The 54,990-nt window shown below is 42.3% G+C and overlaps 1 protein-coding gene across 2 annotated transcripts; it reads left to right on the top strand.

The window, feature by feature from the left end:
- The first annotated feature begins 12,894 nt into the window (after window positions 1–12,894).
- On the top strand, window positions 12,895–46,038 carry IL7R (interleukin 7 receptor). 2 transcript variants are annotated; one of them, XM_077816747.1, is made up of 8 exons: window positions 12,895–13,048; window positions 19,488–19,614; window positions 29,271–29,425; window positions 30,662–30,816; window positions 38,682–38,856; window positions 40,012–40,099; window positions 41,248–41,323; window positions 42,363–46,038. In XM_077816747.1, the coding sequence occupies exons 1-8, from the start codon at window positions 12,946–12,948 to the stop codon at window positions 42,864–42,866; spliced, it is 1,383 nt and encodes a 460-aa protein (XP_077672873.1). In that variant the 5' UTR covers window positions 12,895–12,945; the 3' UTR covers window positions 42,867–46,038. The 2 variants fall into 2 exon arrangements, with proteins under 2 accessions (XP_077672873.1, XP_077672875.1); XM_077816749.1 differs by having other exon boundaries at window positions 38,718–38,856.
- Window positions 46,039–54,990: the final 8,952 nt, after the last annotated feature.

Below are 54,990 nucleotides of genomic sequence, written 5' to 3' on the forward strand. Positions count from 1 at the left end.
AAATAGGGAGTGAAGAGGAAAAAAAGAACCACAAAAAGGAAAACATTGAATTTCAGAAGAAAAGACTTCAAGCTACCCAATCATCTTATGCATAGAGTCCCACACTCTGATAACTTGCTTTGGCATTCCATTGGTGAATTATACACACACCACCCCAAACCTCAGTGAGATTTTAGGATCCCCACAATGCTCTCTGTTTGTTACACAAGCAATTCCTTCCTGTTTCTTATTATTAGCCCTAGCAGTGGTTCAGCAGGTTATGTGACTAACCACAGCCAGTGTTGCTATGGTCTGCTCTCACACTCCAGTCTGCAGGACCATTCACTGTACCATGTGGGCAGATATAGGTGTCAGATACTTAACTGTGATCCCAGGTTTGATTTATACCAGTGTCTACACTTACCAGGAATCAACTCTGTGGTGATCAATGCACCAGGGATCAATTTAGCGGGTCTAGTGAAGATCCACTAAATCAATCGCATATCACTCTCCCATCAACTCTGGTACTCCACCAGAATGAGAAGCAGAAGGTAAGTCAACGGGAGAGTTTCTCCCACTGACCCAGTGCGGTATAGTTATTCGCATAGCTGGAATTGCATAACTTAGGTCGACTTACCCTCCTAGTGTAGACAAGGCTTAATAAAGGCTCTCTAGTGAACCAAGCCTTCTAGTGACTTTCCTAATGTTGTACAATAGAATCCAGTTTTTACGCTTTTTCAGCAGCCCCTAAATGAGCTTTTTTCCATGGAGAGAAAATAGTACCATTTCCAGTAGTCCTATTCCGGGCTGAAGGTGGAGATTTTTGGTGAACCGTTCATTTATTTTAGATTTAGCTGTTGTGACATTTTTTCTTTCCCCCTTTTAATGCTGAATGAATTATCAAGGAAATACTTTTAGATTTTTTGACACAGACAAATCCTAATCTTTTTCTGAAATGGGGAGCTAATGTTATGCAGCTTGATTTATCATCTGTTTCAGCCAAAATGGATATTAATCTGCTAAAAAAATATACAGAAAAAAATAGGGAATGAGGAAGAAACTTCTCCTATGGGCAGGCAATATCATAGTGGTCCACTTTGGGGCTTTTTGCTCCGTCCTTGGAAGCATCTAGACCAGTTGGACGACTGGATTGACCAATGGCAATTATGTGTTCTTCTGTAATTAACCTCATATTCATGTATCTATTTTTTCTTTCTGCTTTACAAAGCAAAATGAATGGGGTGAAGAAATTTGATTTGTTTTCACTGTGAATATGGTTTAGGGCTGTCTTTATGCCCACTCTTTTGTTTATTGTTAGGGATGATTTCTTTAAGATTAATCACATTTATTTTCCTGTGGTTTTCTTGCCTAAGGTATTTTACATTTAGTGACACCTCCAATATCTAAGATCATGAAGTTCTCATCCGCTCAAATCACATCTGTGTTATCTAAATTATATACATTTTTACACATATATATGATATTGTCTACTTACAATTTGGTATTTTCACTTATGACCTTTTAACTTTATTTTTCTCTATTTTTAACAATTATTTTCCTTTTCTTCCAATTCTTAGAATTTTCACCAGGGAAGAGTTATTTAAACACTGAATGATTTTTCTTTATTTATTCTCCTTTAATTGTGACCTTTCCTGTAATTTTTATGTAGTTCTCATTTGCTTCAATATTTTAAAATATTTTCAAAAAAAATTTTTTGGAAATTTTAACACAGTTTAGCTTGGCTGATGAAACTGTATTCAACCCACATGACCTTAAGCAGTAAGCTGTGTCATCAAAAAATACCAGTGTGGCTATGCATTACAGAGGCGCTGAGTTCCTGGGTGGTGCTCAACCCCAGCTCCGCCTGAGGCCCTGCCCCCACTTCCCCTCTCCCCCAGCGCTTCCTGCATGCCACTGGACAGCTGATCACCAGCATGTGGGAGGCGCTGGGGGAGACGGGGAGGAGCTGATCGGCGGGGCCCGCTGGTGAGCGGGACGGATGGGAAGGGAGAGGGAGGAGCTGACTATTTTTTCCCATGGGTGCTCCAGCCCTAGAGCACCCATGGAGTCAGTGCCTATGATGGGTTAGTTGTCCCCCTTGGTATGGGTTATCTTTCTCCCTATTAGCCAACAGTAAGAGTAAGGTACTTATGAGCCATGGTTTTAAATGAAACCAGACATAGAAAGAGAGACAGAGTCAATCAGGGGGATGGGTGAGACAGGCAAAATTCCCTTTGTGTTTTCTGATGTGAAAACTAACATAGCTGGATGGAGCTTTCCTCACCCATCTGCCTCTTGTCACTTGTCACTATCACACTTGTTCAGTGACAAGGGTTAATTTTTGAAGGATAATTATATTCATTTTTTGAGTGCTGACCTGTTTTAGCAGCTTCCTGCACACTCAGTCCTCCCTCATGCCCAGCTACATGCTGCTGTCCCAATACAGCAGTGAGGGCCCACTCCAAGTGCCTCCATCCTCTTTTTAAAGGGACAGCTCTCACTTCTCTCCTTACATAATTTCTGTAGGCATTACCAAAAATGACAACAACAAACAAACAATAAGATAGTCAAACAACATTCACAATTATTACTAACCATCAACAATATGAACCAGTTTCTGATATTATCTGTTCCAGGCACCTGGCACTCTGGCAGCATCCAATTAGCATTACATCTTTGTATGTTATTTCCGCATCAATATTTCTTTTTCTGCTAGCCTTGTTCTATCAGATTTTTGTTCTGTAGGGTACAGAGGCTTTATTATTATTCTCTCTTAGGCAAGTTTCTTCCTTTTCATTTGGAATTTGAACTGGAGCCCAGCTAAACATAATGACTGTGATGATTAATTGTGTCTAATATTTACAACCAGCTTTGGTCCTGTTGCCCAGGGCCTAGACCTTCAACTTTGACTTCTGACACAAATGCGGGAGTCTGGTGACAGCATTGCAGAAGTCATTTGAAACATTGGCAAGTGGGAGTCCCAGTTGGGAGTCCCAGTGAAAATGAGGAAGTTGGAGGACTGTCTGGGAAGATGGCCAGCCACAGAAACAAAAGGGCTTTTCCATGTGAGTCAGCCTATGGCATTTTCATTTTGGACTGCTTGGTCTAACAAACAGATAGCCCAGGTGAGAGACAGATACATACTCTGTAAGGGTTTCAGAGTAACAGCCGTGTTAGTCTGTATTCGCAAAAAGAAAAGGAGTCCTTGTGGCACCTTAGAGACTAACCAATTTATTTGAGCATGAGCTTTCGTGAGCTACAGCTCACTTCATCAGATGCATACCGTGGAAACTGCAGCAGACTTTATATATACACAGGTTTCAGAGTAACAGCCGTGTTAGTCTGTATTCGCAAGAAGAAAAGGAGTACTTGTGGCACCTTAGAGACTAACCAGTTTATTTGAGCATGAGCTTTCGTGAGCTACAGCTCACTTCATCAGATACATACCGTGGAAACTGCAGCAGACTTTATATATACACAGAGAATATGAAACAATACCTCCTCCCACCCCACTGTCCTGCTGGTAATAGCTTATCTAAAGTAATCGTCAGGTTAGGCCATTTCCAGCACAAATCCAGGTTTTCTCACCCTCCACCCCCCCACACAAATTCACTCTCCTGCTGGTGATAGCCCATCCAAAGTGACAACTCTTTACACAATGTGCATGATAATGAAGTTAGGCCATTTCCTGCACAAATCCAGGTTCTCTCACTCCCTCACCCCCCTCCAAAAACCCACCCCCATACACACACAGACTCACTCTCCTGCTGGTAATAGCTCGTCCAAACTGACCACTCTCCAAGTTTAAATCCAAGTTAAACCAGAACATCTGGGGGGGGGGGGGGGAGGAAAAAACAAGAGGAAATAGGCTACCTTGCATAATGACTTAGCCACTCCCAGTCTCTATTTAAGCCTAAATTAATAGTATCCAATTTGCAAATGAATTCCAATTCAGCAGTTTCTCGCTGGAGTCTGGATTTGAAGTTTTTTTGTTTTAAGATAGCGACCTTCATGTCTGTGATTGCGTGACCAGAGAGATTGAAGTGTTCTCCGACTGGTTTATGAATGTTATAATTCTTGACATCTGATTTGTGTCCATTTATTCTTTTACGTAGAGACTGTCCAGTTTGACCAATGTACATGGCAGAGGGGCATTGCTGGCACATGATGGCATAAATCACATTGGTGGATGTGCAGGTGAACGAGCCTCTGATAGTGTGGCTGATGTTATTAGGCCCTGTGATGGTGTCCCCTGAATAGATATGTGGGCACAATTGGCAACGGGCTTTGTTGCAAGGATAAGTTCCTGGGTTAGTGGTTCTGTTGTGTGGTATGTGGTTGTTGGTGAGTATTTGCTTCAGGTTGCGGGGCTGTCTGTAGGCAAGGACTGGCCTGTCTCCCAAGATTTGTGAGAGTGTTGGGTCATCCTTTAGGATAGGTTGTAGATCCTTAATAATGCGTTGGAGGGGTTTTAGTTGGGGGCTGAAGGTGTTGGGTCATCCTTTAGGATAGGTTGTAGATCCTTAATAATGCGTTGGAGGGGTTTTAGTTGGGGGCTGAAGGTGACGGCTAGTGGCGTTCTGTTATTTTCTTTGTTAGGCCTGTCCTGTAGTAGGTAACTTCTGGGAACTCTTCTGGCTCTATCAATCTGTTTCTTTACTTCCGCAGGTGGGTATTGTAGTTGTAAGAAAGCTTGACAGAGATCTTGTAGGTGTTTGTCTCTGTCTGAGGGGTTGGAGCAAATGCGGTTGTATCGCAGAGCTTGGCTGTAGACGATGGATCGTGTGGTGTGGTCAGGGTGAAAGCTGGAGGCATGCAGGTAGGAATAGCGGTCAGTAGGTTTCCGGTATAGGGTGGTGTTTATGTGACCATTGTTTATTAGCACTGTAGTGTCCAGGAAGTGGATCTCTTGTGTGGACTGGACCAGGCTGAGGTTGATGGTGGGATGGAAATTGTTGAAATCATGGTGGAATTCCTCAAGGGCTTCTTTTCCATGGGTCCAGATGATGAAGATGTCATCAATATAGCGCAAGTAGAGTAGGGGCTTTAGGGGACGAGAGCTGAGGAAGCGTTGTTCTAAATCAGCCATAAAAATGTTGGCATACTGTGGGGCCATGCGGGTACCCATAGCAGTGCCGCTGATCTGAAGGTATACATTGTCCCCAAATGTGAAATAGTTATGGGTAAGGACAAAGTCACAAAGTTCAGCCACCAGGTTAGCCGTGACATTATCGGGGATAGTGTTCCTGACGGCTTGTAGTCCATCTTTGTGTGGAATGTTGGTGTAGAGGGCTTCTACATCCATAGTGGCCAGGTTACCAGCAGGACAGTGGGGTGGGAGGAGGTATTGTTTCATATTCTCTGTGTATATATAAAGTCTGCTGCAGTTTCCACGGTATGTATCTGATGAAGTGAGCTGTAGCTCACGAAAGCTCATGCTCAAATAAACTGGTTAGTCTCTAAGGTGCCACAAGTACTCCTTTTCTTCTTATATATACACAGAGAATATGAAACAATACCTCCTCCCACCCCACTGTCCTGCTGGTAATAGCTTATCTAAAGTGAGCAACAGGTTAGGCCATTTCCAGCACAAATCCAGGTTTTCTCACCCTCCACCCCCCCACACAAATTCACTCTCCTGCTGGTGATAGCCCATCCAAAGTGACAACTCCTTACACAATGTGCATGATAATGAAGTTAGGCCATTTCCTGCACAAATCCAGGTTCTCTCACTCCCTCACCCCCCTCCAAAAACCCACCCCCATACACACACAGACTCACTCTCCTGCTGGTAATAGCTCATCCAAACTGACCACTCTCCAAGTTTAAAACCAAGTTAAACCAGAACATCTGGGGGGTGGGGTGGTAGGAAAAAACAAGAGGAAATAGGCTACCTTGCATAATGACTTAGCCACTCCCAGTCTCTATTTAAGCCTAAATTAATAGTATCCAATTTGCAAATGAATTCCAATTCAGCAGTTTCTCGCTGGAGTCTGGATTTGAAATTTCTTTGTTTTAAGATAGCGACCTTCATGTCTGTGATTGCGTGACCAGAGAGATTGAAGTGTTCTCCGACTGGTTTATGAATGTTATAATTCTTGACATCTGATTTGTGTCCATTTATTCTTTTACGTAGAGACTGTCCAGTTTGACCAATGTACATGGCAGAGGGGCATTGCTGGCACATGATGGCATAAATCACATTGGTGGATGTGCAGGTGAACGAGCCTCTGATAGTGTGGCTGATGTTATTAGGCCCTGTGATGGTGTCCCCTGAATAGATATGTGGGCACAATTGGCAACGGGCTTTGTTGCAAGGATAAGTTCCTGGGTTAGTGGTTCTGTTGTGTGGTATGTGGTTGTTGGTGAGTATTTGCTTCAGGTTGCGGGGCTGTCTGTAGGCAAGGACTGGCCTGTCTCCCAAGATTTCTGAGAGTGTTGGGTCATCCTTTAGGATAGGTTGTAGATCCTTAATAATGCGTTGGAGGGGTTTTAGTTGGGGGCTGAAGGTGACGGCTAGTGGAGTTCTGTTATTTTCTTTGTTAGGCCTGTTCTGTAGTAGGTAACTTCTGGGAACTCTTCTGGCTCTAGAGTTCCCAGAAGTTACCTACTACAGGACAGGCCTAACAAAGAAAATAACAGAACTCCACTAGCTGTCACCTTCAGCCCCCAACTAAACCCCTCCAACGCATTATTAAGGATCTACAACCTATCCTAAAGGATGACCCAACACTCTCAGAAATCTTGGGAGACAGGCCAGTCCTTGCCTACAGACAGCCCCGCAACCTGAAGCAAATACTCACCAACAACCACATACCACACAACAGAACCACTAACCCAGGAACTTATCCTTGCAACAAAGCCCGTTGCCAATTGTGCCCACATATCTATTCAGGGGACACCATCACAGGGCCTAATAACATCAGCCACACTATCAGAGGCTCGTTCACCTGCACATCCACCAATGTGATTTATGCCATCATGTGCCAGCAATGCCCCTCTGCCATGTACATTGGTCAAACTGGACAGTCTCTACGTAAAAGAATAAATGGACACAAATCAGATGTCAAGAATTATAACGTTCATAAACCAGTCGGAGAACACTTCAATCTCTCTGGTCACGCAATCACAGACATGAAGGTCGCTATCTTAAAACAAAGAAATTTCAAATCCAGACTCCAGCGAGAAACTGCTGAATTGGAATTCATTTGCAAATTGGATACTATTAATTTAGGCTTAAATAGAGACTGGGAGTGGCTAAGTCATTATGCAAGGTAGCCTATTTCCTCTTGTTTTTTCCTACCCCCCCCCCCCAGATGTTCTGGTTTAACTTGGTTTTAAACTTGGAGAGTGGTCAGTTTGGATGAGCTATTACCAGCAGGAGAGTGAGTCTGTGTGTGTATGGGGGTGGGTTTTTGGAGGGGGGTGAGGGAGTGAGAGAACCTGGATTTGTGCAGGAAATGGCCTAACTTCATTATCATGCACATTGTGTAAAGAGTTGTCACTTTGGATGGGCTATCACCAGCAGGAGAGTGAATTTGTGTGGGGGGGTGGAGGGTGAGAAAACCTGGATTTGTGCTGGAAATGGCCTAACCTGTTGCTCACTTTAGATAAGCTATTACCAGCAGGACAGTGGGGTGGGAGGAGGTATTGTTTCATATTCTCTGTGTATATATAAAGTCTGCTGCAGTTTCCATGGTATGCATCTGATGAAGTGAGCTGTAGCTCACGAAAGCTCATGCTCAAATAAATTGGTTAGTCTCTAAGGTGCCACAAGGACTCCTTTTCTTTTTGCGTATACTCTGTAAGGGAGAATTCTTAAAATGACCAAAAGACCCTCGGCACCTTTGCTGTGGCACAGCTCTGAATAAGAGAAAGCTTCACATGCTTTTCTCAAACAAGAAAATTATGCAACGACTTAGAGGTTTTAAATGATTGCTTTACTGATGCAGGCAGTGTTGCCAGCTCGTGTGATTTTTATCGAGAGTTTTGCAATATTTCATCTTTCCCTTAAAGCCCCAGTTCAGGTGAGCTCATGAGAATCTCAGGTTTTGGGGGTTTTTTGCCCCCAGAATACATTTCTGTCCTGCTTAGCTGTAGAAAAGCAGGTTGAAAACATGAGCCCGACTGCATCCTGAAGATGCAGAAACCAAAACGTAAAGAAAAAGAACCCAAAATGAATTATTTTAAAAAAACCGAACCCTGATTATTTTAAAGCCAATCTCATGATATTTTGGCGCTGGACTTCTGATTTTTATATGCTTTGGGTTGTCAATACTGCAGCATCCACCACCTCGCCCCCATCTTTTACAGCAATTTACCCGAGAAATGTTTTAGAGAATTTTACATATTTTTACTGGTACATTTTATCCCTCCGTCTATATGATGCCAACCCTATAGGCCTTCGCGGGAAAGGACATTTAAAACTTTACAGACGAAAGGCTATTCCATGGCTAACTGTAAGTGTTACATGGAAAGTTGGGAAATTTCCTTTTTCAAAACTATGAAGCTCCTATTTCTATCTCTGCAGTGTCATGTGGTATTTGAACCTTAAACCTTGCACTGAATATTGCTCATCCTGCTCTTCAGAATAATATATTCTTCTCGACGGCTTGTTCATGTCAATTCCAATCAGGTGTGTGCATGCCTGAAGGGAAGGCAGGGGTACAGACCTCTTTTTAGGCTGGACTCGGTGGACTCGGCTGCCCACACCCTTTCCTCAGGAGTAGCCATGAGGAGGAGCTCACTGCTACAGATGTTCAAGTTGCCCCCGGAGCTGCAGCAAAGCCTGCAGGACCTACTGTTCGAAGGTGAGGGGTTATTTTCAGAGCAAACAGTCTCCAAGCTGCACAGTTTAAAAGACTCCCAGGCAACTATGAAATCGTTGGGCATGCACACTCCAGCAACCCAATGAAAACATTTCAAGCCCCAACTGCAACAGCAGTACCCATATCCTCCTTGGCCGAGGCAGGATTTTTATAGGCATACAGGCAGGAACGGCAGGTGCAAACCTTCCAGTCCCCATTCTGGGTAGAGCCAAGGCCTAACCAAACCTTCCTTGGGCTCTTAGCAGGCCTTTTCAAGATGCACCCGAGGACGGCGCACCTGCCATGATGCTGACTCCTTCCCCGTTTTATGAATCATCTATCCCACTTTTACCATGCTTGGTCCCAAATAATGTGAGACTGCTGGGTTCTTTGCATGGTAGAAGTGGGATATTCTCTCCAGTTCTGCTCCTACCCTCCCTACCAACCTCCTTCCCCGTCCCTCTTCAGGGACCCTTCTCACAAGCAACTCCTTATCCAGCTGCTAAGGGAAAACTTTCCAGCGACTATGCACGCAGCGCGCACACACCTGATTGGACTGGACATGAACAACACATCTCGAAGAACAACAGTTACGAGAAGGTGAGCAACCATTTTATTTTGGAGATGGAAGAAGGAAATATTTATCTGTCGAGCTGATTTAAAAAAATAATGGTAGATGTTTTGAGGTTTGGAATGTAAGAAGTAATTCCATCAGAGATGGATTAGTGAGAAAAGTGCAGGTTAGTCAAAGGTACCTGTTAAATTGTGTCTGATCACATAGATCTGCAATTTATCAGAGAGATATCACCGCCACATGTGTATGTCTGTGAACGTACAATGTGGTATACATTGTCAAAAGTAACTGGTTATTCTGGGTGCCACCACTGTTCTTGATTAATGTGAGACAATTTGGGAGGGGCTGATTTTCTTAAGGGCCCCCTAAATTTTCTCATAATGCTGAGCGTGAGCACACACAGTTGGTCAACAAGAAATTTTCAAGAAATGAGAAAAACATATATTCTGCAAAGCTTTTTTAAATTATTTCAACTGCTTCACCACCCTCCATTTTTAATTTAGCTGGTCAGAGAGTTCAAGAAAAAGAAATTCTGCATATAAATCCTGCATATGTGTAATTCTATGGTCTTATTGAATCGTTTTTGTATAGCTTATGCCTGCTTACCAAAGACCACTATTAATTTACTATTACTGATAATATTCCTAGCCCCAATGAGGATTGTTCTAGGGACTATACAAACACATGTGAAGATTAGCTCTATGGTGTTCAGAATCACGCTGGAACAAACGTTCTTGAACGCAATAGTCTTTATTCAGTGACACAGTTACCAGCTGCCCCACGTGACAGAGCATGGGCGTCTGTAGTGCCCTTCTCCCAGACTTCCTGTCTTGGAGCTTAAATCACTTAAAGGTACCATTCCCAATGCCATAAGCTTCCTGTCCAGGAAAGTTTACTCTACAGTGTTTCCCTGATCCGGCTCAGAATTGCATGAATTCCCCCACATTTTTCTTCCACCTTTTAGCACTCAAAGACCCAGGACTTAAGTTTGTCTCAAAAAGACAAATGTTCTTTTTTCTCAAAAAGGTTTTAACTTTTATCTTGAAACTTCACTTCAATGGGACTTAGACACATGCTTAAGTACATATTGAATAGGGATGGACGTAAGTAGTTGCCTAAGTGTTTTGGTGGATGAGGGCCTTAGTGAAGGGAGACAAAGTCCCAGAGCAGTTGACTTTTGAAGCAAAGCTCAGAAAGTGAAACAAAATAGATGTTTGGTTTATTTCTTTATAAGTTTTTTTCTTTCTTTTCATTGTGGTCCCCGGCTTTCCCACCCAGAGAAAATACAACTGTGACAAACTGGAAATCCCCTGAACAACATTGTTTCTGATAATAAGATTGCACAAGCTCAATCAAAATATTATGCCTAAAAAGCCTTTTTCTTTCAGTTTGCTTTGAAAGAGAGAGAGAGAGAGAGAGAGAGATGATCAAAGTGAAAGTCCACTTAAATGATAAACAAGAAGAATTTAAAGAGAGATGGTGTCATTTTTGTGTGATTCATGAGCAGAATACAATTCATTTGTGAGGTCTGAGGCTTTAATAGTTGCATCTGGAAATGCAGCAAAAATTGGTATTCGTGAAGGGGTTCATGTTCTTCTAATTTTGTGCCTAATGTTGGGCCAGATTCTGGAATCTTTACACAATGTTTCCTAAGACAAAACGCCCTGGATCTGGGATGCATGTAGAGTTGGGGTTAGAGATATAAGAAGTTATCTCATCCAAAGGACCTGAAGAGGGGAGATTGCATAATTCAAGGTTGCTTGATCCAAAGCCCATCTGACTTCAGTGACCTTTGGATCAGCCCATTGGAAACCAAAAGAAGGAACTAGAATAATGGTTTTGTTGTCAAAATCCCACCATGAATGAACTGTTGAGGCTGGTGACATCACCAAACGGGGTGGAGCCTCTTGTGGGTTCACCAAAGTGACAATTGGAGGGAGGATCTCAAGGAGGGAGATCTGGGACTCAGAGTTGGAGGGTCTGACAGAATGGCTGGCTAGACTTGCCTGGAGAGTGGGGGCTGACTGAAGATAGGTTAGTAGAGCTATGAGGATGGAAAACCTTAAGAGAGCTCAGCATGGTGTCCTGAACCCCAGCAGCTCCTCACCTCTTAGATCGTGATGGGCTCTGGAGGGGAGAGAGTCCTCAGGAGAAGTGAGGGACTCCCACGGCCATCACAGTAACCCAGCATCAAGGGCTGGCACTGAGAAGTGACATCAGATATAGACAGGTCATGGCACATTGCGTGTGTATATTCGTAAATAGTTAAGAAGCTCAAGTTAAACTAACATAGAGTAAGATGAGAGATTTCAGTGTATAAAACTATTTCTTTAATGCTTCTATGTTAGATGATATTTATTCTTAGCATAATAAGTAAGATTATCATTTTCATGAGCTCTATGTCTAGGCCTGATACAGGCTACTCAGTTATTTAGACTCTTGACTGCCACTTCTTAAAGTGATGTTACATAATAATTACCTCATGCAACAATGTAGCTCTGGGTTTTCCAGTTCTTGGGGATAAAAGGCTAAAACTGTTTAACTCTAAAAGTCTAGAAGAGACAAGGAGTGAATAAATACTGGATGGTGGCAGCAACAGTACCAGATAAACAGTCACTTAATAGTTTTGTGTTTGTGTGGTGGTGGTTCACTGGAAGGGAAGCAGGGCATCACATAGGCTCCCAAACACTAACCCACATTAGTCAATGCCTAGCCTGCCCCTGAATTATTTTGGTGTGTGTTGGTATGGAGGAGTTGGAGACGAAAAGAGGGAGAGGAAATATTTAACACCTCTTCTGTGTGTCTCTGCGGCTTGCTCGCTTTGCGTCTCTCTTTTAGGTCCTGATCCTGAAAATTGTGAGTAGTTCCAGATTGCTTACAGACCAATCACATGAGTAAGAGTTTGCAGGACTGACCCTTTAGATTGCAATCTCTTTGGAGCAGGGAGTGTCTTTATTTTTGTTTTGTACAGCATCAAGCAAGCTGTTGGTGTTTAGCAAATAATACATAATTGCATTTATATTTATTAATAATAATATATAGCTCTTAACTACCACTTTGAAAATGGGAGATCTCAGAGCGCTTTACAGATTCTCCCTCCTGGACAACCATGTATCCACACTGGGTTCAGTGAGGTGACACAGCTTTAACTGAGGGCAAAATTTGGCCCCTAGTTCTGTGGTGTGTCTGGTCTTCCTGGACCACAAGCCATCTCACCTGAGAGCCCTATCTTGCTCTCGCCAAAATTACTAGTAAAAATCCCACTGATGTCAGTAGAAACAGGATTGGGCCTTTAGGACCTGATCCAAACCGCATTGAAGTCAGTGGGAGTCTGTTTACTCACTTCAATGAGCTTTGGATTAAGCCCTTAGTTTGGAAGTGAGAGGCATTTTCAAAATAAAAGTTCCACAAGTATTTTCACTCTGGCTTCCTGGCTCACTCTCCACAGCTTGTCATCCTTTTCAGTGTGTTTACACTTCCCCCTGCCTGTGGTTGGTTTATCAGAGCAGGGGGTTCACACTTCACCCTGGGTATAAAGCAACCGAGTGAGCTTCTCTCTCACACACAGGCACGCACACAACAAATATGCTCAGAATGACACAGACCAGCACAGCATTTGCCATTTTACTCTTTTTTCTTCTTCACACCACTTCTGGAGAAAGTGGTTCTACCTCAGGAGAAGATTCCGGTGAGTCATTTCACATTTGCTTTCAGGATCAGGAATAATTTGAAAATGTGATTTGAATGAGATCCTCAAACTTCTACAACATGCAACTGGAGCCGTTAAACACAATGTGTTAACATTTTAGCTGTTAGGTTTGCCTCTCTCATATGCTTTATGCATGGGATTTGTGTGATTCTGGTGGATTATTTACACAGATATCTATCTATACTTATGCCCAGTCTTGCATCCTTGTGCACCCCAAACTCCAATTAAAACCAGAGAAAGAGTGGGATGCACAAGGAATGCAGGATAGGGCCTACTTAGCCTCTCTCATTGCGGTTAGCTTGTGTATAAGAATTACAGTTGTTTAAGGCTGGTAAGTAAAGAATTAGTTCATTCCATTATGTTTTGCAAATACATGGAAGTGCCATATGAAAAGGATAAGGCACTGATTCTGCTCTCACAATCCTCATAGGGAAAAATGTTTTAAAATGCCAGAAACAGTCCAATCTGCTCTACTCCAGAGGCAATACATTTCCTATTCAGAAGATTATTTTTGAGCCCCAGAGATAAGTTATCTCAAGCAGGCAGTGGCTCTGTGATGCAAGGGACGCTCTCTAGCCCTCTCCCCGCCCTCCTTCAGCAAGGTGGGGGCAGCATTTCAACAAGGAGCTTCTAGGAGCTACCTGCAGCACATCACTGGATGTATGTTTATCATAAAGGCACTAGAATTACATCTGGGGCATTACAGTAATAATCACCTTAGTTCAACAAACTGAATTATTTTTCTTAGACAGTTAAAAGTATTTTTCAGCAGAAATCATCAAATTTGTAAATACTCCACTCAATTTAGACATTCTGTACCTAGCTCTGCACTAGATTCAGGAAAATTTCTTATTGCCACTCATGAGAATATTGTCTGACACACAACATGAGACTCAGATCCTTTAAATTGCCTAGGACCCGATTCTGAAAACCTTTACTCACGTGAATAATCCTGACTCACATGAGTAGTCCTATTAAAGTCAATGGGACTGTGCAGATAAGGACTACTGACATAAGACTAGTCTCTCTCAATTACCAGTCATTAGGTTCCTAACATTTTGTTATTAGATGAGTAGCAGTATGGGTTCTGTTTTTAATGGTGAAGTAATTACTGTGTACCTATGCTAACTTTTAGACGTAATGCCATTAGTTCCCATCTGCAGTGAATTATATATTTATTACACCAGAACATGGCAGTTTCACTGGTTAGAAGAATATAAAAAACAAACTGGTTTACAGAACTTAAACCTGCTTATGATGTGTTTTTCCCCTTATTTTCTTGTATTTACAGAATCCCATTGACATCAACATTAATAAAACTATATTGAAATCAATGTCTCTGAAATCACTGGGACCACTTATCTCTGACATATATTATTAACCCGCTCCCTTTCAGTCAAAATCACTTTGCCATCAACTTCAAAGGGAACAGGATCGGGCCCTGGTTAGAAACAGAAACAGATCCTGAAAACTCTTACTCCTGTAAATAGTCCCATTGACTTCAATGGCCCTGCTCAGAGGGTAACTGTTTGTAGGATGGGGTCAGCTCACATCAGAACTATTTTAATTTAAGGGTTTTTTCCCCAGATAACTTCTAAATACAGCAGATATTCAATCAGATGCCAGCAACACCAGAAAGACTACTCAAAACAGCTCTCATTGTCCAGAATAACGATCATTTTGGCTCCATGGCAATTTAAGGTCCTGATCCTGCAGCCATTTACACCTCTGCTTAACTTTATTGTTAACCAATATATATTATTGATGTCACACATATTAATATGCATTAAGCCCACAATATCAATATGGCATTATATTGTATCTATATTTCTAGCAGTTACATGGCCTGAATTGTCCTATATCTTTTTATAATTTTGTTCACTTATGCTAAGCATCCCGTAATACTTTGCAAAGCTGAAGGCAGCTTTGGCATGCGAAAATAAGGAACTTGTGAAAGGCAAAATACATTAATGTTCTACTACGGTATAAGCTGGGGAAGTACCTTCACGGACCAGTACCTGGAATGCTAATATCCCCAAAAAAGACAAGGCAAGGCACAGAGAAACAAGTTAAGGGGCTGGGACAAACTGATGGGTTGGATTTTAGTGATGTGTAAAAGTTTTATAACTTGTAAAATCATCCTAAAAACACTCCTAGCTGAACCACACTTTCCGTGTAAGGTGAATTTCACAATGCTGCACAAGACAGCTTCCCAGAAACTGGTATCTTACTGAGCCTTTCTTCCCGTACATTCTAATATTAGCGTTTAGCAATAAACCTGACTGATATTGGTCATTTGGCCTCTTGACTATATTTCTTAATGGACCAAAGTGTAGTCAAGCAATTGGCTGTACAATTTATCAAGGGTACATACTGTAAGTAGTCCTATGGACTTCAGTACAAAAAGTTAAGAATGTAAATAAGTCTCTGCAAATATTTATATTTCGGTGGTGCCAAAGTCCCCTATCAGGATTGGGGCCACATTGTGTTGAGTGGTGTACAAACATGGAAAAGAGCCTGCCTTAAACACTTCACAGTGTAAGTGATTATGAGCCCAGTTCTTCTCCTATTGAAATTAGTGTCAAAGTTCCCCACTGATTTAAATGAAATCAGGATTAGGTGTTCAGTCTGAGTTACCTAAAATCTGAGGGAAAGGATCATGATCCTGCAAATTTTTACTGATGTATACAGACCTTACTCACATCATTAGTCATGTAGCGGTCACTGGGAAAGATAACAGCTATTTGTGTGAGTTAGGATTTGCAAGTTCAGGAGCCAACATGGAAAGAAGTATATTGTTGATTGTCAGATAGCAAAATTTAATTTCAAGCCATAGAATACGGTACATGAAAATTCTTCTTAAATTGCACATATCATGCTAATTGCTAATCTAATATTTTAACTGATCATTTTTTACTGTTACAAATACTTTTCATGACTCAAAAAAGTTGCATTCACAGTGCAGGAGTTCAGTGCCAGACATTGTAAATTGCCCTCCTCCTTTAATGCTAGTCTAATATCTGAAGAACCCCTTTACTATTTAAACATTCAACAGTTCAAATGCTAGACAAAGAAGCTCATCTTCCTTAGATTTTTCAATCTTTAGGACAACAGGATGGATTCTGATTTACAGCTTCTGCCACTTGAGTCCCATTCTTATGGGTACTGAATAAATACAACTTTTCAGATAACTGTAGCAGCCGACAAGAGAATTCTTATTTGAGAGTCTTACTTGGTGAGGTGATACAATCCATGCATTTATACATATTATGACATGGCCTTTATTTACATATATAAACAACCATGCAAAACAATGTCATTATAAGTAATAAACAGTAATAATAATTCACAACAATTTTAATGACAGGTTTCAGAGTAGCAGCTGTGTTAGAATGTATACGCAAAAAGAAAAGGAGGACTTGTGGCACCTTAGAGACTAACAAATTTATTCGAGCATAAGCTTTCGTGAGCGACAGCTCACTTCATCGGATGCATCCAATGAAGTGAGCTGTCGCTCATGAAAGCTTATGCTCAAAACAATTTTAATGTTACCCATATGTAACCAGAATTATGGATAACACAAGTCAAGTAATCGTATCAGAAGTCTTAAGAGTGCTGCATAGTCTCTGGTCATATAGGACATGAGTGTCTATATGTGACTAGATGGCTCAGAGGACTTATGATAGACTTTCACCTCTATTAAACCAGTTCAAAGCCAGTTCTCGACTAGTACTGATTAGAAGCTGTTTCTCTTTAATAGTCTAAGTGAAATAAATGTCATGGTATTGGTCCAGGTGTCCATGTAACAGAAAATATTTCCACTACAATTGGCACTAAATGGCAAGCTTGGAGCTTCTATCCGCAAAGAAACCAAAAATGGAATGGACATAGAGAATGATTATTGTGATCACTGCTACTGATTGGCCAATTGCACCTACAAATTGGGTGCCGTGCTAGACTATGAGAAAACATTCTATTAGTATTGTTACCTTGTCCTGTCTCATCTCCTCCCTGTTTGCTTGTTTCTTTCAGCCACCTGTGAGGTCTTGGCATTTAGTCTATAAGCTCTTTGGAGAAGGAGCTGTCTTTTACAATATGTGTGTACCATGTCTAGCACAATGGGGCCCTGGCTTTAAATGGAGTCCTCTAGGTCACTAGTGTAATATAAATAACCATGAATAATACCTCATCTCCATTCAGTTCAGAGTTGAGGCACATTGGCAGGGCAGTGGAGTGATGCTTGCACAGATGCTGCCCAGGCTATACCTGTTCTGTGGATAAACAGAGAACTTCCTTCTCCACGGGTATCAATCCTACATCTTTCTCCAGCATTCAATTCCCTTAAATATTAAAAGAAGATGGATGGGACTTGGAGGATGACGCTTCATATATCATCATTCTCATTCCCAGAAAGCAGTAGGGAACAGAAGTTAATATAGCCTGGCTTTCAGACAGCTAATGCTCACAGGGACCATTACAGAGAACAGTACCACTGCTTCTTACCCACTTTTCAGCTAGCTTCTGTGCAGAGGTGCTGAGGGGAGGAAGCTCCTTCCATTCTTCCCTGGTGGACCTGCCCTGGTGCCATTCACAATCTAACCCTTCATTATCAGTTCTGCTGAACTTGGGGTGGAAGTTGGGGTGGAAATATTTCTCTCAGAACTTTGTTTATTTTGCTCTCCCTGGTCTGACATGCAAGAGCTTTGGATCGAAACACGCAACATCCAGTCAAATAGCAATTGTTTTATGACTCATCAAGGCAAACTTTGAAGAAACGGTGTTATGTGACAGAAAGTCTGAGATTTCCCTGCAAACCTGACGGTATGACATTTGAGAGAAACGGATGGGCACAGTCAAAATGTGCCGGAGTGCTCAACCGCCTGTGCCAGTGCAAGGGGATTTGAAATGAGACCTCTAAAAATTCTGCCTTAATTTTCTAACTCTTGTCAATAATCTGACAGCAAAGCAAAAGTATCAGGTCCATTTAACATAAGTTTGGAGGGCCTGAGCTATTGTGCAGAGATAGGCTGTTGATAAATTATAGAGGGTTCAGTGAAGAGCTACAGGAATGATTGAAGTATTAGAAAGGATTACAGAAATAGAAAACATGCCTAACAGTGATAGATTCAAGGCGCTCAATCTGTTTAGCTTGACAAAGAACAAGTTAGAAGGTCACTTAATCACAGTCTATAAGTACTGACATGGAGAACAAATATTTAATAATGGGCTCTTCAATCTAGCAGAGAAAGGTATAACAGGATCCAGTGGCTGGACAAATTGATTTTAAAATCAAAATTGGATGTTTTTCTAAAAGATTTGATGTAGGCATTATTTTGAGGAAGTCCCGTGGCCTGGGCTATACAGGAGGTCAGACTAGTGATTACAATGGTCCCTTGTAGTCTATGAATATTCTCAGACAATTTGGGGCCTGTCTAGACAACTGCTATTTGTACCTGTTTAGCTACAATAATGTAATTAGCTGGTGTATCCTCCAGTGTAGATGTGCCGCAGCAGAGTAATAAGGTGCTTAGCTTAGTTTGAAACACCAGTACAAATAGCCCCAGTACAGACAACCTTTAAGTCTTGGCCAGAAACTCCCCTTCTTCTCAAACAGTAACTTTTATTTTTGCCAAACTGAGTGATGGTGCTGTTGTGTGAAAAATGGAGTCTAGGATGTGCCACGTTAATTTTCCATATATGGTTTATGTCTAGTGATTGATGCTATATTCTGGGAATCCTGGTTTGTTACTGGTGCTCCATACACATTTCTTACTATGCCTAGCACATCATGAGATATCACACCTTCAAAATCACAATATCATGATTTCTAGAAAATGCTGACAGTTTTTGAAAATGGATTAGTTCCCATTTTTCTCTTGGTGTGACATTTGTACATGGTTCTTACAATTAATATTTAGCTACCTGTGACTAATATGGCCATCTCAAATTCATGCAGATTAACACTATATATTATAACTTCACACTGTATGTGTATTGCATGCATCAAAGGGAGTTCTATGTACAGAGGGCTTCCAAGATCAAATCAATACTCACTCTTTTATAGTTTGATTAATGGTAAAAGCCAAGACTGGCATATCTAAACCAATAAGTTAGCTCCTGAATGATGTAATTTTATAACTGATACACAAGCTAGCCTGTGTGTCCTTGAGTGTGAGTGTCACAATGGATGGAATTCACCCTTTGTGCAGAGAGATGACATATAATAAGCCCAGAAAAAAGAAAATGAAAACCCCTTTCTATGATTTTATAAAACTGAAATGTTGGGCTTAAACTACTGGATGCTTCTCCTTTATAGCAACTTACAAGAAAAGAGGCTGTTTCACAGTGAGACTGTTAAATTTTATTTCAAACAAACCCTGTCATTTGCTTCATTAACATTCCATATATTTCTCCTTAGATGATGAATTAGAGAACGTTGATATTGAGTGTTTCAGTCAGCTGGAAATTAAGGAATGCTGTCACTCCCTAACATGCAACTTTACGGAGTTGGACCTTAACAATACAAACATTAACCTTACAATATGGTAAGAAGCTACATTCTGTGTCAGCAATCATGGTACTATAATTCCTGAATACTAATAATCAATATGCCATAGGTTGGAAAGCATGGATGTAAGAACGGGGAAAAGTTCTCATTCTGAGTTTTGTACCAGTTTTGAATACAATATTCTGCAAAAATCAAGAGTTTGGTGAGCCAGAATCCATACTCCAAATAGGAAAATTAATCAGCTGAAAGGAATTTGTACAGAACATGCCAATAAATTTGTAATGTACATGATGGGTCTGATCCTGCTCCCACTAGGCTAGAGTCTACGTGGTCATTATGCAGGATGCCACTGACTTCATTGGGAGTCACTGTAAGTATCTTAATAAAATTCAGCTATACAGACTGAAGAGGGTGAAGAGGAAGTGTCCATTATTTAAATCAAGACAGAAATTAACCAATCATCTCCATGCACAGAAAACATGCACTAGAATAAATATTCTGTACAAAGATGTGCACAGTTATCAATGAAATCAGAAAACTTTGCTTTGAGATGGGGCCATAGCAATATTTTCAACCCTGTTTTTGTCACTGAGGCAGACTTTGTCAGACTTTCGGTTCTGTGGTTTACTTTTGATTTATCCTTTGGCTTGTTTTTCCCAAAACTGAAAGTATGGTAACAATCAGCAAAAGAAAGGGATTTTCCAATTCTTCTAATAGTTGCTTTACTTGTTTTCTCTTATTTGTTAGAATTTTTCTATTTTCCTGACAAATGAAATAAAAATTGAGACGTGGTGCTTCCTATCCGTGGAAATAATGAGATTAAAAAGTATCATTTTAGAAAATGGAGGTTCATTAACTTATTTGATTAATAAGAAAAGTCTAGTAATGTACATTATATTTTCTTGTTTCCTACATACATAATGATCACTAATGCTGCATGACTTCAAAGAATCTGCTGGAAATAATTTTACAATGACGTCTGACATGACCTTCAACACCTATCGGACTGTTGGTTTGCCAAATTATTTTGTAGCTTCAGAACTGTATCTTATACTGTAACTTGATCAAGTTCTTTGATCAAATTCTTGTGATGGGTTCAGTCACAGAGACCCCCTTGAGGCTGTCACCTGACATGCTGGAATTATTTCTGAGCCCGTTTCCCCTGCCAGCTTGGGATTCCAGAACCGTGCCTTGTTGTTCCAGACACGCTAGCCTGCTGCAACACAGACCCAGGTCTGGTCCACGCCCCCAAAGCTGCAGACTTTAACCTAAAACTGCTCAGCAAGTCACCTATTTCCAGCACCCAGACACCCAGTTCCCAATGGACTCCAAACCCCAAATAAATCCTTTTTACTCTGCATAAAGCTTATACAGGGTAAACTCATAAACTGTCTGCCCTCTATAACACTGTTAGAGAGAGATGCACAGCTGTTTGCTCCCCAGGTATTAATCATTTACTCTGGGTTAATTAATAAACAAAAGTGATTTCATTAAGTATAAAAGTAGAATTTAAGTGGTTTCAAGTAATAACAGACAGACCAAAGTAAGTTACCAAGTAAAATAAAACAAAACATGCAAGTCTAAGCCTAATACATTAAGAAACTGAATACAGGTAAATCTCACCCTCAGAGATGTTCCAATAAGTTTCTTTCACAGACTAGACTCCTTCTTAGTCTGAGCCCAATCCTTTCCCCTAATAAAGTTCTTGTTAGTTCTAGCTCAGGTGGTAACTAGGGGATTTCTCATGACTGGCAACCCCTTTATTCTGTTCCACCCCCTTTTATATATTTGACACAAGGCAGGAATTCTTTGTCTCGTTTTGGGTTCCCACCCTTCCTTCTAAATGGAAAAGCACCAGGTTTAAGATGGATTCCAGTACCAGGTGACATGGTCACATGTCCTGTGAGACCACAAGCCTCCATTATTTCTGGCCTGACTCAGATGAACACAGGAAGGCTTACAAGTAAACAGAGCCATTTACAACCAATTATCCTGGTCAATGGGAGCCATCAAGATTCTAAACCACCATTAATGGCCTATACTTTGCATAATTACAATAGAACTTTAGAATAATACTTCATATTTCTAGCTTCAGATACAAGAATGATACATTCATACAAATAGGATGAACACACTCAGTAGATTTTAAGCTTTGTAACGATACTTTACAAGAGACCTTTTGCATAAAGCATATTCCAGTTACATTATATTCACATTCCAAGCATATTTTCATAAAGCATATAGAGTGCAACGTCACACTCCTGACCTCACTTTTTGAAAAATAGCATTTTTGTCCATGGATCAAGAGTTTTCACACTAATTGCTCATTATCAGGATGTAATTTGTTAAATTAGGGAAGCTTTGTCTCAGAACCATTTTTTTCGTTACTTGTATGACAGACATATACCCTGACTCAGTTTCACCTTTCTTCTGCCCATGAAAGGAACAGAGTCTCTCAGTGTCCAATAGAAAGCCCACCTCTGGGCATAACATATTCTCAGACACCAGTGCAGTAATTCCCCCCAAAACCCTTGTAGTAAAACCATTCTCAATAAACTCACAGTAAACATATAAACGTAAAACAGTTTTTCCAGTCCCCTCTTCAGAGACAGCACCTCCAGGTCCGTCACCCAAGACTCAATGGCAGCACTGTGTTCCCTGTTTCTTTTGCCCTGAGCCAGGGCCTTGCTGACCAGGTCCTACTGCCAAAGACTGACCAGTCTCCTGACTGTTACCAGGGCCCACTACAAGAGATCTCCCCAGAGTTCCACTTAGGGTTGCCACCAACTCAGGTTTTTCCCAGCATAGTCCCTTTTTTGAGGTAGCTGTCCCAGGCAATTTGTCAGGGTGCTCAGTACACACTGCCAGCAGTCCAGTTTTATGGGCTCAGGATCATCTTGGATGTCTCAAGTTTTTGTACCTCAAAAATGGCAACTCTTGTTCCTCTCCTGAGGCCTTCCTGCCTGTGAGTCCAACCCTATTCAGGGAACAACTTTCCAGAACCGACCCCTTGTTCTGGGCCACCTCCCACACCCCTCCACTCAGGCTTTTACCCTGCATGCTCCCCAGAGTGCTCCCTCCCAGGCCTCCCTGCCTGAGTCCGAGCCTTGCTCAGGGGACATCCCTCCAGGGTCCACTCTGTTGCTTCCACTGACCAAGCGGGATCTTCCCCTTTTGCCTAGGGCCACTGTCCAGGCCTTCTCCTTGTCAGGTGTCTCCAGCTTTGTTCTCAGCTCAGTTCTCATCCCTAGTTCTGCTCCAACTCTCCTGAGAGTTCAGCTCTCTGTACCAGATCTCCTGTAGCTCTTTCTTACTGCCTCCTGTCTCTGACTCCTCTCATGCTCTGTCTCAGGGAGCACTCACCTGCCAATCTCCTTCCCCAAGGACCCAGTTGCCCTCTTTTAAAACCCAATCAGGAGGCAGCTGACCAGTCACTGGTGCACGGGACTCTACTCCCTCTTAAAGGGACCAGCCACCCTGTGACCCATCATTTTTTCCAAGTTCCAATATCCTGGACTAAACTTCCTATTTTATGCCGTGCATTTTCATTGTGATATGTCACATCAACCCTCCCTTCCTCCACTGTTCTTCTGTCTTCCACAAATTCTTTCATCTATGTCCATTCTTTAAAATCTTCAATCTGTGCTCATTTTCCACTTGTAATACATCCCTACATTCTGTGATTTTGTTGAGCTGTGAACTGCACAGATAATCAGATGTGGTTCTAAAAAGTGTGATCACAGACAGCTTCTGACAGAAATCAGTGATTCTCTGTTTACTTTTTTCTCCCCTGTTTTTTAATTTATTGGTCTTAAATTGTTGGTTTTAAATTCTGGTCATGTCAGCTGTGGTTGTCATGGATAGAGGAGCATATGCCATGTAACTTTTCCCCTTTTATTATCATTTATTATCATTTAATTAACGTAGTGATTCTACTTCTGCTGCCATCAGTGGGAAGTTTTGCCATTGACTTAAATGGGATCAGCCCCCACAAGGCTCATTTGAACTGTATTTTTAAATTGTGACAAAATTGATTTTTAAAAAACAAAGTTATTTTAACACAAACATCTCAAATTAAATGATAAAATCTCTCCTCGGTTTTCCTTACACAGCCCATTAACTCCTAGTGTGATTTCACAAATGTAGCACTTGATCAGTACACCCATGGAACCAGAATTAAAAAGCAATGGCCATATTGTGATCCCATTATTTACATGACATAGTACCTAATTCCACAAGGAGTCTCACTGAAGTTCATATAAATAAAGGTAAGGAGCAGGTTTAAAACAAACAAAAGGAAGGATTTTTTCACACAATACACAGTGAACCTGTGGAACTCCTTGCCAGAGGATGTTGTGAAGGCCAAGACTATAACAGGATTCAAAAAAGAACTAGATAAATTCATGGAGGATAGGTCCATCAATGGCTATTAGCCAGGATGGACAGGGATGGTGTCCCTAGCCTCTGTTTGCAAGAAGCTGGGAATGGGGATGGATCATTTGATGATTACCTGTTCTGTTCATTCCCTCTGGGGCACCTGGCATTGGCCACTGTCAGAAGACAGGATACTGGGCTCGATGTACCTTTGATCTGACTCAGTATGGTTGTTCTTATGTTCTTATGTAACAGAATCTGCTCCTTAATAAGGGATGTCAGTGTGAGATTCTGGGAGCCAGCACAGGAAAATAGCTGCCTATGTCTAGAGCTCCTGCTCAGCCATAGTAAAATCCATCAACATCTACAATACTAAGGCCACTGTTTTTTTTGTCTCTGGATGGTTAATCTTGTTGTTTAACATCATAGCAGCAAATTGATCCAATTTTGACTCCCCCCCTTTCCCTCCCCAAACTCCCCACAAATAGCAAAGAAACAGAGGTTCTCTTGACAGTCCTGTGCAGGGCAGCATGGCCCAGGAAAAGGGTCCCCAATAGGCCTAGATCGAGTCTATAAAAGGCTAACGGAGACATCTAAAGAGCAGAACCTACTTAGGAAAATACCAGAGCATTAAATTAATCCTGAAATTAAAGCCACGACTGCAGCACACTAAGTAGGTTTGCAGAGGCTAACCTCCAGGAACAAGGAGGCAGAACTAGAATATGTATCTTAAAAGACAATATGGACTCTGCTGGGATCACTAGAGCAACAATATCTGATCAAAAAGCTACAACATAGAATCAGTGATCTGGAGGGCTGGTCCAGAAAAAATAATTCGAGGGTCGTCAGGCTCCCTCTGAAAGTGGAAAAGTGCAGGCCAATAGAATTATTGTCTAAGACCCTACTTCAGATTCTTTCCTTATACCTTGATTCAGAGCTGAACATAGAAAGACCTCTCCACTCCCTAGCCCCCAAACCGTCAGCTAATGCCAAACGCATGGGATTTATATTCAAATTCCTAATATACAATGCGCAATAATCCATCCTTTAAAAAGCCAGAGAAAAAGGAAACCTGAGTTGGAATGGGCATAAAATAATATTTCCCAACTACAGCTGAGATGTAGTTAAACAAAGAGCCCTGTTCAATATGTCAAGGAAGATGGTCAAGGAGAAAGGACTAACCTATTTTTTAGCCTTTCCAGCTATTTTTAAAATCAAGCAGGCTGGCCAACTCCATGGCTACTCCAAACTGGCAGAAGCAGAAAACTATATTGCCTCCATATAATTAAACAGACAAATGTATGTGGCCATGATATTTTCCTTTGCTATTCAACCCTTGTGTTGCTGGGTTGTTGTCATCAGAGGCAAAAGGATTGGGAAAAGGGCCCACAGCTTTGCACCCCCGATATCCTCCATCTTTCCCATATGTAAAGCCAGACAGAACCACTGGACATTCACAGACTCAAATCAACACACCACATCCCTCTGAGCAAGAACCCAGTGGAGACAGTCACTGTATCATATCCTCTCACTGAGACACTGGAGGTAATTGATTTGCCTAACAAACTGTTCAGATTGGGATTGGTCATTTATCAATCCAAATCTCCTGTCTCTATTTCGAATATTTGTTTGGTTTGGTTTTTCATAGGGTTTGGTTGGGTTTTTTTTTGGAGGCGGGGAGGGGTTTGCTGTCTCTTTTTCTTACTCATAGTGTTTTTAAGAACAGCATACCAGTAATGTATTCAGTTTAAATTGCGGGTGTTGATATTTGGTGACATACCCAAGGATGAGGGAAATATTTCAATTCTTATGGCTCTTTAAAGAGCCAGCCGTTGAAAGGTCATACACTGAGATTTTGGACCCATTTGTCTAGAAAAGATGGTGGAGTAGTTTCTTCTTGTTTCCCACCTCTCATATTTTTTCAGTGGATCCCCAAACGGATAGCTGTCTTGTTAGCCTCTAACATCTGATGCCTAGTTATATGTGTATTTTAGCCCAGAAACCTTATTTAAAACGTACTCTGGGATGTGCATCACTTCTCCCCCATTACAGCCTTTTGCAGGGGTGGGTAGTTGGGAATATTGATCTATTTTGCATTTAACTTGGGGCAAAGGGGATGTTTGGGCTTCCCCTTCTCTAACTTCCTGATCTTTTGTCCCACCCTGACTCAAAAGCACCGCTTTCTCATACCTTTGTCTTTTCTTACACCCCTCTACCCCCTTGTCCTACCTCCTCTCAACTCTTTCTTATCCACTTAACCTCTTGCCACTCTAGCTTCTCTTTTCCCTCTAAACTCTTTATGAAGTCCCCAAATACCCTTCATACTGGACTCCTCACCCTACCTGTACCCTTCGGTCTCAGTGAGTATGGCATAAGATGTTTGTTGGGATACTTGCCTTTGTGAGTACCTATGGCTAACTTAGTTAAAAGTGTTTCTTGAAACATAAAAGTATTTGGTAATCCTATAAAAAGGAAAATAATTGTCTCGCTTAAGAAAGTTGAAAGCTGATATAACCTCCAGGAAACCCACCTCACTGAGTTTGAGGCTGAAAAGATTTTAGAAAGTGTGGACTGGTGAAGGCATTTTTTTAAATTACTCAACCAGATCTTGAGGGTGTCAATCTTGTTCAATAAAAAACTGAACACACAAACCCTACCAACTGATAAAGACACTGAGGGAAGACCCTTACTTGTTGAAGTTTGTATTTCTGATATTACATACAATCCTATATGCCCCCCAAAAGATGATCCCTCCTTTGTCAGTCAATTATTTTCAAGATTAATTGACTCCTCCCTAAAAAATTTGATTATAGAAGGGGACTTCAATAAAGCATAAAACTCGCTTTTGGACAGATTGAGCAGACCCCAACCATCCCAATTCTCTGCTAGGCAGACCATTAAGGCCCAGATAGAAGAACTGGGTGTACAGAATATATGGAGATTGCAGCACTCTACAGATAGAGACTACAGCTTTTTCTCACCTCTGCATTCCACATATTCACAGATTGATTATTTTTTGGAAACAAGTGGCTTGGTGAGCTCTGTTATTAACAATGAAATAAAAGTGATTATGATCTCTGATCATGCACCTTTGCCATTGCAGCTCTCGTCTCCTGAAAAGCTGCAAGCTGCCAGAAGATGGTGTTTAAACTCCTCTTTACTATTAGACACACAATTTAAAAACTTTGTGAAGGAAAAAATACAATTTTTCTTTGAGACCAATGAGAATACCTTGGTCTCCTAAGTGATCTTGTGGGATAGTTTCAAGGCATACTTAAGAAGCAGAATAATATCCTACTCCTCCCATAAAACGAGATCTAGACATACCACACTGCTGAATTTCGGAGGAAATCTCAAGGAGGCAGACCATCAGCTATGCTAATTTTATCCTCTTTGGGTAAACTCCAAGAGAGGACTAACCTCAGGTATAAAACCAATAAAATAACTGCAGCTCAGGCTGAATTTGCTTTGTTTAAATTAAAACAGACATACTGGAAATCAGGCAATAAAGCTGGGAAATTATTAGTGCATAGACTTGGAGTGAACTCACTAAAAGCTAAAATCCCCTCAGTTCGCTCAAGTCAGGCTGGATACTCACCAATCAAAAAAATATTAATATACAGTTATCCAAATTCTACCAATGGGTGTATTTAGAGGAAGACCTTAGGGAGAAATCTGTCACAATTTTGGCCTCCAAGAAAATGTGATGTCTGGTTGCTTCTAAGTTTAAATGTCATTCCTTCTGACATTCAGAGTCTTCAATTTGGGGTAATGCCAAAATTTTAATTGCCTGTAGATGCATTCTATGGCCTGATTGGATTAACAAAGGGATCTTGAACATAAACCACACACTGAAAATGATTCCTTCGTGCCCTTTCCTCGCCCAACTGGACCCAAAGAAGGAATGGCAACACCTTCAACTTAAACATGCTCTACAACACCAATTTGGCCTACCTGCCTTTGCAGCACCAGATCCTCAACCCATACAGCTTTCTGAAAAAGTAAAACTACCTACCTATGTCACTGGCCAGTCTGTATTTCTATCTATGAAGCAAATTGGCAATCAGCAGTGGCAATATTAGAAAGCAATGGGAACATGAGCTATCAATTTCCCTTACCAACATCCAGTGAAATCAGTTCCAACATAAAGCATTGCTCACTGGATTTGGGATTAAGATTGATCCATCAGAAAATCCTTTGGAGGATGAACTAGACTCCATGTAGATGTTTCAGGTCCAGAGCAGCCAAATCTGACAAATGCTGGTGCTTCAATGCAGCAGGCTATAATTTATACCACATATTAGATTGCCTGGTCATCCGTCTTTTTTGGACAGAGATAAATATTTAGGTCAATTTCTTTCTGTCCAACAACATGGCACTTAAGGCTGGCCATGCCATCTTAAGGCAAGCCAGTCTATCCTGGAAACTGAAATCCTTTGACAAACTTTGGTGGTAGAACTCTGATCATAGCCTAATGTCTAATTCTACAGTGACAGAAGTAAGTCCCAAATGTGCCAGCTATCAAAGAATGGTACTCTCACTTGTTCAGCCTGGTGACAGTAGAACATTTTTTTTTGAAGTCCCCTTGAGGCCCTAAGCTCCTCCCATTCTCCTCAACCCATCCTCTCCCTCTGTTTTCTTTTCCCTCTCTCCCCGTCTCTGACCTATCATTCCTCTCCTCTCCTCTTTTACTTACCTTTCAGGTTTTAATTTGGTCCTCTTTCAACACTCCTCTTTCTTTCCTGCTTCTCCCAAAAGGGAATAATTCTGGAGATTAGTTTATGATTTTACTTGATAATGAACCCCACACTGGGGGTGAATAACAAAAATAGCATTATTGTTACATAACTCGTCAGGCAAATTTCCTTAACCAGTTAACAATTGTCTTTGTTATACTATTCTTTGCCCTTAATAATGAAGAAGTTTGATTCTTACCTGCCTTTTCGTATAATCTGATAATAGTTCTCTACTCGAGGTTAGAGACCTTTCTTTTCTTTGTTATCTTTATTAGCTGTGTTAAAATAAACTATAAAGAATGAATTTTAAAAGCCCCATTGTAGGGCCTGATTGTTCAAACCTATATTACTAAATTACTTACTATTGTGTATTATCCCTTTGGTTTCAAAGAAATGATGCTTGATTGCAACCACTTCACTAAGGGCTTAGTAGGTGCCTGCAGGATTGAGCTTGTGTTCTGCTCTATAGAACTAGATGTGCTTAGAACCTGAAAATCTGTTCTCAAATATCATTGGGAAAATATTTAAGAATTTTTTTCATTACAATTGAGAAGAAACTAACTCTGTCATGTTGGATCAACAGCACCACCACCACTGAAGAGCGTATATGTTCGACTATGGAGAAACAGGAAAGCACATATTTTTTATATTTCTATGAAATCCTCTCGCCTAAGGACATTTGTGTGGTCCTTGAGTCATGCAGAAAGTACTGCAGGAGTGTGACAGTAACCCATATTGGTAAGATGCCAAGTGCTTTACACAATATTAAGAAGTGTAAATGATTGGGGGGGAAATGGTGCAAAACCCAACATTCACTCCCAATACAATGGAGGAAATGATGGCTGGTTGAGGGATCAAGACATGGTGAGTTAAGGTAATTTGTGGCCCTAAGCCCAGAAAATACGTAGATATTCCTTATCAGTTTCTCCTACAGTCCCAGGTGGCTCCAGTGACCAAGTGCCTTTCTTCCATCTGAGTTTGGTGCAATGACAGTAGCCAATTGGGATGCTTGCCTTCCTGCAGTTATCCTTGCTTTATCACCGCCACATGGAATTCTGTAATGCACTGTACATACAGATGTGCTTGGAGATCACCTAGAGACTCCAACTAGTGCAAAGTGCAGTAGTCCGACTGCTGTAGTGGAGTTGGCAGTCAGAAGCACATTACAACAGTATTCCATATTGGCTTCCTATTTGGTTCCAAATGCAATTCAAGGTTATGGTATTGAGCTCTAAAGATTTGGAGCCTAGCTTCCTGAGAAACTGGCCTCTTTCTCCAGGCGCCATTGGTACAGTTAAGCTAACAGTCCCTTAAATATCTGGGACACCTTGTCAGAGTGTTCTCAGGTGAGGAACCTTGATTCTTGAATTCACTTCTATTCTATTCTGTTCAGCTTTATACACCACACTCTGCACAGTGGGGTATGGGAAAGCACTTAACTGTTTAATCCTCAAGACACTGTTCAAGTAATGGTTAGGTCAGACTTTCTTCTGAAGGATCAGGGGTTTAAAGTAAAATTGTGGTCAGGTGTCCCTATTATTCATTTGCCTGCATATCTTTCTGAAATATTCTCCTTTGAGTCTGAAACTTTCCATGCTTGGCCTTAGCCCGGGGTAAATTGTTTGTGAATAGTTTGAGAGAGTTCCCTTTCTTAATTTTTCTTTTATGGATAGTGTGTATGGGTGGGGTGGAGAATAACCTTTTCTTCTAAAACCTTTATAAAAATATTAATGCTCATCCATACCATGAAAACAGCTACATGAGAACACCTCCAAATTTGGTATATGACCAGTCCACACTGACAGAGTCTCCCGGATAATTATGCCAGGATGCTTCCCTGGAGCAAGTGAGAACTTGTTAGGAGTTGTTTTGAAGTCTTTTAAAAATAAATATATTGACTTATTAGATAGTTACACATAAAGGTTACTGTTCACTGTGTGACACATTGACTTGTTTTCCCCTCATCATTTACAGTTAAGCCTGAGACTCCATTTGGCATAAGTATCATATTCCAAAAGGATGCAAACGAGTATTTTATTCAATATAGTACACCGCATTCAAAGAAGAAATATCTAAAGGACAAATTAATACATGAAATATTCTATCGGCAGGAAAACGGAACTTGGGAAGTAAGTGAAAATGATTGTCTTATGAATTGCTAAAGTCTATGTTAGTAGAAGTACTTATAATATATGCAAAAAATGTACTTCATTTCTATTGCTGAAATGAATATTTCTATTCATTTCTTCCTTAGCTGAAAACTTGGGAAACTGCAGTAATTATTATTAGATCATTTCACTTCTAGGTTGCCATTTCAAATCCATTCCAGGCTGATAATGATTGAAAATGGTCTGAATCCATTAGACCACCAATATCTCCTCCACAGGGCGTCTTGGATTAATTAATTAATTAATGCTTATTGCAATGAAAATAGAAAGCGTGAAATCAGTGCTAAATATTAGTAATTGTGATCATTATATTTTTATTTTTATGTTATATACATATCAATAGATAGGTAACATTAGATGCATGCTGTTCATTACCATATTTAAATATGTACAGTTACAGTGGGCTAGATTGTGATCTGGACTAAACAAGGGAATACAGGAACCTATTACTGTCCAGCACAGATTCTGTGTCTGTTGGGCAGCATAGGTGACCGGGTGCAGGAGTCAGTAATAATTGACAGAGTGGGCTGCAGGGAGAAACCGAAAACAGTTATTAATCCATTGGTTCTTTTGTATGCACTTGTATAAAGCATATAGCGCAACCAGAACTTTGGAGCAAGACTGATACAATAAAACCAGTGGATAATATAGCTAAATATTGGCTTGCTAAGTTTACAACTCTCTTTGAGATATTTTGTGACTAAAGGCATACATGAATTAGAGAGATATTATTATATTGTATGATTATTAATTTGTTATTCATTATTAACTATTAATTATTAATTATTATTATTAAATATGCTGTCATGGTTCTGAGCTAGCTGCACCTCTGTTCCTTGTTCTGGTCTCTTCTGAGTGCACGGCCTCCAGATCTTAGGCCTCACGATCTTCTCCTCTCTGGGGCAGAATTCTGTGATTCTCTGACTCTCAGACTGGGCCCTGGACTACAGTTCCCTGTGGGCCAGCAGTGATAGTTCACCAGGCCTGGCTGGGTTTCATGGCCTGCAAGTCTTCCTTTTGGGAGCTGTGACCAATGGATAACACAGTGATCCCAAACAGCCTTCTTCAAACAAAGTTTTGTTTACTCTTGACAATAGGAGCACAGAATAACAAGACAAAAGGATTAAAACAACTAAAGGCTTATATACGTATCTGCTTTACCTAAAGCTTATGTAGGCCTTGCTTATCCTAGACACCCCTACTTCTAGGGTTAGGAGTCAGTCTTCTTCCCAGCAGTCTGTGCCCCTCTCACCCTTGTTCTTCAGGGCTTGTCCTTTCACCGCCCCCAAAGTTCTTTGTCTGCCATCTGTCTCTGAACCGGTCAGACCAAGGGTCGAAGGTATCATATTGTAGCTAATAGTCCTGGGTATGTGCTGAAGAGTAGTTAGCTGGGCTATTATCTAACATCCTGGATAGTTTCCTGACCGCCAAGCTATTGAATTAACCTAATATATGCATAAAGTAAACATCTTTACAATACTCAGAGAAACATACAGCATGTAATATTCATACATTAAGAACAAAAGAACACAAGAATGGCCATACTGGGTCAGACAAATGGTCCATCTAACCCAGTATCCTGTCTTCCAACTGTGGCCAATGCCAGACATTTCAAAGGGAGTGAACAGAACAGGACAATTATCACCCAGAGCATGGGTGACCATCTTGGCTAATAACCACTGATGAACCTGTCCTCCATGAACTTATCTATTTCTTTTTTAAACCCAGTTATACTTTTGGCCTCAACAGCATCCCCTGGTGACAAGTTCCACAGGTTGACTGTGCGTTATGTGAAGAACTATTTCCTTTTCTTTATTTTAAGCCTGCTGCCTATTAATTTCATTGGGTGACTCTTGGTTCTTGTGTTATGTGAAAGGGGCAAATAACTCTTCCTTATTCACTTTCTCCACACCATTCATGATTTCATAGACCTCTGTCATATCCCCCCTTAGTCATCTCTTTTCCAAGTTGAAAAGTTCCAGTCTTAATCTCTCCTCAAATAGAAGCTGTTCCATACCCCTAATCATTTTTGTTGCCCTTCTCTGTACGTTTTCCATTTCTAATATATTGTTTTTGAGCTAGGGAGACCAGAACTGCACACAGTATTCAAGATGTGGGCATACTTTGGATTTATATAGTGGAATTATTATATTTATTGTCCTATTATCTATCCCTTTCCTAATGGTCCCTAACATTCTGTTAGCTTTTTTGATTGCCGCTGCACATTGAATGGATGTTTTCAGAGAACTATCCACAAGGACTCCAAGATCTCTTTTTGGAGTGGTAACAGCTAATTTAGATCCCCATCAGTATGTGTGTATGATTGGGATTATGTTAGTAGTTCTGCAATTTCATATTTGAGTTCCTTCAGAACTCCTAGGTGAATACCATCTGGTCCTGGTGACTTATTACTAAGGCTGTCAAGCGATTAAAAATTAATCACGATTAATCAAATTCATTGTGTGATTAATCACACCCTTAAACAATAATAGAATACCATTTATTTAAATATATTTGGATGTTTTCCACATTTTCAAATATATTGATTTCAGCTTCAACACAGAATACAAAGTGTACAGTGCTCACTTTATATTTATTTTTATTATACATATTTGCACTGTAAAAATAAAAGAAATAGTATTTTTCAATTGACTTAATTCAAGTACTGTAATGCAATTTCTTTATCATGAAAGTTGAACTTACAAATGTAGAATTATGCACAAAAAATAGCTTAATTCAAAAATAAAACAAAGTCAAACTTTAGAGCCCACAAGTCCATTCAGTCCTATTTCTTGTTCAGCCAATGGCTCAGACAAACAAGTTTGTTTACATGTGCAGGAGACAATGCTGCCTGCTTCTTGTTTACAATGTCATCTGAAAGTGAGAACAGGCGCTCACATGGCACTGCTATAGCCGGTGTCACAAGATTTTGGAAGGCACTTCTGATTTTTAAACCTTGAGTCAAGTGCTGTAGCTATCTTTAGAAATATCACATTGGTACCTTCTTTGCATTTTGTCAAATCTGCAGTTAAAGTGTTCTTAAAATGAACAACATGCTGGGTCATCATCTGAGACTGCTATAACGTGAAACTTATGGCAGAATGTGGGCAAAATACAAAGCAGGAGACATACAATTCTCCCCCAGCGAGTTCAGTCACAAATTGAATTAACACATTATTTTTTTAACGAGTGCGATCTGCGTGGAAGCATGTCCTCCGGAATGGTGGCCAAAGCATGAAGGGACATACGAATGCTTAGCATATCTGGCATATAAATACCTTGCAATGCCGGCTACAAAAGTGCCATGCTATCACCTGTTCTGACTTTCAGGTGACAATGTAAATAAGAACTGGGCAGCATTATCTCCCATAAATGTAAACAACCCTGTTCGTCTTAGCAAGAAGTAGCACTGAGTGGACTTGTAGGCTCCAAAGTTTTACACTGTTTTGTTTTTGAGTGCAGTTATGCAACAAATAAAATCAGTATATGTAAGTTGCACTTTCACAACAAAAAGATTGCACTACAGTACTGTATGAGGTGAATTGAAAAATACTGTTTCTTTTGTTTATCATTTTACGGTGCAAATATTTGAAATAAAAATAATATAAAGTGAGCACTGCACATTTTCTATTCTATGTTGTAACTGAAATCAATATATTTAAAAATGTAGAAAAACATCCAAAATATTTAATGAAATTCAATTGGTATTCTGTTGTTTAACAGTGCGATTAAAATTGCGACTAGTAACAATTAATTTTTTTAATTGCATTTAATTTTTTTGAGTTAATCATGTGAGTTGCCTGCAATTAATCGACAGACCTACCTATTCTGTTTAATGTATCAATTTGTTCCCAAACCTCCTCTATTGACACCTCAATCTGGGACAGTTCCTCAGATTTGTCACCTAAAAAGAATGGCTCAGGTGTGGGAATCTCCCTCAGATCCTCTGTAGTGACGACAAATGCAAAGAATTCATTTAGCGTCTCTGCAATGACGTTGTCTTCCTTGAGTGCTCCTTTTGCACCTTGATCATCCAGTGGCTCCCCTGATTGTTTGGCAGGCTTCCTGCGTCTGATGTACTTAAAAATATTTTTGCTGTTAGTTTTTGTGTCCTTTCCTAGTTGCTCTTCAAATTCCCCTTGTGGGTTCCAGAATTAGCTGCTCCAAGAAGCAGTCATTAATGGTGTATAGAAATGTTATCTCTGCATCCCATTCTAAGTGACATGTACCCAGTTAATATGGGGATGGTTGAAATCCCCCATTATTATTGAGTTTTCTATTTTTATAGCCTCGCTAATCTCCCGGAACATTTCACAATCACCGTCACCATACTGGTCAGATGGTCAGTAGTACATTCCTGCTGCTATATTCTTACTATTCAAGCTTGGAGTTTCTATTCATACAGATTCTATAGTACAGTTTGATTCATTTAAGATTTTTATTATATTTGACTCTATGCTTTCTTTCACATATAATGTCACTCCCCCACCAGCACAACCTACTCTGTCATTCCTATATGTTTTGTACCCTAGTAGTCATCACTCCACCAAGTTTCTTTGATGCCTATTATATCGATATCCTCATTTAATACCAGGCACTTCAGTTTGCCCATCTTAGTATTTAGACTTCTAGCATTTGTGTACAAGCACTCATCAAATTTGTCTCTTTTTAGTTGACTACTTTCCTGTGATGTAATTGAATGGGACTTTTTCATTAGACTGTTTCTGTTCAGTTTCTACATGTACTTTATCAACTTCTACCCTCTCTTCTTTCATAGATTCATAGATTCATAGATATTTAGGTCAGAAGGGACCATTATGATCATCTAGTCTGACCTCCTGCACAACGCAGGCCACAGAATTTCACCCACGACTCCTGCAAAAAAACCTCTCACCTATGTCTGTGCTATTGAAGTCCTCAAATCGTGGTTTAAAGACTTCAAGGAGCAGAGAATCCTCCAGCAAGTGACCCGTGCCTAATGCTACAGAGGAAGGCGAAAAACCTCCAGGGCCTCTTCCAATCTACTCTGGAGGAAAATGCCTTCCAATCTACTCAGGAAGGAAAATGCCTTCCTGACCCCAAATATGGCGATCAGCTAAACCCTGAGCTTACTAGGATATAGAGAACCCTCACTGAGAGAACCTCCTTTAAAGGATGTCTCCGTCCAAACCGTGTGCTCCTCTGCACTTATCAGTGTTCGTCCAGCCCTTAGGTTAAAAACTCCTCTACACCCTTTTTAATTTTACATGCCAGCAATCTTGTTCCGTTTTGGTTTAGGTGGAGCTCATCCTTCCTGTATAGTCTCCTCCATTCCTAAAAGGTTTCCCAGGTTTTAATAAACCTAAAACCCTCCTCCTTACCCCACTGTCTCATGTACTCACTGAGACCCTGTAGTTCTTCCTGTCTAACTGGCCCTGCGCATGGAACTGGAAGCATTTCAGAGAAAGCTACCATGGAGGTGCTGAACTTTAATCTCTTACCTAGCAGCCTAAATTTGGCCTCCATGATCTCTCTCCTATCTTTCCCTGTGTCACTGATACCTACACAGTGGTGCAAGTACGGCAGTCCTGTATGCCGTAACAGTAAGATATTTCTAGCCGGTACTCTGCATAGGAAAGACACAGGAGGAGTACTGCCCCCAGCCCCGCCCCCAGCCCGTCCACACAGCTGCGTCTCCTGAGTCCTGTCTGGGGTCTGTACAGCAGCCCCACCAGAGGACAGAGCTGGGGACAGTACAGCCACGCCGGAGAAGCTGACTGCGTGGGACTGCCTGGCAGCTCCCCGTTCTGCTCCTTTGGCCACTGCAGTTCCCAGGAGAGCAGAACGTGGGGCCACTGGGCTGGCTCTCCCAGGAACAGCAACAGCGAAAGGAGCAGAATGGAGGGCCACCGGGAAGTCCCACGCTGTCAGCTTCTCCGGCGCGGCTGTACTGCCCCCAGCCCTGTTCTCTGGTGGGGCTGCTGTACAGACCCCAGACGCAGCTGTGTGGAAAGTCTGGGGGTGGGGCTGGGGGCAGTACAGCCGCACTGCAGGAGCTGCCAGCTGGAGCCGCCCAGCGGCCCCACGTTCTGCTCCTTTTGCCGCTGCAGTTCTGGAGAGCCCTGCAGTTCAGAATTCTCCGGTGCAGCGGGAGGAGGACAGAGGCCCCTCCCCCCAGGTAATGTGGGATGGATCATGGGGAAGGGATGGGGAGAGCACAGGGCCCCCGAGCTCAGGATGGGGTGGAGTCACATGGGGGGGTCATCTGGGGAGGTCACATGCCCCCGTTTAGCTGGTGCTTCCCCTTTGTGTCCCGCCCATGAGTGCAGCGTACTGATAAGAAATTAATTCTACTTGCACCACAGTACGTACTTGTTCCATGACCACCGGCTCCTCCCCATTACTACACATAAGTCTGTCTAGGAGAGAGCCACAATTCACCATGAGTTTCTCCCAGTCATCACAAACCCAGCTATCTATATTTCTAATGACCAGTTCTGCCGTACTATTACCCAGAGGCGTGGGTGCTCTGGGGCTCCGTGGGTGCTCTGGGGCTGGAGCACCCATGGGGAAAAATTGGTGCTGAGCACCCACCGGCAGCTCCCTAACCCGCCCTCCCGCCGCAGCTCACCCCCCCGCCTTCACTCTGCCTCCTCCCCTGAGAGGGCCAAAGCATCCTGCTTCTCCCCCGTCCCTCCCAGTGCTTGCGCCGTGAAACAGCTGTTTTGTGCGGCAAGCCTGGGAGGGAGCGGGGAGGAGGGAGAACGCGGCGCGCTTGGGGAAGAGGCGGGGCCAGGGCAGGGATTTGGGGAGGGATCCAATAGGGGCAGGGAGGGGGCGGAGTTGGGGCGGGGCTAGGGGCGCAAGCTTCCACTGGTGCCAACAAAATTTGGTGCCTGTGCTATTACCCATCTCTTCCTAATAACTGGGATTCCCTCCCCCCAAAGAGGTATCCTAAGTGAGAAAGGATACCATGACATCATCTGGAAGGAGGGTCCCAACTATGGGATCATTTCTCTCTGCACCAGTTTGATGTTCTCCTTCCCTGAGACTTTCATCCTCCTCAACAGCACAGAGGCTGTCCGACTGGGGGTGGGACCACTCTACCGTATCCCAGAAAGTCTCATCTGTGTATCTCTCTGTCTCTCTTATCCTCCAGTTCAGCCACGCTGGTCTCAAGAGCCCGTATTGGGGCTCTGAGAGCCAAGAGCTCCTTGCACAGAATGCACACATACACCACCTGCCCACAAGGCAGGTAATCGTACATGCTGCAGTCAGTGCATTAAACTGAATAGCCCTCACTCTGCTGCTGGACTTCTGCCTGCATTCGTTTGACTTCTGCAGCTTTTTTTGTTTGGTTGGTTGGGTTGGGGTGGGTGGAGAATAGGATGTTTATTAGTCTATGTTTAGAGAATGATAGGTGTATCTGGCTTTCACGTTCCCGCTCTAAACTCCTTCACCAAACTCCCCTGTTTGCTGCTTCTGTTTACTAGCTCGATTATTCCAGGCAGCTTCAAATCCCTCATGTATGAATGCTCTGAGTAGCTAGCATTTTGTATAAAATGTGTCCCTATTGTCCTGCCCTTTGGAAATGCTCAGACTGGGCAGTAGACTCTGCTCTGTGAATAACTGATTGCATATGGCTCTCCTATGCAGTTCCCTGGGCTGCTACTGGGATGCACTCACATATAAAGCAGGGCAATTGTCTCTATAAGATAGCTAAGGTTTCAGAGTCTGAAAATCTTCTCTACAAACATGATTTATATATAAATAACCTTTCCCTTACTGAAGCTGAAAAATATAATTTTCCATTCTGACAAAAAATAATCATATTTCTCTCTGTTTAGACAATACAGTCAAAATATCTTTGGATAAAATTACAGGGGAAAAGCCTTCAGATGGGTGCAAGTTATGAAGTGAAAGTGCGCTCAAAGCCCAATGGAAAGTTTTTCAAGGGTATCTGGAGTGAATGGAGCTCCTCTGAATACTTCCAAATTGCAGCGGAACACCCCAGAAAGAAAGGTAAGCAAAGGGAAACCACTTCCTTAAGTTTGCAAAAAGCCTAAAACCTGACCAAGTCACTTGGTACAGCAGATCAGGTGCAGGGCTAGCAGAGAATCAGGAGCTACTAATGATTCCCTGATTCTCTACTTAGCCCCAGCTCTGCTGCCTGTGCCAGTGGTCCTCCAGGGATTATCCACGTGCTGAGTATAGCCGGAGTGCTGCACACTGCAGCCACCTCTTCACATGCCCCTGCCTATTCCCTGCACCAGCAGCTGGAGGGAGGGTGACATAGGAGCTGGCTGCCCCAGTTCTGGGTCTGTTGGGGACTCCCCAAAGCCAGCTGAATTCCAAGCAGGGGCAATAGGGCCAGATTGCATCCTGTTTATACTAACAGGGTGGCACAATGTGGACAGAATGGGGCAGAGAATCTGGCCCATTCAGTTTTGCTGATGACGCTGTGAGCCTCCAGAGATAAAGAGCAGTTTGCATCAAACATTTTAGCCATAGCAGAGTTAGAGCAGTACAAAAGGATTCATTTTAATATTGCCAATTGTAACATGCATTTTACCTCATTTTAGTCACAGACCACTAAATGGAGGAAATTTCACCATTTCAGTTGTGTGCAACAGCAAAGTTTTTGATCACTATGGATCTGGGACAGATACAGACTGGTAACCTACATTCGGAAGGTTGAAAATATGTCCTCAGTCAAAGGGTCCGATCCTCAGTTCTGGCTGAGATATACTCAGTGCAACCCCTGAGGCAGATAAGCAAAAGTTGCTATACCCCCGCCCCCCCCTTCAATTTCCCCAAGGCAGCCAGGGCATAAATCAATGGAGCTCTAACTCAGAGGAGCTGGTGATGCTTCCCTGAGGCCATAGGCAACCAATTCAGTTTAGAACAACCCTCAGGCTATTCTAATCTGGACTAGGAGACTAACCTGGTGTTTAGCCAAGGATCAAGGGACTGCAAAGCCACCTGTTCCCACTTTCAGACAGATGGGAGAAACAAGGCAGTTGAATCAATACATCACTCCAAACGTATAAAATTTGTCAATATCCCCCAGTAATAATAGGTTGTCTTTTTCTTAAAAGAGTATGTCATGATAGTGGACAATAATAATGCATATAGAAACAAACCTAATATGGTATTTATTCTTTTTTTTTTGGTTAGGCATTGACATGGTTGTGGTTATAACTACTGTGGGCTTAATTTTGCTCGTTATTATGCTTGGTCTGAGCCTAACATTTTGGAAAACAAGGTAATTTCAATCTCTTTTAATCAAGAGTATTAATCCAATCAGACTGTGGAAATCCCATCTCCTCCTTTTATACTATCCAACAATTGTCACCCCATTCCCTGACCTCTCCCGCAACATGAACACGTACAAATCATAGAAGAACTGAGAATGGGAGAAAGGCAAGAGAGGAGGTAGGCAAAAGGAGACTGTCTATTGCCTTTGTCACCTCAAGATTACATTGCTGTCTCATGCTCTACATCCCGGGACCATGCAGAAGCTGAAGCTGGTGCAAAATGCTGCAGGTTGTTTATTGAGTGATGGGAGCTCATTAGACCAGTACTCTGTGGTCTGGCCTGGCTTCCAATAAGCTTCTGAGAGGAAATCATGGTGTAGGTTTTAACCTATAAAGCCCTGATCTTTAAAGTCAGATTTGGGAGCTGGTTAGCAGTGAGATTACCTCTCTTTCCATGATATACTGCCACAGTTGAAATCAACAGAAATGGTCAAGCTGGAGCTTGTAGACCAAACTGTTCAAAAGTGGCACTAATTTTGCCTCAAACTTTTGGTGCCCAAATTGAGCACCTGATTTTCTATGGTGCTGCACATCTGTGGCTTTCATGAACTTCAGCTGAAATTCCAGCAACTGAGCACCTTTGGAAAAACAGGTCTTAGATGTCACAAGTTAAACACCTGATAAAAGAGGCATCCAAAATTCTTGGTCACATTAATAAATTGGGAGTTTAGGCTCTCTGCCTCAAATCCCTATTGGAAAATAAGAATAATATGTACCTAATTATCTCTGTCACTACAGTGTTTTGTGGGTTAATTAGACAATGGTTGTGAAGTACATTGTGGATGAAAACTTCTGTCCACATAACTGTAGAATATTGTTATCATTCAGAGGCAGTGGGATAAGACATATATTCCACACCACTCATGTCCTTCCGCTCCCTTCCCCGTTGGAATAAGAGTCCAGAAATGGTCTTCTTAGAACAAATATCTCATGCTGGATAATGCAAAACACCCAGATGGTCTACAGGAGTTAGTATGATGATATAAAGTCTGTTACTGCTACTCTAACACTACTAATATAGTGTCTTTGATTTGATAGTGCTGTTGCCATAATCCCTTCTTAAATACTTTTATTGTTGCTATGGATCTCATTTCAGAATCAAGCCGGTTTTGTGGCCAAAACTTCCGGATCATAAAAAAACTTTGGAGCAATTGTGCAAGAAGCCAAAAAAGGTATGTGCTTCCACTGCTGTGATTACCTGAGTCTGTGTACAGAAAACATAAATAATACTCATACATTAGAGTTAGGACCCTACCAAATTCATGGTCCATTTGGGTCAATTTTGTGGACATCGGATTTTAAAAATTGCAGATTTCATGCAAATCTGAAATTTCACAGTGTTACAATTGTAGGGATCCTGACCCAAAAAGGAATTGTGCAATAGTCTCAAGGGTATTGTAGGGGGGGTTGCAGTGCTGCTACCCTTACTTCTGCACTGCTGCTGGTAGATGCGCTGCCTTCAGAGCTGGGCAGCTGGAGAGCAGTGGCTAAAGGCCAGAAGCCCAGCTCTGAAGGCAGCGCTGCTGCCAGCAGCAGTGCAGAAGTAAGAATGGCCTGGTATGCTATTGCTACCCTTACTTCTGCACTGCTGCCTACAGAGTTGGGCCCTCAACCAGCAGCTGCTGCTTTCTGGCCATCCAACTCTGAAGGCAGCACGAAAGTAAGGGTGGCAATACCATGACCTCCCCCCCACAAATAACCTTGCAACCCCTCTACAACACCCTTTTGGGTCAGGACCCCAAGTTTGAGAAACGCTGGTCTCCCCTGTGAAATCTGTATAGTGTAGGGTAAAAGCACACAAAAGTACTCAAAAGTCTGAGGCATTTAGCCTTTGGCCTCACATCTCATATTTACCCTAGGTCATAGGTGCTCAACCTGGGGTCACAAACAGATGTGAGGGCCTCGTGACTAGCCTGCTCTTTCCTTGTTGCTAAAGTGGAAGGGGGCCTTGGCGTTTCTGGCTAGCTGAGAAGGGGCTGGGGTGTGTCTGTTATGAGTTAGTTCCCAGAACTGCACCTGGGTCTGATTTTGGTTCAAGATCTTTTGGTTGATTGATTATTAGGGGGAAAGAAGTTAGTTCTCTTTTTTTGTTTATGAAAATTTTAAAGTACATAAATAAAAATTCTTCTAAAATCTGATGACTTATGCGAGTGTCTTCCCTTAACTTAGTACCTATAGTTAACTGAGCATATTATCCTCTTTGTCACACAGAATTTTGATATAAGCTTTAACCCAGAAAGTTTTGGGTATGTTCATATTCATAAAGTGGATGGCATTCAAGCCAAAGCAGAAGTGGAATGTTTTCTGCAGCCATCGGCTCCTCTAGATGCAGATGTTTCAGAAAAAGTTAGCAAAGGATCAGATATGAAGAAGAGCCTCACTGCTGTAGACAAAAGCGTCCTAAAGCTTCCTGAGACTTATGGAGGAATCGGGCCATCTGATATGTTGAGTGGGCACTTATGTGAGACTCAGCCTTGCATGTTAGATGGATCCAGCAATGGCATCCCATATAAGGTGTGCAGTTGCAATGGTACACAACTATATAATTGTGGTCCTATGACTCATTCCAGCTCTTCAGTGGCCCCCACTGTTCAGCCCAGATCAGCTTCCCTAAATATCAACACAGTGTCCCTAATACAGCCCAATAATGGAGTTAGATCATCAAATAAAGATGAAGCATATGTCACAATGTCCAGCTTTTGCAAAAATCAGTAAACCTCAAAAACCATAAGAACATAGGATTTGCTGTAACAGAGCAGACTATTGGTCCTTCTTGTTTGGGTCTCCTGCCTCTTGCTGGTTGATTCAGTGAATAATAAATTCTATAATGTACCTATCCCCATTTTGCAATGCTATAATCAGTGGGGATGGATTTTTCTTGGCTTCCAAGGACAACAGACCAAATTCCATTCTCAATTACACCAGTGCCAATGTGGAATAAATCCAGTGTAACTGAAAACAAATTTATTTCAGTTGGTTTAAGACCTTAATCATGGGAGGTGATAAACCTACAACAATAACATACTATTACATTGCACTTCTCTACTGCCCTTTATGCAAGGATTGGCGAGTGCTTCACATTCGTTAATGCTCCTATCAACATCTCAGTTTACACAGCTACAGATTTTGTTAATGGTTATATAATCCCAATCATGAACCTGGCTGCAAAGTCTAGATCGGTTAAGTAGGGTGAGTGAATTCGGAGTAACTTGATGGAAGTCAGTTATACCAGGTGTTAAAAAACAGAATAAGTGAGATCAGAATCAGCCTCTGTTAGTTTGGGATTCAGGATCTGAGCCTGGTAACTCATTCCCTATCCAGCACTCAGCTCCCAGGGGACAGAGTGCACACACAGCATCGCTTTCTAATGAGTGCTGATACACTCCCAAGAGAGCAGCACCTATCCTACCATAGCCACAGCAAGGGCTGTGCTGATGCCTGGCATGTGAGACTGTGTACAATAATGAGTACAAATAGACGTCTTGGTGCTCAAAGGCTTCAAATAGATCAGCTCAGCCAGCACCTTGTGTGTGTAAGAGGGTAGAAGGTAGGAGCAGAAGGCTGGAGGGAAGCAGGGCCAACACATATCAACAGAGTCATAGTGGTTTTATGTAGGGATGGGCCCCCTACAGCACCCCCCCACCACCACATTTGACCCTCCCTTGGACGCTGGGAAAGTTCAGACCCAGAGCCAAACTTAGCAACTCAGGCCCAGCCACCAGTTTGCTGTATTATCTGTCTTCATTATTACTGTGCCAACAGGTTTTCTTGGACAAAACAATGGGCCAGATCTGCCACTAGTGTAAATTGGCTTATCTCCGTTAACTTCCAAGGGTCAGTGCTGCTCTGCTCCAGCTGAGGGTGTGGCTTATTGCGCCATGCCTAGGAGATAAAAAGGTACCTGGGGATCTGGTCCCTAGGGCCAATTAAAACACAACTACAAAGATGCAGAATTGCAGCACAACCAAATCACTGTCCTATTTCTTAACAACCTAAACAGAAAAATAGATGTAAAACCAGAGCAGTACAAATACAACATTAAGCAAAACACATGGCGAGATATTCAAGGGGAGACTCTCAGCTATGTTTATGTTGATCAGCATTGATTGTGCATTAAAATGTGGGGCCAGATCCTCAGCTGGTATAAATAGGTGACATCCCTTGAGGTGCATAGGTGACATGCATAACACCTTTTTTCTCTGCCTTCTAATGCATACATTACTTTGGCCTGTGAGGATTTCCCAGGACAGTCTTTTTGTCATGGGTACCTGACATGTCCATATTTTTTCATTATCACCAGTCATTGTGGGTAAGGGTGAGTCATTAGATTTTGTGCCTGGGCTCGCAAATTTTCCTGACTACATTGCAAAGCTGGTACTGCTGTAAGATCCATATTCTTGTAAATTGTCCAGTAACAATGTCAGAGGAGTGCTCAGCTTTCTCCATGAAGGGGAAACCTCACCCCTTCCCCTCTTCTTACTCCAAAGCTCCATGGGGTTCCTTAGATTCTGTCACCAAGGGATGGTTGATCCACAATGTAGTTCCACTGGCCTGGCCATTACCCGATGGGGCGCAGGTGCACACAGGAGTTGCAGAAGCTGCTACAGCCTCATGGTTGCATGACAGCCAAGGAATATGGCCTGAAGAGAGAAAAGCTGCTTCGTTGTGCTCTAGGCTAAAGGTTTGCCCCTTTGTGAGGTATCATGTCCTCTAGCTGCTTTAAATTCCCCTTTCGGGAGTAATGACCTGATTAGTGCAATAATAAGTAACCTCTTCAGGCCGTTTACTTTTTCAATATTAAATACGATGGGAAGGACTAAACAAAAATCTGCCTTTTATCTGTTTCTCAGATTAAATTAAAGAAACAGAAAAGCAGTTATTGTTCCACCCCAGTGATAGACGATTCTAGACATCTGTGTTTAATTTGACCTTATGGTCCTGATTCTGCTTTTCTTCCAATACAAATCAGGAGTAATTCCATGGAGGTAAATGGGCTAGAATCCTTTGGTCTGGGAGAGTTATGCTTAGCACAGAACCACAGGGATGGAAAATGTGACTCCAAGCTGCATGGCAGCTCTAACTTGCACTGGCTAGTCACAGCCCATGAGAGGCTATTACATTAGCCAGGAACGGCTGGCGCACAACAGCACTCCAGTCATGAACCCCGTCTTCCCAGCCATGCCCTGACACACACCCCACACTGTGGGAAACTTCAGCCAGGTACAGCTTTATGGTCTGTTTATGCAAAAGGGCCAAGGATGTGGCCTGAAGTAGTCAGTGTATTACAGTATTTTTTATAACTGTTTATCACATAGTAGTAAGATGATATAGTCTGATAAAACTGAACTAAAGCACTGGACTTTAATTCCTTTGCTTTATAATGCTTCTATTTCATAAAAACAGCTGCTAATGCTTAAAATATGCAGACTTGCACAGTGCAAATGTAGATGCAAACAGATTGAGTCAGGAAGCTAGTCTGTTCTTTTACCACATTACCAAACATGAAAAAAGAATGCCGTGTAAAATAATAGGTTGCCTGTAGGTACTTATTTTAAACTCACACATACACAGTGTTAAAAGGTAAAAGGATTATATAAGCATCTATCTGCAATTTTAAACAATAATGTACGTATGAAAGAATAGTCTTACTATTCATACTAGAAAACCATGTTGCTATTTTATACTGTAAGAGTGGATTATTGTAAACATTAACCACTACGCTACTTAACAGCAAATTCTCATACATACCTTCCATATGCATTAGATATATTTTTTGCATAGCTGCTAATGTCTGAATACCATCATATTTCTGTCTTATTTAATGAAATAACATGTATAACCTGTTTTGTAACGTTTTAGCCTATTAAAAGGATGTCTATTTGCATTATCTGTTTGTGGCTCTCTCTCTCTCATCTTTGTCATGATATAACTGTCTGCCACCATACAAGCTGTTGCGTCTGTTTCTGCACTTACTGAAACTATTGATTATTGTAAACATTAATTGTTCAATAAGCAATAGGAGAAAATGGGCTTTTTAACCCTGTGAAACCTGTTTTACAGCAGTGTTACTGTATGTAGTTTAGAGTTCTTGCTCATGATTTACACCCTTGTGAGGAAATCTGGGCTCTATAACTATAGAATTCTCTATATAGAATGTGCTTTCTGTCTAATATCGGTAACAATAATGGGCTGGATCCCGGATAATGAGGGTTGAGGGCACTCAGCAGCTTTCACCTCATATTTAGTAAAAGTCTTTGGGTTGTAATCTGAAGTTTACCATGGGGGAGAGGGGAGAACCAAGATGAGTTGTACAGAGAAGTATCTGGGTTGTGCTGGAAGGAGACCTTTTGACTTGTCCAAGGAGAAATGATATCTTCGACTTTTAGACCCTGCACAATCCTGAAGTGTATGGATTTCAGTCACCACCACTGTGTCTATAGTCTGTTAGCAGCCAAATTGTATATTTGTGAATAAAAGTTGGTGAATTACAATGAGTCATGGATGTTATGGCTCTGTTCTCCCATTTTCCCTCCTAAGATAAGAACACACACAAGTCTAATCATCTTTCAATGCCATGGCAACACATTAGTAACTGTCACAATTTGGAATGCAGTTCTGACAAGTGAGAGCTTGAGTCACAGCTGGTCCTGTAACCTGACTGCCTTAATATGTGCGCAGCTGCTGTAGCTCCTTGTATGGCGGCTCCCAGCCAGCATACAAGCATGCACTGACTGTCTCTGTGTTGAGCAGCTCAGATTCAGTAACTGGCTCCAGCAGCCTGATTGTTACACCACAGCCTCACTCTGGCCTCCATCAACGTTGGTTACTACTTGCCAAAAGAGCCCAGCACACCCCCCAGTCCCAAATTCCCCCAAAACCATCTGCTCTGAAATGGCCAAGGGCCTCTTCTGGAACATTCAGCAGAGTAGTAAGGTCCGTTATCCCTTCAGAGAGGCAAAAGCACAGCAGCTTGTTGCTTTAACTGGAGTTAATAATCATCTGAAGTCAACACAGTACTGAGCTGATTGATTTAGAATAAAAATAACATAAGTTTATTGAATCAATAAGAGAGTGGTTTTAAGTGAGGCCAGGTATAAGGAATAAAGTCAGAAATGGTTAAAAAACAAAATGCTGTCTAATGACTAAGACTTAACAAAGCTATGGTCTTGGTTCAAGGTAAGATTCTTACCACACCTCCTTCCAGCAAGATGGCTGACCTCTCCCTTGGTCAGGATCTCCCACAAAGTCCAAGGAGCTCAGTTCCTTTGTCTTTGTAGATGAAAGATTACTTGGGGTTCTTTGCTCCTTTCTTCTACAGTCCAGTGAACTTTTGGACTATATCCTTCCCAGCGTTCAGTGCCTCTGCTGTAAGGCAAGGTGCCTGGGAGTCTGATGAAGAAGATTTCACCCTGGTTTCTCCCCACTGGTGCTTTCTACAATGCAAATTGATCTGTCCCCGCAGCCTCCAGTGAATAGCCACTTGACTGTGTTTGCACCTGGATGGATGTGTTGGCCTCTCCTTTGTCTGGAAAAAGCCTATTTACCCACTCCCCAGACTTACCTGGTTCAAACACATTTTAGTCCCATGTTTCCTTCACATTTGTGCAGTCCTTTGAGCATATACTACACCAGCGCTGTGCAAGAGCATCAATAATCAGTGTGTTACTGGTTTTCCAGTGGTACCTTACACAACAACCATTGGATACAGATTATGACGTCAATGAATTTGAGTGCACTGAACTGGTCAGGCCAGCTGAAATTCACTACCTGATACCAGTGAGCCCCTTGCCCTCTGGCATTGCGATGCTTCTAGGGGCACAGTGAATTATGCTTGGATTCCTTATTAAATGAAAAAATATCATAGCTGCCAGTGATGCAAAACAGCATATATAGATTAGCATGGTCCTTGGTTGGTGCCACAGTTCCCTGTGTATCCCTTTGTGCTGATGTTGGCATTCATAGTCTTCATTATGTAACAATTTGTAGGGAATTCTGCACCAAAAAATTAAAAATTCTGCTCACAATATTTTAAACTTCTGCAAAATTCTGCATATTTTATTTGTCAAAATAACACAGAATAATCACGCCACTTTCAATTAATTTTGTTGACCTGTCAGCAAGTATGTCTCTAACAATACAGACAACAAAAAGATTCAGGAAACGTTTTTTAACAAACAGATTTCTTACTAGGCATATTAATACAGAACTCTGAGTAATAATTCATTTAAACTACAACACAGAAATGAATTTCCCGCATTCCTCAGAAGCAGTTCAAAGGCTTGGAGGAGTCAGGGATAATGGAGGAGCTGAGGGAGAGGGAAGTAATTTCTGGGAGCCTGGGAATGAACCTGGAGGGTTGTTGGGAGTGGGGATGGAAAAGTATGGAACAGGGTTTTATTGTGGAATGGAGAGAGATTGTTAGAGAGTTGGGGAGCTTCCGCCATGCAGACCCTGGCTCAGTGGTGTCACCCCACTAGTTCTCCCATTCATTCAGGCACATCTGCCCCCATCCTTGTCTTTCCCTGAATCTCCCTTTCCCCCAGTCCCCATGTGTCTCTGAAACCCCTTCCCCTGTCATTGTGTGTCCCTGCACCCCCACTCTCATTCAGCCCCTGTGTCAATGGTGTCACCACACTAGCTCATGTGCCCCTACTCTAGTCTGTCCCCCCCCACTACCCCTTCTGAACCCCAGTCTATCTGACACCCCCCCAGCAGCCCCATGTGCCCCGCTCTGTCCATCCCGCCCACCCAGTGGTGAGCTGGAGCCAGTTCGCACTGATTCACTAGAACCAGTTGTTAAATTTAGAAGTCCTTTTAGAACTGGTTGTTCTACGAGCGACAACTGGTTCTAAAAGGGCTTCTAAATTTAACCAGCCAAAAGTGGTACCTTAGGTGCCGACTCCATGGGTGCTCTAGCCCTGGAGCACCCAAGGGGAAAACTGGGTGGGTGCAGAGAACCCACAGGCAGCTCCCTGCCCCACCCCCAGCCCCAGCTCACCTCCGTCTCCTCCCCTGAACGCGCCGCCCCGCTCTGTTTCTCCGCGCCCCCAGGCTTCCTGCGAATCAGCTGTTCACGTGGGAAGCCGGGGCGGGCTGAGAAACAGGCCGTGGCTTTCCGCTCAGGCCCAGGGAGGCATAGGTGAGCTGGGGCAGGGGGGGGAAGGGGGGCGCGAGGAGGGCCGCCCGCGCCGCAGCAGGTAACCCGGGGGGGGTGTGAATGGGACCGTGCAGGGGAACCGCTCCCCACCCCAGCTCACGTCCACCACCCTCGGCCTGAGCGGGAAGCCGCGGCCTGCTGCTCAGCCCTCCAGGCTTCCCGCCGAACAGCTGATTCGCGGGAAGCCGGGGTGGGGGGTAGAGAAGCAGAGCGGGGCGGCGCATTCAGGGGAGGAGGTGGAGTGGAGGAGAGCTGGGGCCGGGCGCAGGGCGGGGAGCTGCCGGGGGGTGCTCTGCACCCACCAAATTCTCCCCGTGGGGGCTCCAGCCCCGGAGCACCCACAGAGTCGCTGCCTAAGGCGCCACTTTTGATGTGATCGGTGGGGGGAGCGGCCGCTCCCCCTGCTCCCCCCCCAGCTACGCTCCCCCGCCCCTAGGAGCCTGAGGGACCTGCCGGATGCTTCCTGGGAGCTGCCCCAGGTAAGCACCTCCGGGACTCCCCACCTCGCCCCCCGGCAGGTGCCTCTGGCTCTTGGGGCGGGGCAGGGTGGGCACCCGCTACAGTGGCGCAGGAGACCCTCCTGCCCGGTTCTGGGGGCAGTCAAGGGACAGGGGAGGGGGGTGGATGAGGAAGGGGTCACGGCGGGGGGCGCGTCAAGGAACGCGGGGGGTTGGATGGGGCAGGAGTCCCGGGGGGCGGGGGTGGGCCACGACCCCCTCGTGGGGTGAGGAGGGAACAGCTTTTGGCAGCTCATCACTGCCCGCATCCCCCCATATCCCGTCTCCCCTCACCTGGCCCCGCAGGCAAGCGGCTGTGAGAAAAGCAGCCGCTGCTCTCTCCCTCTCCTAGCTGGCTGTCCTCTCTTCTGGTGCCACAGCAGCCCCTGATGGGCAAAAGGTGTAATTGCGGCACCTCACCAGCAGAATGTATATTTCTGTTGAGAAAAAAAACAATCTGCAGGGGACATAAATTCTGTACCAGGAATAAATTATGTTTGCAATAAGCAGGCAGAGTCTTGCTGGACACTGACTGTGCATCTAAGAAATCCTCATGTGTATTTTTTTTTATTTGAATGAGTACATTGAATCTCTCGTGCTGATTAAATGTACTCCTGCCTCATCTGTTTCAGGCAGATGAAAGCAAATGACTGCTATGGAAAAATTCAACCTTTGCACTAGTAGTTAACTGCTCTATAGCATTCCTCGCCATATAATTTCCCTTCTACACACATGCTTTTTTCTTTCCTGCTGTTTGTTTTTTTTAATATAAATGTGAAACCAAGGAAAGTTTTAACAAACTTTTAACACACTAATCAAAAGGAGCATGCATATAGAATTGTTTATTTACAAAATGTATGTAAATATAGCAGACATCCTTATTTGTTTTTAGTTTTGTATTAGGAGTTAAATTTCCTCTAGTCTTGGTCTTTAAAAATGGTAGAAAGACCCTTATGAAAGTCATGTTTAACCTTTATGTCAATCTCCCTTATTCCATCTACTTAAAGTAATGTATTTTAGAGCCTTTGACATTTATTGAAAATTAGCACCTGTTGACTTCAGCTGTAAGCAGGCCTTTCAATTTAAACTTTGTAACTCTGGTTTACAGGATAGCCTTTGTAAAGTGTCAGGGGATAGCCGTGTTAGTCTGTATCCACAAAAACAACAAAGAGTCTGGTGGCACCTTAAAGACTAACAGATTTATTTGAGCATAAGCTTTTGTGGGTAAAAACCCCACTTCTTCAGATGCATGGAGTGAAAATTACAGATGCAGACATAAATATACTGACACATGAAGAGAAGGGAATTACCTCACAAGTGGAGAACCAGTGCTGACAGGGTCAATTCGATCAGGGTGGATGTAGTCCACTCCCAATAACAGATAAGGTGGTGTCAGATTTGGGGTGGTGAATGTGATAGTCCCATTGTTTACAATAAAAATTTTAAAAGACAAAAGCCAGGTAAATTGAGTAACTGCAGGTAGAAGTAAAATAAGATTACCTTCCCTACCCCAGCCATGCCCACACTTGTTATCTGAAGCTGTTATCTTTTGCAACAAAAGAATTTTTGGTTAGAAATAAAGATCTATTAACATGCTTTTATATTGGCTCTAAACATGACATTGAGAAGGCAGCATTTTGAAACAAACATTTGTCATGAAGCTATATTTTTCTAACTGTACAAAGGAGTAAGATAAAGACTGACCCTATCTACCCTTGTTATCTGAAGAAACAGCCTCAAGGCCCTCCCTTACCCCAACTCTCCTCCCTCCCCCCGCCTTTTTTTCTTAATTTAAAGCTATGTTCTTTTGATAACATACCATTTTTAATCATAGCAAAATCTAGCATGAAAAAGCAGCATTGATCATTTTTGATTGAGAGGTTCCACAGAGTTTTGTAGAAGTTTAGTGCAATAAAAAAAGTTTAAGAAGCACTACCCTAGTCTTTTAAACTGCTACTCAAAAAAGGGTGCTGCCTTGATGGATGAGTGCAATGTGAAAATAAGGCAGCAGGAAGCAGCTTTGTCTGCCTGAGGAAGCCTCTGAAAAAGGGAAAAATGGCCCCAAAATTACAGGGAAATAAATCACTTGCATTTAATGTTGAAAGTATTTAAATTAATGTATTTTTACTATGAAATTATTTTATATGTGTCAAAATATGAAAATTCAAGACAGATAAATAAGGTTCACAGCACATTAGCCAATCCCTCAAAAACAAAGGAAATCTGAAATGAGGTTAAATGTTATGTTTGAAATAAGCTAGTTTTTTAATTTAGTGCGTGTGTATATATATATACACACACACACACATAACCAGTCAAAAGATCCTAAATTAATATAATATATCATTCTATTATATACACAAAAAGATCCTAACCTGAACAGGGTAAATCTGAGAGAAAAACATGAAATTAACAACAGACTGTAGAGCTGTAATAATCTAATCTCCTCACCCCCTGCACCCTGCACACCTTTGTATGACTCCATTTGAGGGAAAAGGGACAAATCTTAGCCCAGTCTCTGTGGGATTTGCTTTTAGGAAAAACTTTGATTTTAGGGTTTATGCTCAGGAACCCTCTCACCCCAATCACAGGTGAGGGCAGTGGGAGGGGTTCCCAATCCTGATAGGAACCTCAGACACCACACACACAACCTGCTTTCCTTTCCTTCCCAGCCTGACTGAAAGACACTCACTCAGGGAAGAGTCATCCCCCCTCATTACCTCCAGTGCTACATGAAAATTGCTGTAGAGCTGGTAATGGTGCTGGGCTAAGTGGTACTTGCAAAAGCAATCTCTTCCCTGGAAATGGCTTGCCACATCTGCAGCTGCACTAGCTCAGGAGGGCCAGAAAGACTCTGCAGGCCGGCAGCTCCAGAGGTCAATCTGGACCAAGATGAACCAACAGTAACAATAAGCATGCAGTGCTGTAACAGTTAGGGTTGCCCGGTGTCTGGTTTTCAACCGGAACACATGGTCGAAAAGGGACCCTTCCCAGCCCAGTGAAAATGAGTGAGTGAGGGAGGGTGGGGGACAGTGAGTGATGAGTGGGGGGAAGGGAATGGAGTGAGCAGGGCGGGGCCTCAGAGAATGGGCGGGGCAAGGGTGTTCAGTTTTGTGCAATTAGAAAGTTGTACATTCTGTTGCTGGATGCTGGGCTCAGACTATACTTAGTTGATGTGACCTATTATAATATTTTTAACTTTAAAAAATACATTTAAACGGTAAACTGAGAAATCGGCTATCCAATAAACACAAATTTACGACTGACAGCCTACAGTAGAACAGATCAGTAGTGCCTTTCTTTGCTACTTATATGTATCACTGCATGGCATCAATCAGTGTTAGCCATGTGGGGCTACATTTTCGTGGGCTGCAGCTGAAACAGGAAATGTAGGCTCTGGATAAGGAACTAGTTCCATTAGAGCAGTACTCAACATTTTAAAAAGCAGATGCCCAAAGTTAGGCACGAACTGGTAAGATTTTCAAAAGAGCCCAGCACACAACAGCTCCAATCTAGGCACCGATATAAGCATCCCATCCAATTCCCAGTGAAATCAATGGAAAGGCTCCCATTGATTACAAGGCATGCTGGATCAGGCCCTTCATGCACAGATCTTCCAAACAGCTCAGCCCCTATCTGAGCATTAATGTGAGGGGACCAGATTATCTGACGTGCTTGGCACCTGATGGCTATCACTGGACTTCCTTTGAAAATCTGGCCATCGACCATTATTTTGGCTCCTAAATTAGAGATTTTCCAAGGTGCTCACCTTGAATTCACATCTGAAATTTTGTGTGTGTGCTTGCACATTTAGGGGAGTGTAGACCTGGACATGCAAAGTATCATCAGAATTATTAAAAAATATAATGAATTATTTTTAGATACATTTTTCAGGTCCCCTTTGGGAAAAAAATCCACTTAAAAAAAGTGGCACTATCAGCATTTTTGATGCATGGCCAAATTCTGGATGACATCATGGAAAACGTCCTTCCACCAGAATGACGTGAGGGTGTGTCCCCACAAACCCCAATGGGTAACAGGGTTACACAGCAGTTATAATAATTCATGCAGTTTCCTTAGTTCAGCTGAAAGGTGGAGGAGTTTGCTCAGCCACTTTTCACAGATCACTGTGCAGGCTCAGGTACTAAATAGGTCTGCATATGCCAGATTAGATAGAATATATGTACATCTTTTTTTCAGCACATCCTGCCCAAACCACACTCTTTTCTCCTGTGCTACATACTTGTGGGCAGACATGTTCTGTTGGTTCTCCTGTCAGCAGAGTTTGGTCAGATTGTTTGACTGGTATGTGGCAGATTTATGCCACATCTACGTCTGACATAGGTCCACATGTATGGGGCCATACATCTGTCAGGCTCCTCTGGTGGCTTTTTATGCTAACATCCCACACACCAGTCAACGCTCCCTTGTGCATCAATGTTCCCATCTATTTGCAGCCTAGTTTGCACTGTGTAAACAACTTCTGCTAGCCATCTGCCTATCAGTGAAACAAACACTGACCTCTGTAAATAAAAAGATCAATAGTGAGTGAAAGCTGTTTGTAGTGACGCTGAGCCAGAAGTGTTAATTGCTTCCCAAGACGCAATTTGTTCCCAGCAGACATTATTAGTTTGTTTACCAAACTTATTCCTCTTGTACTTGTTCATCAGAAACAATAGCAAAATAAACCTTCGCCTCAATGCCTCATTAGGAGGATAAAAGGCCTTCTAACATCCGTGATATATACATGGGAGCCAATCCTGCACAGGACCAAGAAGCATTTAAGTGGATGAGATGCAGAAAATGTCTGGATCAGCAAAGTAAATTCTATGTCATGCAAAATCTTGCCCCCTTTTGCAAGGGACTGAGAGTGAGATTTAAATAGGTATTAAAGCACCTAGAGATACAAACAGGAGTCAGCTCCCATTGAGGTGCTGAGTACGCCCATCTCCTACTGAAATTATTGTGAGTTGAGGGCACTGCTTAGTATAGTTTCAAGTCTCAGTCCTGCAGGTGAAGAGAAGGAAGCACTGAGCCCAGTCTCCTCTCACTGATGTCAGTGGGAATTGTATACATTCAGCACTTCCAAGGATTGTTCATCAGCTTGCAGATTCAAGCCAACAATTTTGCTAGGTGCTGTTAATCTGCATCTCTCACGGGGTCAGCACAGCTCCTTACTCAGTTT

This window comes from Eretmochelys imbricata, chromosome 5 (assembly GCF_965152235.1).
Source record: "Eretmochelys imbricata isolate rEreImb1 chromosome 5, rEreImb1.hap1, whole genome shotgun sequence".
Lineage (NCBI taxonomy): Eukaryota > Metazoa > Chordata > Testudines > Cheloniidae > Eretmochelys > Eretmochelys imbricata.

Bases quoted from the DNA above. Each gene is read 5' to 3' on its own strand.
- IL7R (XM_077816747.1), top strand. From the start codon at position 12,946: ATGCTCAGAATGACACAGACCAGCACAGCATTTGCCATTTTACTCTTT. The intron at 38,857-40,011 runs GTAAGCAAAGGG...TTTTTTGGTTAG, and splicing joins GGAACACCCCAGAAAGAAAG to GCATTGACATGGTTGTGGTT. The intron at 40,100-41,247 runs GTAATTTCAATC...ATCTCATTTCAG, and splicing joins CTAACATTTTGGAAAACAAG to AATCAAGCCGGTTTTGTGGC.